This window comes from Nicotiana sylvestris, chromosome 2 (assembly GCF_000393655.2).
Source record: "Nicotiana sylvestris chromosome 2, ASM39365v2, whole genome shotgun sequence".
Classification (NCBI taxonomy): Eukaryota; Viridiplantae; Streptophyta; class Magnoliopsida; order Solanales; family Solanaceae; genus Nicotiana; species Nicotiana sylvestris.
In genome coordinates this window covers 11,395,972-11,467,668 of record NC_091058.1, presented here as the reverse complement: position 1 = coordinate 11,467,668, position 71,697 = coordinate 11,395,972, and the positions used below count along the sequence as shown (strand labels likewise).

Genomic DNA, 71,697 nt, shown 5'->3' with positions numbered 1-71,697 from the left:
TCAGTCAGTGGCCGAGTTCAATTAGTTACGTGAAAATACTAGCTCATTCGATTCATTAGTTATAGCAAACTAATCGACGACATTTATCGAGTCGACTATACTAATTATAACAGGTAATAATCAGTCGCTCATATAAATAATACGTTCAGGGACCTAAAGGGTATCAGACAACTTTTGTTCAATTACTGGGGCCTATATGAATTATTTATGCGACGACTATACTAATCGGACATGCTTTTCACAGAGTGTATTCAGAACACAAACAGAAGACAATCGACCAAATAAAAGGTCTTTACAGAGATGAAAGAAATCCAAAAAATAACAAAATAACAACCAAACACAAAGAGATATGCTGACAACTTATTTAGAAATAAAACAAAAGAAAGGAAAACTTACCAAAATGTTTAAATCAAACAGACCCAAATCTGATTCAACTTCGAATTTTTGAGGCCGAACAAACTTTAATCAGGGTGTTCTCACATGAGAACACCTTGATTAAGGTCTATTAGACCTCAAACCCATGTCCAAACCGGCCGGATTCCCCAGGTGCATGTGTTCTAAAGTCTGGATTTCCAGATCTGATTTTTAGGGAGTTGTGGGTAGATTCGGACCAAACCAAGCTTGGTTTGGTCACGAGGAAGGTCAGGGGAATGTCTGGTATGAAGATGGGGTGGTTTGGCATAGGTCCGGGTTCGACTCAAATCTTCAAACGAAGATTCGAGACGAGGGAAGGTGATTCGAGGCAAGAGGGTAACAGATCCATGTTCAGGAGAGTGAGGGGGTCTTAGGGTGTTCAGGAGGTGGTCACCGGCGTTCGTGCCGCCGGCTTTAATGGCGAGGGAGATGAGGGCGGCTAGGGTTTCTAATGGGAGGTCCGGGTTCGACTTGGGGACGAAGGGGTGGGGTGTTGGTATAGGGGGCGTGGGTATAAGGGAAGGTTTATATATGGTCTATGGGATTGGATCTGAGCCGTTAGATCAGATGATCTCAACGGCTTGGATCTGATGCTGAGAAATGAGACGGGGTCGTTTGGCAGTTAAACGGGGTCGTTTGGTTTAAGTGAGGGGTTGGGTCAGGCTGGTTATTTGGGTCGGGTTTGAACATGGGTCGCTGAAAGAGGTCCTGAACCGTTGGATCGGCTGGGACGGACGGCTCAGATTGATTTGCCTGAAACGACGTCGTTTCAGGAGGTGCCTGGGCAGGCCTGGTCTGGACCGGGTCAGATCGTTGGTTTGGGCTTGTTTTTGTCTTATTTTTTTTTTGGCCCAAATTGATTTCAACTTTCTTTTGTTTTCCAATTTAAAGAAAAATAAAAAATAAAAATAAAAATAACTAATAAAACCAAATGAAATTAAAACAAATAACAATATGGCATTTCAACATAATTATCATACCAAGTAAGTTAAATCACAACCTAAAACGGACGATGCACATATATTTATATTTTTGAATTTTCTTTTAACGCCACATATATTTTTTGTATTTTTGTTTGATAATGACTAGATGCAAAATGGACAGACTCACAAACGACTAACAAAACATGTCACGGAAAGACCGAAAAATTGTACAGCGAAGCCCTTTGCCACTATTTTTATTTTCTTTTGGAGCGATTGTCCGTGAAGCAAAAATCACGTGCTTACACTACGGAGGACTCTTAACTTTGAGGTGAGGGGTTGAGAGATGTTTGTATGCAGCCAATTAGACCCCACTACCCATGATCAGACTCTACCTTTCCACCGGGCTGTCCTAGTTGCTTCCATCATGGCAGGGTACCCCATCAATGTGGGGAATGTAATGTCCCGCATCATCTCTCTTGTGGGTACTGAGACTGACAGGAACTACCCTTTCCCCAACACCCTGACCATGTACTTCAGAGATTTGAAGGTAGAAAAGAGGCGATTTGACATCAAGGCAAAGGCTACAGCCCCATTCTCATGGTATAGTCTAAAGGGACCAGACAACCCCATGGACAAGAGCTACAAAGCACCCCCTTCTGCCCCAACTGGCCAGTCTGAAGAGCCAGTTATGGTAAAGGCCTCCATTGAGCCTACCTCCACCTCTACAAAGATGCCTCCCGGACCCTCCACTTCAGATATTCCTCCAGGCCCTTCCACATTAGCATGCCCAGAGATTCCATCTACTCAGGCCTATCCTATCACTGCCCACCGGCTAAGTTAGACGCTTCAGAGTTTAAATACTAGATGTACACTGCATCATCCAAGTTGTCTACCTTAACCTCCACCATTGCAGCTTAGTCGGCCCCTCAGCCAGCATAGGTCCCACAGTCTATAGAGGATGCCTTGAAGAAGATAATTAAAAACCAGGCGAAGATCCTCAGTACCCAGGCTGATTTGGCAAAGGTAGTGGATTCACACGGCAAAGCTCTAAAGGAGCTTGCCAAGGAGCACAAGAAGTTGCGCAAGACACGGGCTTCCAAGGAGTCCGTGAAAGAGATGAGGGCGGATGTGGATAGACTGAAGGCAGACCGGCTGCCTTTAGACTTATTGTTTGAGGACCCAGCTCCAACAGCAGTACCAGTAGCAAAGCCATAGCAGGAGCAGGAGCAGGAGCAGCGACCTCCGAAGAGGAGGAGGATGATCCTCAGCGCAGATGATGCCATCATCCAGTTGGCAGACCCACCGGAGGCTTCCTCCTCTCAACCACAGGATGTATCTGATCCACATCATGTCCAGATCCAAGCCTAGGTCCCAGCAGCTGAGCAATAGGATACTGGGAACCAGTTTGAGGTTCCCGAGCATACAGAGGACCCAGGGACCACCCTTGATTTGATGCAGATGGACACGGCTTATGGAGTTTTCATATCCTTCTTCTATTTTATTTTTGGTGCTTATTTGATTTAGTTGGCATTGGGGACAATGATAGCTTTTATTTGAGGGGGTGTGCCCTATATCCTTGGATGACTATATATATATATATATATTGATTCAGTTTATGCTTTCTTGATTTTCATTTGGTTTGTATATAATTTTACATTTAGTTACTTTTATCGCACTTTTTATCTTTCATTTGGTCTGTATATAAAGTTACATCATTGTATATATTCATTCCCTGTTGTATATTCAATTTCCCTATTGTATATATTCTTTCTATTTTCACAAAAATTTTCGTTTTTAGCTCTTAATTATATTCGTAGCTTTTTGTTTCGTTTTTGACGCTTTCAATAAGCCTTTGGTTTTCCTAATGCCACGGTTCTTTCCAAAGGTGGAGTATTGTGTGAATCGGGTGGATCTTCCCGATGATGGCGTGACAACCTTCTTAAGGGTTTGAGTCCGTTTTTGTTTTTTGTTTTTGGTAGTTCATAGTTAAAGGTACTTCAAGCAAAGCTTCACTTGAGCCTAGCACATTTGCCTTTGATCCCATGGTCAAAGACAAAATGTTGTGTTTAGGATGGTGAAAGTCGTGACCTTGAGACTTTTGTGTTGACCAACAATCATCAAGTGGTCTTTCGGGACCATTGTGTGCTCAAATCGTGTCTAAGGTTGTTGTGGGCCCCCGACTATATGTCTTTAGCAATCCTTTAGCTCGTGTGGTGAGAAATCGAATTGCGAGTCCAAGTCCCGATCCATTGGTCTAGAACTTGCTCTAAATGTTTGTTGAGGCAAAATCTTAGGTGAAATTTGACTTAAAAAGTGATTATAGGCTCTCCTTGATCCAAATGATAGTTGAACAATTCCATAGCCTACCAATGATATGATCCCTAGTAAACCCTTTTGAGCCTTAAACCTTTTTCTTTAAGAAACCATAATACAAGCCTATACCCGTTCTAAAAGATACCTTCTCTTGGCACCCAATCTTTCTTTGAGCACATGGCAAAAGTATAAGTTTGGGGGGGGAGATGAGGAAGGGAACAAAGTGGTAAAAGGTACAAAAACGAAGAAAAGGAAAGGCAATGAAAAAGAAAAAAAAGAAAAAGACAAAAAGAAAGCCCAATGTGAAAAAGAATAAAAAGGGATTCAAGAAAAGCAAAAGAGAAAAAGGTGTGGAAAGTTGAAAAAGGAGAAACGTTTTGAATTGCATGAGAAAGAGTGATAGTGTGTCTCTCTAACCCCTTAGAAAGAAGTAAGATGACTCTAAGAGTCAAGAGAATTGTGCCAAATGAATCAAACGAAATGCTTAAGGGAAGATGAAACCCACTTAGATCTAAACATGTCCTACCCTGAACCAAAAGCCTTCACAATGACTCCACAAAAGCCCTATATGATCTTGAGTTGAATGAAGCTTGCATTAGTGGATACTTACATGAGAGTCAAGCATATGGTACTTAGAGACTAACTTGTGACCTTTCCTTAAGAGAGATGAGTGAATTCCCATTGACCTTGATTTGTGTGCTAATATTCTAAAAGGTGAGGTTTGCTTAGGGAGAGTTGAGGATATCTGAGTTTGGGTTCCACAATGACCCAAGTAATTGAGAGAGTTCTTTGATGTAATGAGTCAACTCTTGATGTTCTTGTCTCACACTTTATCCATGGTTTATCAAAGGTTAAATGTTGTTAATGATTCATTCGCATTGAGGGCAATTGTTAGTCCCAATTGATGCTTGTTGACGTTACTTTAGGATAGCTGAAAATACTTGGATTTTCCCTTAAGGGGTGAGTCTTATTTTGTTTGCTTGAGGACAAGCAAAAGCTTAAGTTTTGGGGAGTTTATAACTAGGAATTTTGACGTGTTTTATGCTCCTTCCTGCTTACGCATTGATTATAAATTCTTACAAAATAGTCCCAAAAGGCTCATAAGTTGCGCTTGATTGCAGGTTTGATCGACAAAGTGATAAAATATCAAAGATAGGCTCAAAAGGAGTGAAACTTGCTCAAGTACCAAAGACAAGGCAAACTCAGGACAAAAAGGCCTAGTGCGGCCGCACTACACTTTGTGCGGTCCGTACTAGGGGATTCAGAGAGCTGGAAAATCGAGCTTCAAAGCAGTGCGGCCTTATTCAATCTTGTACGGTCTGCACTAAAGGCTCCGCGGCCGCACTACCATTTTGTGTGGTCCGCGGAGGAGAAGATCAGAGAGATGTCCAGTGCCAACTTCAAACCCATGCGGTCCGCGGTCATGTTTGTGCGGACCACGCTAGTTGCCTCTGTGGCCGCGGTCAATTCTGCGTGATCCGTGGAGCCTGAGTTCAGGGAGCCAAGACTTCAAGTCCAAGAGCCTAGTGCGACCACGGTCCATTCTGTGCAGTCCGCACTGACCCCGCAAGGTCATTTTTGTCCAATTTTTCCAGCTTAGTATAAATAGAATCTTTGTCCATTTTTAGGTCATCAGATGTTATCAAAACAAAGTTGCGCTCATGAGAAGCTATTGTGTAGCCATTTTTGGCATCTTAACTTAGATTTAACGATAGATTCTCTGTATTTACATTAGCTTTTAAATTAATATGTCTTGTTCTTCATCTATTTTTCTATTTTCTCCTTCAAACATGAGTAGTTAAACCCATTAGCTAGGGTTGTGGCTCAACCCTAGTGTGGACAATTGATGGGTGTTACCATCTAGGGTTAGATTGACTATATGTGTTTGTTATTTGGGTCAATTTTAAGGTTTAATCTATGAATTGGTGGTTGCAAATACTGGTTTGTGCTAAGTTGACTTGACTCTTCTTGAGAAAGAGAGCCTAAGTCTCCAAAATTGACCCAACAAGGAATTGAGATGAACTCAAGAGAATTGATAGTCCCAATTAAAGGGTTAAACCTCGAGAGAGTAATTACCCAACTTGAACCCTAGTTGCTTGAGCTAATTTGCCTACCCATTTGATATCGAGAGAGTCAATTGGGCAAAATCACTCTCTCTACCGAGAGGTGTGAGAGTGGGTAAAATTGTGCAACAGTTATAGTATATTTCCCCAATAATGTCAATCGAACCTTAGAAACATTTACCCGTCAATTAGCCACCTAGGTGAAAGTCACTACCCTAGTGCCTTTCTTCCCATTAGATACAACACTAGCAATTTTCTCATTAGCATAATTTAGTTCTAATTAGTAGTTGATAATATTAGTTTGTTAAAGAAAAATCAAAAGATGTTTGGAAGTGATATTTAGAACAATTACACGACTCTAGTTTAGATAGATTCTCGACTCCATTCCTAGCTCCCTGTGGAAATCGATCCCGACCCTCATATCGAGTAAAAGCTATTGCGACCCTCTCTTCCTACTTTTTAGTAGTGTGGAGTAGGTTGCGATCATTACACGCCTACAACAAGATGTGAAATGAAAGTGAACTCTGCATTTGTTTTCCCTATCCTTATTAGTAATTGGATTTTGGTTTCTTTATATTCCTCTTGATATTCTGTTGTTATTTGTTACTCCCCACAGCATGTTTCCCCCGCCCAATTTTAATTGCGATTATCTGTTTCTATTTTCGTTGTATATGATTTAACTTCACAGGTTTATTTGGTAGTCTAGTGCTGGCCTCGTCACTACTTCGTCGAGGTTAGGCTGGGTACTTACCAGCACATGGGGTCGGTTGTGCTGATACTACACTCTACACTCTTTTGTGTAGATCCCAGTGCTGTAGACTTTGGACCGTAGTGAGATTGTTGTTTCTTGTTCATCAGGCGACCCGAGGTAGTCCTGTAGGCGTCCGCAGGCCTTGGCGTCACCTCCTATCTTTCCTTTATCCCGTTTCCTCTACTTATTTTAGAAATAATGTATCTTTTATTTCTTTCAAACCTTTATTTGTAGTATTCTTAGATTGTCTGTGAAGCTGTGAGTCCAGCTTTGGGTAGTCTTCTTTAAACAGTTGTATTGGTTATACTCAGTAATTTTATTATTTTTCTTCCAATTGATACAAATTCCGTTGTCTTTAAGTTATTGCTCATAATCTCTTGTAAAGTATTAAAATGGAAAAAAGGTAATTTGTTCAAATAGTCGGCTTGCCTAGCTCACACTAGTAGGCGCCATCACGACTACCGAGGGTGGTAAATCCGGGTCGTGACAAGTTAGTATTAGAGCTTAGGTTACATAGGTCTCACAGTTCATAGACAAGCTAAGTAGAGTCTGAGGGATCGATATGGAGACGTCTATATTTATCCTCTAGAGGCTACAGAGTTAGAAAAAACTTCACATTTATTCCTTTCTGTCGTGTGGTTTGGTTTCTCAATGCTAATTGAATTTCTACTTTATTCTTCCGCAGATGGCGAGAACACGCGCTTCCTCATCCACTAACCAGCAGCCCGATCCCCCAGCAGCAGCTCCAATGAGGGGCAGAAGGTGAGGTCGTACTAGAGACCGAGGTAGGGGCAGAGCTCAACCTAGAGCAGCAGCACCAGCGGCGGAGCCTCAGGTTGACTTTGATGATGAGGTTTCGGCCCCGATAGTTCCGGTGGGCCCAGCTCAGATCCCATAGGGGTTTATTGCTACCCCCGTACTCCAGGATTCTGGTCCATCTAGTAGGCCTTATGGAGAGTGTCACCCGAGTTGGCTTGCTTCCTGTAGCCCAGTCGTCTCTCAGGCTGGAGGAGGAGCTCAGACTCATGCTACTCGCACTCCGGAGTAGGTAGCTCCCCAGTTTCAGACTCCAGCAGCTCAGCCAGTTGGAGCAGTTCAGCTGAGTATGGTAGCTCAGACCGGTGATGGAGCAGCTATGTCTGCCGATGCTTTGTGGAGATTGGACAGGTTCAATACGCTCTTCACTGCTACTTTCACCGGTGCATCTTCTGAGGATACCCAGGATTATCTAGACAGTTGTTATAAGGTTCTCAGGAACATGTGGATAGTGGAGACCAATGAGGTCGATTTTCCTACTTTTCGCTTGTCCGGATCCGCCAAGACTTGATGGAGAGATTATTTCTTGGCTAGACCAGTCAGATCACCAACTTTGACTTGGGAGCAGTTTACTCAACTATTTCTGGAGAAGAAGTTTCTACCCATCACTTAGAAAGAGGCCTATCAGAGGCAGTTTGAGCATCTCCAGCAGGGTTCTATGACTGTTACTCAGTATGAGACCAGATTCATCGACTTGGCTCATCATGCTCTCATCATACTTCCCACCAAGAGAGAGAGAGTGTGAGGAGGTTCATTGAGGTACTTATTCAGCCGACTCGACTTTAGATGGCCAAGGAGACAAGGAGTGAGATTTCTTTCCAGGAGGCGGCTAATGTGGCCAGGAGAGTTAAGATGGTTCTATCGCAGGGAGGTGGTCAGGGGTCTGACAAGAGGCCTCGTCATTCAGGCCGATTCAGTGGTACCTTGTTTGGAGGCAGGGATTTGTATGGTAAAGGTCATCCTCCTAGGTCTTTTCAGTCAGCACTTCAGGTTTCTCACACTGCTTCAGGTGGCCATGGTTCTCATATGTAGTATTCGGATCAGCAGACCTATAGTGCACCACCAGCTCCTATCAGTGCACCGCCGCTTCAGAGTTTCCAGGGTCGTCAACCCCATTAGCCGAGGGCTTGTTTTACTTGTGGCGTCACGAGGCACATTGCTAGATATTGCCCTCGAGCATCGAGCAGCTCTTAGTATCAGGGTTCCCATGCCATGGCTCAGGTACATAGTGTTCCACAGCCTGCCCAGCCAGCTAGAGGTGGGGGTAGAGGTGCTAGAGGTAGAGGTAGAGGTATTAGAGGTGGAGATCAGGCCACTAGAAGTGGAGGCCAGCCAGCGGCAGGCCGTCCCAGAGATGTAGTTAAGGGTAGTGGGGCCGAGCCCCGATGTTATGCTCTTCCAGCATGGCCCTAGGTTAAGGCTTCCGATGTAGTTATCACAGGTACTGTTCTGGTTTGTAGCAGAGATGCTTCAGTTTTATTTGATCTGGGATATACATACTCCTATGTGTCATCTTATTTTACATCGTATTTGGTCATGCCTAGTGATTCTTTGAGTGCTCCTATTTATGTGTCTACACCGGTGGGTGATTCTATTATGGTAGATCGAGTCCATCATTCGTGTGTAGTTGTGATTGGAGATCTTGAGACTCGTGTACATTTGCTTCTTCTAGAGATGGTTGATTTCGATATCATATTGGGGATGGACTGGTTATCACCTTATCACTCTATTTTGGATTATCATGCCAATACCATGACCTTAGCCTTGTTGGGTTTACCTCGTTAAGAGTGGAGAGGGACTCCTGGTCTTTCTACCCGTAGTGTTATCTCATATATGAAGGTTCGGTATATGGCCGAGAAGGGGTGTTTGGCCTATGTTCGTGATTCTAGTGCTAAGGTTCCTTCTATTGATTTTGTTCCCATTGTTCATGAGTTTCCTGAGGTATTCCCTTTCAGACCTGCCGGATATGCCACCCGATAAGGATATTGACTTTTGCATTGATTTATCTCAGGGCACTCAGCCCATTTCTATCCTGCCGTATCGTATGGCCTCGCCTTAGTTGAAAGAGTTGAAGAATCAGTTGCAAGACTTGCTTGAAAAAGGTTTCATTAGACCTAGTGCTTCGTCTTGGGGTGCGTCAGTGTTGTTTGTTAAGAAGAAGGACGGGTCGATGAGAATGTGTATTGATTATCGGCAGTTGAACAAGGTTACAATCAAGATTAAGTATCCATTGCCGAAGATTGATGATTTGTTTGATCAGCTTCAAGGTGACAAGGTATTTTCGAAGATTCACCTGAGATATGGCTACCATCAGTTGAGGATTAGGGCATCCGATGACCCTAAGACAGCGTTCTGCACTCGGTACATGCATTATGAGTCCTTGGTGATGTCATTCGGGTTGACAAATACCCCAGTAGCTTTTATGGATTTGATGAATCAAGTGTTCAGGCCTTACTTGGATTCATTCGTGATAGTCTTCATTGATGATATTTTGATCTACTCCCGCAGCCGGGAAGAGCATAAGCAACATCTTAGAGTGGTTCTTCAGACTTTGAGTGATAGTCCGTTGTATGCCAAGTTTTTGAAGTGCGAGTTCTGGTTGAGTTCAGTTGCATTCCTGGGTCATGTTGTATTAGCAGAGGGTATTCAGGTTGATCCGAAGAAGATTGAGGCTGTCAAGAACTGGCCTAGACCAGCATCAGCTACAGAGATCCAGAGTTTCTTGGGATTGGCAGGCTACTATCATCGGTTTGTGGAGGGGTTTTCATCTATCGCAGCCCCGATGACCAGGTTGACCCAGAAGGGTGCCCAGTTCAGATGGTCAGGTGAGTGTAAGGCGAGCTTTCAAAAGCTCAAGACAGCTCTGACTACGGCACCGGTGTTGGTTTTGCCTACCGGTTCAGGGACTTATACAGTTTATTGTGATGCATCTCATATTGGACTTGGTGCGGTGTTAATGCAGGATAGCAAGGCCATTGCCTATGCTTCGCGGCAGTTGAAAATTCATGAGAAGAACTATCCGATTCATGATTAGGAGTTAGCAGCCATCATTCACTCGTTAAAGATTTGGAGGCATTATCTGTATGGCGTGGCATGTGAGGTGTTCATGGATCACAAGAGTCTGCAGTATTTGTTCAAGCAGAAGGAGATCAATTTGAGGTAGAGAAGGTGGTTGGAGATATTAAATGACTATGATATCACCATCTTATATCATCCAGGAAAGGCCAATGTGGTGGCCGATGCTTTGAGTAGGAAGTCAGCCAGTATGGCAGTCTTGCTTATATTCCAGTCGGTGAGAGACCGCTTGCTTTGAATGTTCAGGCTTTGGACAATTAGTTTGTGAGGTTGGATATTTCTGAGCCCAGCCGTGTGTTAGCTTGCACAATCGCTCCTTCTTCTCTATTGGAGCATATCCGAGATCGCCTGTATGATGATCCTCATTTGTGCGTCCTTAGAGACATGGTGCAACACGGAGGTGCCAAGCAGGTTACCTTAGGAGATGATGGATTTTTGAGATTACAGGGTCGAGTTTGTGTGACTAATGTGGATGGGCTTCGAGAGTTGATTTAGAGGAGGCCCATAGTTCCCGGTACTCTATTCATCCGGGCGCCACGAAGATGTATTAGGATTTGAGGCAACATTATTAGTGGAGAAGAATGAAGAAGGATATCATTGTGTATGTGGCTCGGTGTTTGAACTGTCAACGGGTTAAGTACGAACATTAGAGGCCTAATGGTTTGTTTTAGAGGATTGAACTTCCCGAATAGAAATGGGAGCGGGTCACTATGAACTTCGTTGTTGGACGCCCACAGACTAAGAGGAAGTTCGACGTAGTGTGGGTTATTGTTGATAGGCTGACCAAGTCAGCACATTTCATTCCTGTGGCAGTCTTATTTTTCCGAGAAGTTAGCTGAGATCTATATCCGGGAGATAGTTCGTCTTCATAGTGTGCCCGAGTCTATCATTTCGGATTGAGGTACGCAGTTTACCTCATATTTCTGGAGAGCGGTTCAGCAAGAGTTGGGCACACAGGTTGAGTTGAGCACAACATTTCATCTAGACGAACGGTCAGTCCGAGCGGACTATTTAGATTTTGGAGGATATGCTCCGAGCTTGTGTCATTGACTTTGGAGGCTCGTGGGATCAGTTTTGCCTTTAGCAGAGTCTTCCTACAACAACAACTACCAGTCGAGTATCCAGATGGCTCCTTATAAGGCTTTGTATGGTAGGCAGTGTCGGTCACCGGTTGGATGGTTTGAGCCTGGTAGGCTCGGTTGTTGGGTACAGATCTGGTTCATGATGCCTTGGACAAGGTCAGGATTATTCAGGATAGGCTTCGTACAGTTCAGTCCAGGCAAAAGGGTTATACCGACCATAAGGTTCGTGATTTGGCATTCATGGTCGGTGAGCGGATATTGTTTTGAGTGTCGCCTATGAAGGGCGTGATGAGATTTTGGAAGAAGGGCAAGCTTAGCCCTAGGTTTATTGGCCTGTTTGAGATTCTTGATCGAGTGGGAGAGGTGGCTTACAGACTTGCATTGTCGTTGACCTTATCAGTCGTGCATCCAGTGTTTCATGTGTACATGTTTCAGAAATATCATGGCGATTTATCCCACGTGTTAGATTTCAGCACTATCCAGTTGGACAAGGACTTGTCTTATGAGGAGGAGCCGGTAGCTATTCTAGACAGGCAGGTTCGTCAGTTGAGATCGAAGAGTTTTCCTTCTTTTCATGTTCAGTTGAGAGGTCATCCCGCTGAGGCATTGACCTGGGAAACCGAGCCCGATATACAAAGCCGTTATCTCCATCTTTTCCCCAACTCAGGTACTTCCTTCTTCTGTTCGTTTGACGACGAACAGTTGTTTTAGAGGTAGAGGATGTGATGACCCGGTCATCACTTGTTTTAAAATTAAATTCTGTGTTTCGAGGCCTTAAAAATCTCTTTTCACATCACTTCAAGTTGCGTGCACAGTCCGGCGCGTAGCCGGAAAGCCATTATGTGAAAGTCTGTGAAAAATGATGAATTTTGACTTTAAAATAGATTTAAGTTGACTTCGATCAACATTTTGGGTAAACTGACCTGGACCCATGATTTGTCGGTCCCGGAGGGTCCGAAGAAAAATATGGGACTTGGGCATATGCCCGGAATCGATTCCGAGGTCCCAAGCCCGAGAAATGAATTTTTAAACAAAATTATTTTCTGGAATTATTTATGAGTTTTGGAAATGAAATGTGTGTAAAACTTGATGGTATCAGACCCGTATTTTGTTTCCGGCGCCCGGTACAAGTCTTATATGTGATTAAGATAAGTCTATAAAATTTGGTAAGAAACGGACTTGAAATGACGTGAATCGGATCGTTTTTGAGAAAATTGGAAAATTTGAAGTTCTTAAGAAATTTCATGATTTTGATGCTAAATTCATTGTTATTGATATTTTTTTAGTGATTTGAATGCGCGAGCGAGTATGTATGATGTTCTTAGGTTGGTGTGCATATTTAGTTTGGAGCTCCGAGGGCTCGGATGAGTTTTGGATAGGCCATAGGGTGGATTTTGGACTTGGAAAATTGCAGGTTTTCAACGGGTATGATCAGGTCTGCAGGCTTCGCAAATGCGAGAATTTTCATCGCAAATGCGAACAAAGGCCTGGGCAAGCCTGATCGCAAATGCGACCATTTGGCTCGCAAATGCGAAAGGCCCCAGTCGCAAATGCGACGCTTGCTTCGCAAATGCGAATCCCTCAGAAATAAGGGGTGGTCGCAAATGCGAAGGTCTCAGAATTCTGAAGGGTTCACAATTGCGAACCCTGGTCACAATTGCGACATCAGAGACCTGTAAATTTATAACTTAGACGCATTTCAACCATTTTTCACGCTCTTTCAAAACCAAAACACTCTAGGGCGATTTTTCAAAGGCAATTTCTTCTCCAAATCAATTGTAAGTGATTTCTAACTAGTTTTCTTCAATCTTTAACATCTTTTCACATGATTTCAACTCAAAATCAATAATTTTCATGGGAAAAATTGGGTGTTTTGGGTAGAACCTAGGTTTTTCAAAATTGGGGATTTAGACCTCGATTTGAGGTCCGATTTAAAAATAAATTATGTATTTGGGTTCGTGGGGGAATGGGTCACCGGGTTTTGGTTCGAAGCTCGAGTTTTGACCATGTGGGCCCGAGGGCAATTTTAGAATTTTTGGGTAAAACTTTGGAAAACATATTTTCATGCATTGACATTGATTCATTTAGTGTTTATTGATTAATTAAGTAACTTGTGGCTATATATGAGCGAATTGGTGGTAGAATCGAAAGGTAAAGCGATAGTTGAGGCTTGAATTGTGTTTGTGGCATCGAGGTAAGTGTTTGGTCTAACCTTAGCTTGAGGGATTAGGAGTCGTGTCTTATTTGCTACGTATTAATTGTGGAGTACGACGTATAGACATGGTGACGAGTATCTATACGTCGGTGTCAAGCATGCATGTGAGTCTTGTATTGTAATTGTTATGACTCTGTTGTAGTTTATTGCGCTTCACATGTTATTATCATTATTGTTCCTTTGCCGGGATGTTATTATCATTATTGTTCCCTTGCCGGGATATTGTTGAAATATAATTGTTCCCTTGCAGTGTTTCTTTTGTGATTGTTGTTGATTTGTAAATGGGATTGGGTGGCACGCCGCCACGAAAATATCCGAAATAGGAGCGGGTTGCACGCCTACAATAAGATATATGAAATAAAAGCGGGTTGCACGCCTGCAACGAGATATATGGAATGGGAGTGAGTTGCACGCCTGCAATGAGATATGTTAAATGGGAGCGGGTTGCACGCCTGCAACGAGATACGTGAAATGGGAGCGGGTTGCACGCCTGCAACGAGATATGTGAAATGGGATCGAGTTGCATGCCTACAACGAGATACATGAAATGGGATCGGGGTTGTACGCCTGCAACGAGATGTGAAATGAAAGTGAACTATGCATTTGTTTTCACTATCCTTGTTAGTAATTGGATTTTGGTTTCTTTATATTCCTCTTGATATTCTGTTGTTATCTGTTACTCCCCGCAGCATGTTTCCCCTGCCCAATTTTAATTGTGATTATCTGTTTTATTTCCGATGTATATGATTTAACTGCACAGGTTTATTTGGTAGTCTGGTCCTAGCCTCGTCACTACTTCGCCGAGGTTAGGCTAGGCACTTACAAGCACATGGGGTCGGTTGTGCTGATACTACACTTTACACTCTTTTGTGTAGATCCCAGTGTTGTAGACATCAGACCGCAGTGAGATTGTTGTTCCTTGTTCATCAGGCGACCTGAGGTAGTCCTGCAGGCGTCTGCATGCCTTGGCGTCACCTCCTATCTTTCCTTTATCCTGTTTCCTTTACTTATTAGAAACAGCGTATCTTTTATTTTTTTCACACCTTTATTTGTAGTATTCTTAGACTGTCTGTGAAGCTGTGACTCCAGCTCTGGGTAGTCTTCTTTAAACAGTTGTATTGGTTATACTCAGTAATTTTATTATTTTTCTTCCGCTTGATATAAATTCTGCTGTCTTTAAGTTATTGCTCATAATTTCTTGTAAAGGATTAAAATGGAAAAAGGTAATTTGTTCAAACAGTCGGCTTGCCTAGCTCACACTAGTAGGCGTCATCACGACTCCCGAAGGTAGAAAATCCGAGTCGTGACAAATAAATAACATCATTAAAATTGGATTGGATCACAATTTTAGTTTCAACACTTTAAAGTCAAGTACAAATGTTTTAAGTTTAAATTTATAGTTTTTTCCTTGAACTTAATAGTAGTATAAATAAATATAGATTAAAGATAATACACTTTCATATAATATTTGAACTCCCTTCATATTCAAATAATATATTCTCTTCATCATTTTTTGTTATAATATTTAAAAATTACACTCAACTATTAGAACAAATAATTAAGTATTTTCTCTTCATCAATTTTGTATGTAATAGTTTGAAAATTACACTCAATAATTACAACAAAATATTTAAAATTTAAAAATAAATTTTACATTAGACTAAATTGAAGGATAGCAATTTAAGGTATAATGTGAGATTAATCAATTTCATGTTTGGGAATTTTTCCGATATAAGAAATTGCAAGAATAGTTATACCAAAATATTAATTAGCTACTATTTTTATTCTACATTCATGTGGGGTAATAATTTAGAAATTATCTATCCACATGATAAAACAATTAAATAACCAAAATATCCTTCTCCAAAATACTTTAAAAAACCAAGATTAAAGTTAAAAATAAAATTTTATCCAAGTTTTTTATATGGAAAAATCAAATATATTTTGATATTATACTCTATATATTTTATTTTTAATCCAATGAATCAAATATTTATAAATCAAAAGTATATCTAATAAATTTTTGTTTCTTATTTAATTTAAGTAATTTTTGGATTATAATCCCAGTATAATTTTTTGTGAACTAAAAGACCTTGTAGGGTACATAAATTTATTTTTATAAGAGAGAGGATTGGCACTAAAAATATTTATACAATAGAAAATAATTAATTACTGAGGTAATATTTTAGAAAAAAAATAGCTTGTCAATGTATTAAAAAGACACCCGAAGTTGTCATTTGTTAAAATAAACAATAGGAGAAGACAATATTATGTACTCGAAATAAATTTATTAATGATTTTTCTGTCATTTCAATTTATTTTAACAAATGACAACTTCAGTGTCTTTTAATATATTTATAAGCTATTTTGTTTTGTAAAATATTAACTCAGTATCAATCATTTGTATATTTTATACTATAGTTATCAATTTTTTCTTGAGCTATAAGGACAACCTCTTCATTTTCAAATCTCTAAAGAGAAAAAAGAAAAGATTTAATTTTTAAATAGGTTTTACTTGATAAATCCTTAAAGAATCTTGATAATAATATTTATGCGTTACTTTCTTGTTTTTAAGATTAGGTCACATACATAACTATAAATATCATAAGATATTCCAGCAAAAGTCTTTCGAAATGAGAATAAAATATTTAAGGATTTTTATAGAGAAAGATTTCTTTCTTTATTTGAGTTAGCTAATGATATCAATATTCATCATTTTCAAAAAACATATTTTTTGTTTTATAACTCAATTTTTTTTTTATGGTTTTTAAAAATAATATATTCATTAATACGAGATATCCTAAGACTAGTACTGTAAATATTACTTGAACTTTTTCCAGCAAGTTTTTGAAGAATAGCTATAATTTAGGTAAACAATTTTAGTACATATACAAAAAGTATTTTGGGCTTGACCATTATTACTTATTTAACTTACTTGTTGCTATTAATAATTTAATATTGAAGGATCTTATATAGTACAAATTTATGACTTTATAATTTGACATTTAATTACTTACGTAGGTATAATATCTCGGAAAATGAAGATACTTATAACAAATAACTTTGATAGTTAATTCATATCTAAATGAAATAAATGGCACAAAAGAAGCGCTTTCACGTTAATATATATATATATATATATATATATATATATATATGGGGATCCCCAAATATCTAAATGAATTATTATCCTGTGTGCTTATTCTCCTTTATTAGATAAAAAAACTTTAAAGAATTTAAGTTAATTTCTTTTGATTAAGGATTTAGATTATATATAATGACAATACACATAAAGATTTTTATATTATTCATATAATTTAACATATTATAGCATATTAAAATATTTTATTGGTCAAGCAAGAATACTTAAATGGGAAACCCGTAAGTTTCGTTACCCGATTGAAATACCACTACAAATTTAGGGGCCCTTATGTCATTTTGTCTTTTTTTTTTTTAGGAATTTTTACCTCAAAGGTTAACACCTTATTTATTTTAAATAAATACCATTTAAAAAAATTATATTCTATAGATACCTTTTAAGGTTTATAACAAAATATTTAATTTTGGTTACCTCCTAGCCCTAAGCCACTAAATACGCTAATCAGTTACACTATTTTCTTTCTCTTTCTGCTTTGATACATCCCATTCTCTTTCCCTTCCCATTAAAATTTTCGATCTCCTCCTCCTTCCACCGGATTTGTGCAAAGCCCATCTCCTAGATTATTCAACACAATAACCCAATTTAAAATTTTCAAGAAATTCAAACGTTTAAAGTTTTTTGAGCCATCATCAGGGGTACTTGGCTGCTTTTTCTTCACTATTTGCTTATTCTTGTGTCTGTTTTTGTTGGATTACAGAAAAGTAAACAAAGGGTCTCGTTTGTATCAGCAAACATCCTTGTTTGCTACGTGAATTGGGCTCAATAGATCGTCTGTTCCATATAACAAGATTGAAAAGTTGAATTTTTTGGAAAAGGGAGCAGAAAGTTGTGATTTTTTTTATGGGAATTGGGTTTGGGATGAAAGTTATCCACTGTATAAATCAAAGGATTGTAAGTTCTTGGATGAAGGCTTTCGTTGTTCTGAGAATGGTAGACCTGATAATTTTTATACTAAATGGCATTGGCAACCTAAAGATTGCAAAGACAGCAGTTGCCGACATATAATCCGGTTGGTTTGTTCTTGAACAAATATGATGGATTTTGGGATTGAGCAACTTGATTTTCTGTTAATATAATTCAATGTATTTTCATGTATTTCATTGTATTTATTATCTTTTTTGCATTGTAATTCAATGTGTCTCATTGTATTCTATGTATTTCATTGTATTCACTGTCTCTCTATATGCCATGAATGTATTCATAAGTTTTTTTTTAATTAATATAATTTATGATTTCAGATGTATTATATAATTTCTCTGAAGATTGCTATGTTTTTGGGTATTTTCGGTTGAGAATCTTTTTTATAACTGAAAATACAAAATTTGTGTGTTATAATTGAATTTGTTGAGTTATATTAGGAGTCTATTATGTTAATTGATTCACTTTCTGTTTTAAAAACAATGTAATCCCATATTTCACGCCGTGAATACAATCAAATACAGTCGAATACAATAATTTGTCCAGCTGTAATCCCATATTTCACTCCATGAATACACTCGAATACAACAACTAATTAGCTGGACTTCCTTGATTCACGCCTATTTTTGCTACTGTATTCATAAATACAATAACTTAAATACATCAAATACATCTTATAACCACATAAAATGTATCTATAATCTGTAATATAGCAAATAGTATCTATAGATGACTAATTACTACTAAAAGATAGTGCTTTATGAAAATTTCTCTTTTTTTATTTGGTGATATGCTTATGTAAATAGTTCTTATATACCATTAATACACAAAACTAAATCTCTCAAAATAACCAACTAGCAATGAAAGGTATTTTACCTGTCCATTTAATCTAATTCAAAACAAAAAGATTTTTGTTAACCAACACCTTTTCCATTTTGTTGTATGTCGTCACATAAATTTCATTTGATCATCATAGTGCTAGTAAAGAACACTAATTGATTTCTTTCCATATGCTTAGGTTTTGGAGCCCGAGTTTCTTAATACACGTGCGCACATTGAGGGATAATAGGTACGCGATGAAATGCTTCAAGAGCATGAAAATCAATAGGCACCAGGTGAAATAGTCGAAGTGTATGCAAACTGACTCGAATATCATTATAGCAGAAAAAATTAAAGGTGTAACAGTGCATATAATTAAAGTTAAACGCCTCCTTCGGACAAAATATTAAAAACCGAAGTTCCAAGTTAGTTAAATCGAGATTGTTTGACAAACTTTACATTTCTAAGGCGAATTTAAACTTTGTCTATTGGCTCATGACGCAATAATTCTGGTCTAGCCTAAATCTTGAGATCTCATATTTGAATCATCAAAATGGCATTTGAAAATGATAGAAAAATACAATCTAAAGTGTACTTATCAAATACAAGCTAATAGTAGTTTACGTAACGTAATTAAGAACAAAGTTGATTGTTTATGAAATCCGAATCATCCTAACAAGAAAGAAGATGAATAAATTGTTAGCTGTAGTCACTATTTTACAAAAATAAAAAAATAAAAAAAAATAAAACAATAAGACTACTGTTTTCAAAGTTGGAAAGATTTGCCCCAGTGTTGGTCTCGCGACTTTTCTTCCCCTTTTTCGTCCACAATCAAAGTACCATTTCTTTTTCCAGCAACAATCAAAGTATCTGAATTTTGGTTATCTTGGCTTTATTCAGCTTATCTTCCATCTGTCCTTTTTAACCATTAAAAGCCAACAACTAACGTTTTCCCATAATATTGTAGTACTATTACTCTAGAAGCAATTAATTAGACCAAGATTTGAAATAAATTTTCCAGTCTTTACAATCATCCTAAAGTCTAAGCTCAATTTATTATGAATTTAAGTTAAAATTATTGATTTTTTTTTTAATTTTATTGGTTTTCGCAGATTACTTGCTTTGCTTTATACGCTATTAATTTATATTTATTATAAAAAATTACTCTCTCCGATCCATTTTAATTAATTTTTTTATTGTTTTCACACATACAGTCAAACCTCTCTATAACAACATCGTTTGTTCCGATTTTTTTTGGATATTATAGCGAAGTGCTGATATAGAGAACATATATTATAACATAACATAAAAATTGGTTTCAGAAAAGCTTGACTTTTACAGTGAAGTGTTGTTATATAAGGATGTTGTTATAGAGAGGTCTGACTGTATTAAGAAAATCACATTTTAGCATTAATTAATAATAAAATTAACCATATTAACCTTAATTTGTTAAATAAAATATAATAAATACTCTAGGCTCTTTACTCCAAAGGCAACTTAAAAATTAATCCTTTCTTGATATTTGAAAAAATCAAATATTGTAAACCATAGAAAAATGATAAAAAAATTAAAGTTAAAATAGACCGGAGGGAGTACTTGTTATTGACTCTTAGGTAAGTTATACTCATTATAAGAGTATTATTGTATTAGTACTCTCTAGTTCCGTTTTATTATATACTTTGATTAGTTAAAGAAATTGAAATCTTTCTACATCAGAAAACATTTTTAAATTATTTTTTTTTAACATTCTTATTTTTCTAATATTATTACTCGGAAACTGTAAAATACAGTTTTACAAGCAAGGACCAATGTCAGGTAACTTCTTCCCCATTATATTCCAGGAAGACTCAAGGTCAAAGCAGAACAGCACTGGGCCACTGGCCAAATCCATACAAAGAAAAAAGAAAAAAGAAAGTTATTACTCCAATAAGAAGTAGCGACATGTTGCACACATACTTTTGGAAAGTCGGTTCTCTGCACAAATTTTCAGCTTCATTTCTCCGAGAAAAACACTATTGAATTTTCATTCTCTGTCCGATCATTGCCACTGTGCTAAAAAGGGTCAGTCTCTTATTATCTCTTCTTTGTTTTGAGTTCCCCTCTCTGCTCATAAGCTATATGCTCATAACTGTGTATGTGTGGATCTTGTTTTGCTGATTTCATATTCAAGATTTGAGCTTTGTGCATTTTCAGCTTCATCTGGTTCTTGCATTTCTCCATTGTATTTGCTGATTTTTAAAAGCCCCACTTTAATTTATACCTAATATTTGCTACTTTTTGTTTTCTTATAGCCCGCCGCCCCGCCCCACTTTTTTTATTTTCTACATCCTTTTGTTTTTGTCTTTCACTTTTTCCCCTCAAAAAGAATTTGGGTTAACTCTAAAGTAACTGATCTTTGCAGGTAATATTCTCTTCGATATCTTTCTTGGTGAAGTTCTTTGTTGATATCTTTGATTTCCCCAATTGAATTTGTAAAGAGGTAGAAGTTTTTAAGTTGCAATTTTTACCTGTTTGGGATTAGCCTTGAGCTAGTTTGATTGGTTCTTGGATATATGGGAGACTGTGAAACTCTAGTCCCCTTAATGGAAGAGGAAGAAAACCTAATAGCTGCTGCTCAGAACATTGTAAAAGCGTTAGGGTCAAATCGGACTTTAACCGATGATGCTAGAAAAATTCTGGCTGATTTAGGCACCCAATTGTCTTCCATAACTAGAGTGAGTGAAACCCAAGATGAGGATTCTGGTGATCAAACTGAGGAGCAGTTTATTGAGTTGGAGGAGCAGCTTAACTTAGTTCAGACTAAGGTCATGAATTGGGAGGTGGGTCAGTCAATGATTTGGGATTGTGGCCAAGAAGAAGCATATGAGTATTTGAGGTATGTAGATCAAGCTCGAAAATTGATCGAGAGATTGGAGGGTTTGAATGTGGATAAAGGTAGTAGAGAAGACGAGCTTTTGCGCAAGGCTCATGATCTTCTTCAAACAGCAATGAATCGGCTTGAGGAGGAGTTTACTCATTTGCTTGTTCAGAACAGGCAGCCTTTTGAGCCTGAGCATATGTCTTTTCGTTCAAGCGAGGATGATACATTAGATGATGGCTCTATTGTGTCTTTTGGGGATGACTCGGTTGAGGATGTGGTTCAAAGAGATAGCATGAGTAGGAGCTTTGAGGAGTACATCATCGAACTCGTGCATCCGGATGTTATTCCTGACTTAAGATGCATTGCCAATTTGATGTTCGATTCAAATTATGGCCGGGAGTGTTCTCAGGCATTTATCAATGTCCGAAAAGATGCCTTGGACGATTGCCTCTTCATCCTTGAAGTTGAGAAGTTGAGCATCGAGGATGTATTGAAGATGGAATGGAACTCGTTGAACTCCAAAATCAGGAGGTGGATACGGGCTATGAAGATATTCGTGCGCATTTATCTTGCCAGTGAAAAGTGGATAAGTGATCAGATTTTTAGCGAGCTGGAAGGAGTTAGTTCAGTTTGCTTTGCTGAGGCCTCGAAAGCTTCAATCGTACAGCTTCTGAACTTTGGTGAAGCCATAGCTATTGGCCCTCATCAACCGGAGAAGTTGATTCGGATTCTTGACATGTATGAGCTGCTCGCAGATCTTATCCCAGATATTGACGCTATGTACTCTGATGAGGCGGGGTTATGTGTTAGAACAGAATGCCAGGACATCCTTAGAAGTTTGGGCGATTGCGCAAAGGCAACCTTTCTGGAATTTGAAAATGCTGTTGCTTCCAGCATATCGGCCAACCCTTTCCCGGGTGGTGGAATACACCATCTAACGAGGTACGTTATGAACTACATGAAAACTCTTATCGATTATAGCAAAACGCTTGATGAGCTTCTGAAGGGATACGAGAAGGAAGATTCAGCGGCCATTTTACCACACATGACACCCGATAGAGAAGAAGATAACACGGACAGACGCTGTAATATATCTCCACTGGCTCAACATTTTCGATCCTTCACTTCAATTTTGGAATGCAACCTTGAGGATAAGTCCAAGTTATACAAGGATGACTCACTAGGTCACCTTTTCTTAATGAACAATATTCATTACATGGCTGAAAAGGTGAAGAATTCTAATCTAAGAACAATACTTGGCGATGATTGGATTCGCAAACATAATTGGAAATTCCAACACCATGCAATGAGCTACGAGAGAGCTACATGGAGCTCTATACTCTCTTTACTCAGAGATGAAGGGCTACAGAATCCAGGCTCAAATTCTATCTCGAGAACTCTTCTCAAGGAGAGACTACTCAGCTTTTATCTCGCATTTGAGGATGTTTACAAGAGCCAGACAGGATGGTCGATCCCAGATAGTCAACTTCGTGAAGATCTTCGAATATCAACATCACTCAAGGTTATTCAGGCATACAGGACATTTGTTGGAAGACACACAAACCATATAAGTGATAAACACATAAAGTATACTGCGGACGATTTGGAGAACTTCCTTTTGGATCTTTTTGAGGGATCTCCAAGATCGTTGCATGGTTCCCACAGGAAGTGAGCTCAATCCTTATACCTGTTATACCTTTAGATATATCTATTTTGGGTACCTAATGTATTCATTTGGTGTCATGTGCAAAAGGGTCAGTGACATGTACTTTTGAAATGCATCTATTAGGAGTATGAGTATTTGTTTGTTGTTTGTTGTTTGTTGCTTGCTATTACAGTTCCCGGCTTAACGACATTGTCACCGTCAAAACCGGCTTGTTTAAGGTTGTCAAAAAGGAGAAAGGCAGTAGCTATTTGTTAGCTCTAGTTGGTTCCTGGAAAAGTTGCTTGTGATTGGAGATTTGATATGTTGAATCTTGATTAGCATACAACATTCTTTTTAACAAATGGAACCACCTTGTTCACAGATATTATGTTTGATAGAGACCATGTCTCTGTTTGTCCATTAGCTATTGTTTCATGGCCCTGTAAACTTAATTAGAGTTAGCAAACCTTTCGTAATTCAGTAACATATTGCATTCAATGCCTCGTGTTTTCTGGATTGAAGTCCCCCCGTGTGCTTGACGGCTACACCATACATCCAAGTGTGATATATGGGATTGTTGTCATAATTCATCAAAGCTTACCCATATTAAATGTTATTTTCAAATTTCCGTCTAGTAAATTAGTCTAGGCGGAACAATTTGAAGTTTTGAACCATCAAATGTTCTCGCTGTATTAGGGCTGTTTAAGACCGAACCGTAACCGTTAATCGAATCGAATCGATAGCTTATTGACTTATTTGTATCGGGTTATCGGGGTAATAGTTGGTGAACGAATTAAGATTTTATAATTAACGGCTTAACGGTTTGAGGGTGTATTACTCAATTTTCTTATTGGATAACCGTAAATCCATTAAAAAAATTTATATTTACACTTTCACCCCTATGTGTATAAAGTACTATTGAAACCCTAACTACTTTTTGCCACATGACACTTGTCTGACATCCTTTAGCTTTGGTTGATGCTTCGGACTGATGAATTGATGATCTTGGACACTAGCTGCATGGGGTTAACACATGTAAAGGACCAATTAAGAGAAATCTAATCACCAAACCAAGTAGTTGAAACAAGAACAATGGAGTCGCTAAAAGAGGAGGTCGTCATATGGAGTCCTACAATGGAAAGGTATAAAAGCCACTGAACTATGCAGTTTTGATTGATGAGGCCAATCCATCATCACATGTCAAATTATACCCACACTAACATATACATATCTTTATTTATGCCCATTAACTATATGCAGATCTACCTCCTCTGGAGATTTCAAAAGGATTTATATATAAAAAAAACCACCTAGACGTACATGCTTGATTGTATATAAGTTTCAAATCAGTTTGACCGGTTTTTAGTCTTTTCTTTTTTGGACATGAAACATTTAGCTTTGCAGCCAAAAGAAATACTTACAATAAGTGCATTAGTGTAGTACAAACTACAAAGTGTTAACAGATTCTATCATGTAACAACAAATGTTAACAAGCCTCATAAACTAAAGTGCAGTACATACTAACAAGGGAGTCGAGTCACTTTATCAGGTTTGACCATTTAGTGTTTACAAGACTAGGATTATTCAAAAAAATTCTATTCGGTCTAGCCAATAAATTGTCGGATAATCGTTAATCCAATACAAATCTGCTAGTTGTCTTATTGAATGGTTAGTGAATTACTAATTTATAATCCGACATCTGATAAGCCGAACCGTTAAACGTAATTATCTTCCCGATCCGCCCGATAAGCACCCCTACATTGTACCATAATATAGTGCAGATCAATTTTTTATATTATTCATTAAACAAAATATCAAGATTCAAGAAATGATTTTAACTGAACTAAATTGCCATTAGAATAAGATAACACATAATTTAGATTATAAAGCATCGAGGTAACAAATAGAATATATAATATTAAAAGATTATTACGGGGGGGAGGGGCGGGGGGGGGGGGGAATCGTGAATATCAAACGTAAAATAAATATTATAAAATGGGAGGGGGGAATGATTTTCACGGTTTCACCTGTCCTTCAGGGTCCAGCCTTCCATCACTATCAGATTTGACAAATATTATCTCCAAATAAAATACCCAAAAATGATTTGTAAAATTATTTTTATCTAATCACCTACACCAAATGACCAAAACGAGCCTATTACTATACTAACCCAGTCAATACAACTAATGGTGTATGACTATTAACTAGGGTGCATAAAATATCTTTTCAGGTTAAACAATTGCCCTAAAAAAATCCTTTTTTTTAGCCTTTTGGCTAAAATGAAAATATAAAAAAGAAACAGAAAAATGTTCCATAAAAAAGAAAAACCATGAACCCAAGTTCCGTTGACCACCGCCATACTATCATTCTATTTCATCGAACGGCCAAGAATGAGCAAGTTGTAATCGAAGGCCCAGATATTTTTGGGCTATTTATTGAACTTTAGCCTTCTTCTTCTTCTAAAACCCTTCTGTGGGGATAGCGAACGAAGAAGTGTGCTTCTGTGAATCATTCCAGCAAGGGTAAGTTTTTTCTGCTTCCTTTAATTCATATTATAGTACTCGTTAGCTTGGTCTTTAACGAATTAATTGTTCAAATTTTAAGAATTTCTATCTGTTTCTTTTGTTGTACTGCTTCTTTAGCTTTTATAAGATTAGGGTTTTTACCATTTTTGATATGTGTTGCGTGATCACGATTGCTATAACAAATTCGTGGTGTTTTTTGGATGTTTTGTATTCTTTATTTTATGCCCGCATATCGTATGACGAATATCGAGCATAGATGTAAATGAGCTCAGAACAGTATCTTTTTTGACTTTTCATTGAGAGGAAAAAGGATCTTTTTAAATATGGGTCGGTAATGTTTATTTTTAGATTGGATTTGTGATGCTGACTCTATACTGTTTTGTTTTTACTAGGTTTAAAGATGGCTTTTTTCAATAGAGTTGGGAGTATTCTTAAACAGAGTGTAAGCAAACACTCAAACTTGGAACTCTCTGCCTCAAATGCGTCGCTTTTCCAGGCAATAAGAAGCATGTCTTCGTCTAAGCTTTTTGTTGGGGGTGAGAGGATCTTGTCTCTGTGTATGGATTTGCTATGATTTTTCAACTTCTTTTGGTTACTCTATAACGGCTTATTGTCCCCTGCAGGTCTCTCATATGGCACTGATGAGAGCTCTCTGAAGGAGGCATTTTCCCAATACGGTGATGTGATCGAAGGTACTAGGGTTATTATTCCGCATAGGTAGATTTAAATTTTAGCAATGCACTATATTTAAAAAATGAGGAATCACTGTATAGTTGCAGCATTAGCTAATACCAAAAGATCATAAGAAATAGAATAATGCTGCCGTGATCGCCAACAGAAATGAGCTAGCGCTCACAGAAGATCACATTTGTGAAGGCATAGTGAATATGCGGAATACACAATTCTCCTTCATTGTTTTGAAATTAGTTATGAAGTTGGAGTTCAGTTTTTTTATTGATGAAACAAGAAGTGTTTGGTCTGAATTGGACATGTTTCTTTATCAATTTAGTTCTTGGTGAAACTATCAACTCGATGGTGAAATGACCCATGTGACAGATTCGTGTATGCTGCATCTCTGAAATTTTTTCCTGAAGCTGGCTTCTTTTGCTGCGTGTTGTTTAGTTGAACTTTGAAATAAACTATTTCCTCTTCCTTTGCAGCTAGAGTTATTATGGATCGTGATACTGGGAGGTCCAGAGGTTTTGGTTTTATCAGTTTTCCATCAAGTGAAGAAGCAGCAAGTGCATTGCAGGCCATGGATGGCCAGGTATGATGTTACCTAAGTTGCTCCGACACGGCAGTTTAGGTGCCGCACCCGTGTCGACACGACACTAGTATGGGGGTGGGTATGGGATCCGTACCGGATCTGGTCAAACAATTTTGGATACTTTGACCACGACAGATGGAAAAGTTCGAGACGAAATATAATATGATTCCCGAAATCAGAACCAAAACTAGGTAAATTTGAAGAAATAGCATATCATATTTAGGAAATCAATTCTTTACTTATCTACAACTTGAGAATAAAAAAGAAATTCACACTTTACAAGCTATATGTAAGTATTCCACAAAATTTCTCATAATTTAGAGATATTTTTATGTTTTTATTTTTTTTTTGAATTATTTTAAGCTGGATCCCCGCACATGTATTAGTACTAGGATCCGTATCCCCGAATCTTAGAATTTACATCTCGAAAGACCGACCTCTAGATCCACACCCGTGTCTGACACCCACACCCGTGTCCGAGCAACTTAGGATGTTACTTCTAGTTGGAAAATTATGCTTGTGAACACAAATTACATAGGTTTTAATCAATATCCAAAAACTAAAGAACTTGAATAGACCAAAATATGGATTTCATAGGAAAGGGACACTTTTTACTTGTAATACATAGTTCAGAGGACAATATTTCACTCAGAACTTTAATTACCAAATTCCTTCGTGACAACACTTTGTACCTTAACGCCTTTCATCTTGTTTATTCGATTCATGGGGTAATTCTCATAATCAATTTTACATAGTAAGGTTATTTGTAGAGAGAGAGAGAGAGTCCTCTAGCAAATCGTACCGCTTGTATTTTGACTCGCTTCAATATACTTACAACTTACCTTTTGCCCCTCTCCCAACTTACCTTTTGCCCCTCTCCCCCGGACCACCTGCCAATTCCATCTTGTGTTGGCCAATAACCATGATATCGCCTGCAATTAATGTTATCACCGGTCAATTTTGTTATTTTTTTAATGGTGCCAAGGTAATTTATGCTGCGTAAACTTTTCCAGGATCTTCATGGAAGACGGATAAGGGTGAATTATGCAACAGAAAAGCGTCGTGCTGGATTTGGAGGTGGCTACGGTGGAGGTGGTGGTGGCTTTAACTACGGTGGTGAAGGTGGAAATTTTGCAGGTGGCGGAGGTTATGCAGCCAGCAATTATGGAGGCGGAGGAGGTGGCTATGGTAACAGTAGTGGCTTTAACTACGTTGGGGAAGGTGGAAATTCTGCAGGTGCTGGAGGTTACCCAACCAACAATTATGGTGGTGGATTTTCTGGTGGTAACACTTCTGCTGGTGGATACGGTAGCTATGGAGGTGGCAGTAACTATGGAAATGACAACAGTTCCCCTGCTGAGGGAGGCGTGGGGTATGGCAGTGCTAACTATGGAAACACTCCGAACAGCAATTATTCCGGTCCAGGCAATAGCTTTTCAGGTGGTTATGACGGTGGAAACAATGGAAATGGCTTTGGTGAGAGCCCCGGAGCATCATTTAATGGAGGTCAAGAACAGGTCAGTGTAGATCAAGGGACTCAATCTATAAATGAAGATATTGGACAGGAGACATCAGAAGGAAATTACAGGGATGATGATGATGAGCCAAAGGATTTCGCCAACACCAGGGGTTGAAAAAAATGCTTGGCTTCTACTGCGTTTCAGGGACTTGTTTCAAGAGAATGTCTAGGACATATATTTTGAGTCATGCGTGAATAAAATGTCATCCATTTCTAACAGGGTTCATGTGTTGATTACACTTGTCTAGTTTTATGAATTTATAGGCTTAAATGTTTCTTCTCTTCACCTTTCTTATTTCGTCAATGGCTTTGGTGGGGGTTTGGCAGACTTGATATTTTCCGCTCCGTATTTAATAATAAGGGCAATAGCAATATTTGTATGAAGGGCAAGCAAGTGAGAAATCGTCTTTTGAACTGTTATTATTTTATTTAACGTTATCCTATTGGTTGTACTAATTCATTTCTAGGGATGTTGGTAATACAATTGTAAAAAAGTGCCAAAAATTACTTATCATTTTCAGAAGAACATGGTATTTCATTAGTTCAGCAGAGGAAACCAACCAGCCAATTCCAAAACTTCGTTCAGACATGCATTTCAGTCTTTTATCGCCACCAGAGATTCAGAAGTTATGGAGTTTTTGCAGTATCTTTTAAACATCACAAAATGGTTTTGGAGCTGCTACTACATCTGACCTGCCTAGGGCGGGTACTGGGTCCTTAAGGGTTAAGGGTACGAGGAGGGTAAGGGTAACACTGTTTGGATCATTGTTCCCCATCGTTTTATAATGTATCGTATTGTATTGTACTGTACTGTATTGTATCGTTTTGATGGATACAACGTTTGGATAGACTGTATCGTTTGCTGTTGTTAAATAATATCTTTATTGTTTGGCTTGACTGTACTGTACTGTACTGTACTGCTAAGTTTACTAAAATACCCTCAATTATTTTATTAAAGGTTGGAAAGAGGTATAACACTTGAAACTAATGGTAGGGTCGAAGCATCTATATCTATGATTATTTTTTGCTATTTACATGTTAAATGACATGTACTTGTCAAAATATGTAGTACTAAATGCTATTCTTTGAAAAATGATATATCGGATCTAATACGGACACAAGTAGAAGATAACTAAACAACCACAATATAGAGAAAACACATGAAGTGGAATGATATTGTTCCATATCTCAAATAATTCCAAACTTAAAGTGCATAATATAATAAAAATTTCTAGCAACATGACATATAAAATTCATATCGATCTAGTCAAAGTCTATAAAATCCTCAATAGCTAAAGCACAAAAAATATTTAGTCTAACTCAATTGCCAGGTGACGACATCAAGGTTAGTAAAAGAAATTTGCGGTCTTCCAATGGACACCCAATCAGTGTGCGGCACAAGTCTGCATGTCTGCAAAGAAATATATAAGCTTTCATGTGCATACTAGGCTCTAAATCCAACCCTTATACCATTTGCCATATCTCACTCTCAGGAATAGGTGGCATAGTTGAAAGCCGATTAATTGCATTAGCCAAATTATTCATCCCACCTCTCAACATATCAGTCATGCCTTCAAAATGATCATGTTTAGATTTTTTATTCCTGCTAGAAGTCGGTACCTCTGAATATGCATTAGATTTACGTGCTTCCTGAGTTGATTGATATTGCTCATGTTGTCCATGTTCCTCGATATTTTCCAAAGAGGCAGCATTCATGGAAATTAGTTCATCTACCTCATCAATAGTCAATGGACTATCACGTGATTTTCTCAAATTATTACAAGCACCCCTTTTTACCATATCTGCTCCAGTCTCAGCTTGCTTTCCAGTAGCTCTATCCCTTCCATATAGCTCAATTAGCTTATCATAATTTCTAATCGGCTTGTTTCTCCATTCAGCAGCTTCAGGCTTAGCCTGCACACAAAAAAAGTACAATATAATAATGTAAAAAATGAGACTGGATACCTAACAAGGATTTTTCCATAACTATTTAGAACAGTCTCATTCTTGTACATTTTAAACAGAGCAAGCACATCTTCTCGACTAGTAGTTGAGCATGAACACAATGCATTTATCCTCTATATCTTGATAAAACAGTTAAGCTGACCATATATTATCTTTTTGAGGATATATCCATCTTTTCTATTAGCAACTTATAAAATGATATGAGAGTATCCCTACCTCCCACGCACCACCCCAAAATAAACATGTTTTATTGCATAAACATAGATCAGAATCCAGTTTGTTAATGATAATACAAGAACTGAAGTTATCATCGTGGATTATGCGAAAGAACAAAACTGCTAAAAATTAATGTACCTGTATCAATTGATCCCATACTTCAGATTCAGCATTCCACATATTTGTGTTGGAATCCCATGCAAACCCGCTCATCCCATTTTGAAAGGTGTCATAACACTTGCTAAATTTTGTTTTAATATTTCTCATTCGGTTGTGAACTCTCTCCTTCTTAAAAACTTTATCTGGAAATTTTGATTGCATCTCTTTCACTATATTATCAATCGCGTGTGGAGTAAAAGTTCCACCAACCATGTTTCCAAGTGTGTGCTCATGATAGAATGCATCAATTAAGGCATCATCCATAACATTTGACCAAATACAAGCAGTGTTATCTGAAAGATTTGTGTCGCTTGAGGATGCCTTTGACTTTTTCGGCATATTGATAACTACATAATTAAGAGATATTCATAAGACTTAATGAAAAATTAAGCAGACATAAAATAAAATAAATGCCCAAATGAAATAAAATAAATGCATAGTACATAATACATTTTATTTAAACAATAGCCAAAATTAATTTCAAACAACATCAAATAAATAAACACGAAAAAATTTGTTGACTTTTTTTCTCCTAGAAGATTAAACTTGATAATTAGCCCACATGTCAGCTGCTATGCCATCTCTAATCAACTCCCCCTTTCTAAACTCCTCACTACTTTCCCTAGGATTTGGTGGTTCTTCATGCATATCATTATCATTCATAAGCTCCGCATCAACTTGTGCAAGTAACTCATCATTTGGATCTGCACCTCTTAAGTAGTTGTGCAAAATACAACATGAAAAAATAATAAGCTTTTGAGTTTCAACACCATATGACGGTTCAGTTGAACTAGAAATTATAGGAAATCTCTTTTTAAGAACTCCAAAAGCTCGTTCAATAGCATTACGCAAAGATGCGTGTCGCAGATTAAATAATTCACGAGGATTTCTTGAATACTCTTTCAAGTGATATCGCTCCCCACGATGAGGCGTAATAAGTCCACTTCTCAACATCAATCCAGCATCAACAAGGTAGTATTTTCCTAAAGATAAAAAGTAAAAGCTTTAATTATTTATTCATCACATCTAACTTTCCCTATATAAATATATAAAATATTTACCTTCTGGAAGTTTTAGCGGATCTTGTCTATTTAACGCTTCTTTCATGATTCTTGAATCAGATGCCGTCCCTTCCCAACCAGCTAACACATATGTGAATTTTAAATCAAATGTGCATGCAGCCAATACATTTTGTGTTGGATAATCTTTTCTTCCACGGTATCTAGGTGCTTCACGTTGTGAAACTTTAACACGTATATGTGTTCCATCAATTGCACCAATACAATTCTAACATTATTATAATAAATTATATGCAATCAACCTTGAATTTAGCTAAAAGTTCAATAAAATTATATTTGTGTTCACCTTAAAATATGGGTAGAATCTTGGGCTGCTGGCAATTTCAGAAGGAACTTGAGAGCCATCAGGTTGTTTAATAAATTTTTCATATAACCCCAAGATCGCTCGTAGGACAATATGAAAATGACGACTAACCGACTCCCTAGATCGTCGAAAGATAAAAGCTAACTCGCGATTTGTCGTATTATGCGCTAACAGGTAAAGTGTTTTTGCAACTTGCTCTTCAACTGTAGCTTGAAGTGTTGGTCTAAGATCACCCTCTCTAACTAACATCTCACATAAATCGGTAAAAGCTAAAGGGGTCATTCTAATAATATTACGACAAAGTTCAGTTGAGAATAAATGACTCAATAATTCATGTCTAACTTGTTCACTTTCCAGTCGTATATCATGTGTGATCGTACGTCGGTCATTTTCAATTTCACGTACATAAGTCCAAAACCAAATAGCTACTAAGCAAGCAGCATATGTAGTTAAAGAGCTCACTTGGTCCAATATTTATCTATTATTTTGATTATTCCGATCAGCCATCTATAATAAAATTAAGTGAGATACATTAACCAATATCATAGATGAACTAACCAGAAAAAATACTGAAAAGATTCAACAAAGTGACAGCAGTAATACAAAATAATTGACAGAAAAAACAAGCAGACAAATACACCCCATTAGCAATCTGAAGTAGTTCAACATAAAACGATATGAAAGTGATGTAAATTATACAAATACATAATGATATGAAAGTGATAACAAGCAGACAAATACATAAAGTAGTTCAATGTAAGGAAAGTGACGTAATAAGAGTAATGATGCAACAGAAATAATACTATAATTCATAGCCGTCGATATTTATATTTCATATGTTTACAAAAGTGAATTGACTACAACGACTCCACTCAAGGAAAATAGATGAAAGAGAGGATACCGTCGTTGGAAAGAGACCTAACCTGTAAAAAGTTGGTTGGAAACTGGAAAGAGACGATACCGTCTGTTAACTTGCACGGCAGAAATAAGATGAGACAAAGTACTTATTATGGTGAATATAGTATAAATAATAGGGTAAAGGGTAAAGGGTAAAATTGAAATATAGAATAATAAGTGTGGGCATAATTGGAAAGGAATATACGAAACAATCCCACCACACGGATTTGGTTGTTTCATAAAATGAGGGTTTTCATTGTTTCGGAACAATGGATTAAACAATACGATACAATCAGTTTTATATAAACAATCAAAACAAACATTGTATGTGAGGTAACAATACAATACAATACAACCGGAAACAACCATCGAAACACAGTGTAAGCTAAGGGTTCCTTAAGGGTAATTTTCTTAAGTTATTGAAAAAAATTTAATACTTTTATTTCAATACTTATAAAAATAAAAGTGTATATTTTTTTACAATTTACAGAATTTTCAATAATTTCTATTGGTTCTTCACTTGAAATTGATAGCACTTGTTCTTCTGCGTCCTCGTTGTCTCGGTAGATAGTATTTTACTATAGGCATCGTTGTCTTCTTGAATTATTTTTGGGAGACCAAAGTTTCTTCTCTTCAATTATTTCAGCAAGTCTTCATCGCAAATATTATTTCTAACAGTTCTTCTAGGAAAACCTGGAAAAGCACGATTATACTTCTCTTGTATGTAACTCCTAACCGGATTGATTAGGATTTGTTTCAAAACAACGATCTCCCCCTCCCTTGCATTACCCTTAGTAGATCTATTACACACCTTTTTACTAGTTTAAGAGCCATTTTTAATAATAGATAATTAAAATTACAACAAATAGCAACATAAGTATAACAAGAATAAATGCGGAAATTAATATGAGTTGGAATGAATATACCAAACACCGACGTAAACGCCAACGTTAATTGCAATTAGAAATTGAGAGAGCTATGAGAGTTTTTGAATGAAAATTGAAAGAATAAATTGGGGTATTTATAGTTTTAAAATAAGGACAAAGTATATTTGAACAAACTTAGGAGTTAAAAACATAAATTAGGGGGTAGGGGGATGTTGGGGGATTAGGGAGGCAAAAATAGCTGTTTTTGGCCGTTGGCTACTGGTACAAAAACGACCAGATTTTAAATTAGAAGAAAAAGTTTGGGTACCGTTCCGGTACTGGTACGGTACCTTTAAGGGGTTGTTTGGTTTGAATACGGGTTATGCTGGAATTAGTTATCCTGGTATTTTTTTCTATTCACTGTTTGGTATGTTGTATTAAAAATAACATTTGCATAATTTATAAGAAGAAGGTATAAGTGTCCCGCGCATTAATTACCCCCACCTCCTATAAGGTATAAGTTATCGTCAGAGGCGGATGTAGTGTACTACCTACGGGTTCAATTGAACCCATAACTTTCGACGCGAAGTAAAAATTTGTATGTAAAAATTCATTAAAATTGCAAAAATAGTAGATATGAACCTATAACTTTAAAAATATAATGGATTCAATGTTAAAAACCTTAAAATTGAATCCATAGGATTTAAATCCTGGATCCACCTCTGGTTATCGTGGTACTAATTTTAATCCCAGGATAACTTATACCTGATTTGCTTACCAAACAAATTATTAAGATGGTATTAAATCTTTATACCAGCACTATATCTACTTATAGCTCATACCAAAGGACCCCTAAGGGTACTTACGGTACCGGTACTAAGGGTACTATTTCGGGTATCCTGCCTTTACCCATACCCTTCACCAAAATCTCTCACCCCTGTGGCCCTACCCTTCAACTGGAGCAATACGATCCGGTACGATTACTGATATTGCCCTACCCTTGGACAGCCCTAGACCTGCCTTTGAACTACCTGCCAATTTCTTCATCATAGTAGTCTGTGAAAATCACTAAGTTTAATATATTGAATACAGATTAAAACAAGAAGCTGGAATGGCTCAGTTGGTTAGAGCGTGTGGCTGTTAACCACAAGGTCGGAGGTTCAAGCCCTCCTTCTAGCGTTTTTATTTATTTTGAAACTATTCATATTTTTTTTTGAAAAACAAGATGGAAATATGTTATTTCAGTCCACAACGAACACCTTTTCAAATTGCTAGTCCTCTCTTTCCACTCAAGCACCCACATGTTTGGACTTGGAAACTTTTCCTCAAATCAACCAATTCTTTCCCAAGTCGAGGGTCTATTGGAAACAACTTCTCTATCTTCACAAGGTAAGGGTAAGGTTTGTACACACTATTCCCCCCAGACCCCACGGTGTAGAATAATACTGGGTATGTTGTTGTTATTGTTGTTGCCTTAATCTAACATTTACAAATTTTTTCTTTCCTATTCTATAATATGGTCAGTGTAGTTTAAGAAACTCACAACTCAAGTAGTGAAATATACTGTATTTGTCAATGAATTCTTTTATTTATGTATATGTCATTTGAAAATTAATAAAAATAGATTACATTATCAAATTTTCTGCACTTAGAAATTCATTGTTTATTTTATCACATTAGTACAGTACTACTCTATCTCTCTCTATATTATTTTAAATATGATAATGAAAGTAAATAGTTCAGAAATTAGAGGAAAAGAGCGAAGGAGAAAGGGGTATTTACACAAATAGCCGGTCAAATTTACTATTTCTTTTCTCTATCCTGTATACATAAATTATACACATTATATATAAATTATACATATATAATATATTCTTTCCTATTTTTATTTTAAGCAATTGTATGACTGACTATCTCACAAGTTACACCAACACAGTACATGAAGCCCAAACCAAATAAGAGGCCCAACCCTTTTATCGAAGATTCAAAAATAGATGAACAAGACTTCAAAATTTCCGTTAAACCCTAGCTCGACCCGCCAACTTCCCCAATCAACCTGTTAAACCCTAGCATCCTCAACCTTTCTCCGATTAACTCTGACGAATTAATGGCGGGAATGGATATTGACGGGGACGTTGAAGAGGCAGCGAGGCGGGTACAGGTCCGGTTCGTCACGAAGTTGAAGCCTCCATTTAAAGCCCCAACTACTTCCATTGCTATTCCCTCCAATCTCACCCGTTTCGGCCTCTCTTCCATTGTAAACAACCTCCTTAAAGCTGGTAACAACTTCTAATTATTCTTCCCAGTATTAATTTTCTAAAATTTATAGCTTTTCCCAACTAGTTTAGGACTGAGGCATAGTTGATTGATTGTTGGTCGTGTTATGTAGTTTGAATTAGTATGGTTCATTTTTTGTTGTTGTAGATAAATAAATTATAATTACAGAGGATATGGTAGCTGTGGGTAAAGATGGTTCACCATTACACTTGTAAATATTCTAAACAATGCATTTTAATTGTTAATTTGGCTTATGATTGGTTTATCTTCAGTTGCTTAAGCTACGAGCTTGTAAATTGCTTTAAATGGGTATTTGTTAACCTACATTGACATGTTGAATAAGTTATTGCTTGTGTTCGAGAGCATTGTTGTTATGGGTTAGTGGTGCCATAATTCAGCTACTTTATCCTTAGATATGGCTCGATTAATATGTTTTTGTAGGTAATTATTTGTTTATGTTCTAACTAAATTTGGTATTAGAGATAAAAGAGTAATGGCTTAATATTTAATTAAATAGAGGGCCTGATCTTATGTATACTGGACAAGCACTGTATTATCTGCTCGCTGGGCCTACAATCCATGTTCTTACTATTATGCTTACCTGATTGTCATTTGATTATTCTCAGGGAAAGATGAATGGAATACTGAGCCTTTTGATTTTCTCATTGATGGAGAACTGGTCCGCATGTCACTTGAAGAGTTTCTCCTTGCCAAGGGCATTTCAGCTGTAAGTTTTTTTTCTTGAAATGACTTCTTGACTGCTAGAGTGATCGCAGTTCCAGTAGTACTGTTTTGTCTCTTCAGACCAACTTAAAAATCAAAAGATAAAACTGGTTAATCTTGCTTCCAAAGAAAATATTGAATGACCTCTATACATTCATGTAAACATTTTGAAACACCATAACAGAAGTGTGTTTTTGTTGCTCCATTAATGTGCATTCTGTTTAATGTATGTTTCTTCAATTTGTCTCAGCATAATGACTGATGATAATTAGATCCTCTAGAAAAGGATGAATAGCCAGTCATAAAATTGATAAACGTGGGCAAGCTTGAGCTGAACTTGTACCAATAGTTGGATTAGCTCAGTGTACCCTATTACTTGGGACTATTTCTAATTCCACAAAGCATTTACTGGCTGCTGCTTGTGGGATTGTTATTTTTCTTTATTTCTGAGTGTTATTCTCTTTATGTTTGCAATTGTATCTCTTATTGGAGTCTCAAAGTTGTAGAAAAAGTAAAACATATACTGTCTCCTCTTATGTGCTTTTGCTCCTACTCAACTCCAAAGTATTAATAGTTCTGTTTCAAAATTGTATACATTGTAGTGTAATGTGAACATTTTCTTCACGGAAATGCTAAAGATTGCAAAAGGGTATACATACCTGAAGGTTCTAGAAGTATCTACTCTATAATTCAAGTTCCTTCCCAGTTGTTTCTCTTATGCTCTCTTTCACTAGCCGGTAGTGGCCTATTTCACTAACAAGCCATTGAGATTTTTGACAAAACTTTTTACATATATACGTTTATTCGGCGGTTCTTATACTCCTCCTTTTATGTGTAACTGTTCTCTATATCTTTTACAGGAGAAAATATTAGAGATTGAGTACATTAAAGCTGTGGCTCCAAGAAAACAAGAAGAGCCATCTTTGCATGACGACTGGGTCAGTGCAGTTGATGGTTCTAATTCTAAGTAAGCATGAGTGTGAAATTTGTTTTTCTAGAATCTTTGGTGTGTTCTTGTAGTTTTCACCAACTTGTATATATTTCATTTGTTTAATATTTTTGAGATTTGGTGGGAGTTTCTTCTAAAGGAACTTGTTTACTGAATGAGAATATTGGTTTTGTCCCCCCCCCAAAAAAAATGAAAAAACAAAAATAGTGAGTCTGCATAATAAAGATAAATGGAATGATTCAACATCTCTGGCTATTGGATCTGTGTGGTTATACTTCAGGTCTCTTTTGCATTCACTTCACTCCATTGATATCTCTTACACACTAGATTTCTGAGGAAATGTTTCCTTATTACATTTTGCTGCTTTTGTTCAAGTGTTTTGTAGCTAAATTTCATTCTCCATGTGCTTCATTGTCCTAAAATATTTGATGGTTACCATTAATTCTCTAACAATGGTCTTCTTCCCATAGCCTTAACTGACAAGATGTGCATATATGTGATCTGACAGGTTTATTTTGACTGGATGCTATGATGGTTGTGGAAGGTAATCTGCTGATTTTATATTCTTTGCTAATTGTATTTTTGGTTCAAAAATCGGCTTGGTTTGTTTTATGTTGTTGTGTCAACCTAACATTTGATAGTGTTAATCAGAATATGGAAGGCTGCTGGATCTTGTACACATCAATTGGAGGGCCATACTGGTGCAATTACTTCTGTTTGTGTTGTCAAACCAAGAGGTATCAGTGGGAGATAGTTTCTCCTCAGTTGTTCGTTTTCAAGCATTATGCTCTATTCTCTGCTGCCATTATCATTTATCTGGGATACCATGCTCCTCACACCCACATCACCTGCGTTTGATATTCCTTTTTTCGTTAATATTTCTTGTTGATATCCCTTCTATTAAGTTGCTTTGCAATGCTGAAACACGCTGGCTACCTAAAAAGTTTACCAGCATGACAATCAGTATTGAAATATAGTTTAAATTGCTCCTGCATATCTACTTTTCTGTGCTTCATTGCTTTCCCCTGTTCTATCTATGTTTATTTTATTTTGTACCATTTATTTTCTTTAGTGGCTCCAAGTGGTGTTGATCAAATAGTAGCCACGGCCTCCAAGGATAGGACACTGCGGCTCTGGAAGGTAACATGGTCTGTTTGCACTACTGATAACTCACTGCTAATTTGTGATCTTCCATTAATTAGTATTTGTTTGGCTTAAAAGTTTGATGCAGATGAGTCTTCGGATCAGCTAAAGAGGATTAGATCCTTTAAGATTTTACATGGACATAATGCTTCTGTCCAAAGTGTTGCAGCAAACCCCGCTGGAGATATGGTCGTGCATCTCTTCACTTAATTGTTCATTTGAAGCTTTTTATAACTACGAAATTAGTTCTAAGAACTTTACCAACTCCCCAGCATTTATTGTGTTGACAGGTGTGTTCAGGGTCCTGGGATTGCCAAATAGCTTTGTGGCAAGCAAGTGGCTCAGATACAGGTGATGTAGTTTCAGTCAAGAAAAGGAAAAAGGATGCCAAAGAGGAAGATACTCAAGTAGAAGTATGACTACATTTCTTCTAACTGTCTAGGTTAAAGACTGAAAAATACAAATATTTCATGCAGCGTAGTGATTAAAATCCATGACCTGTTTAATAAGGATAATGTGTCTGTTCTACCTTATCCACATAGAAAAGGATGATGTGTCTGTTCTCAAAGTCATTGAAAGAGGAGGAAAAATAGTTTACGGCAGCAGTTACTATTTTGGTTTTGAAAAATAGTTCCAGTGCAAGGCATTCACGACTACACGTAACTAACAATGTACTTTTACTTTTTGGCAAAACCTCTTCTTCGCTGAACCCTACCCCTTCTCCATCCTACCTGTTATATGTTGGTATATGCCACACCTATCCATTGCCTCACCCATCTTCCTGCAGTGCCTCCAACTTTGTGTTGCTATTTGTTCTTCTTCCTTCCCCCCACCTATTGTCCTCCCTTGTTCCTTATTTACCACCTCTGTCGCTATTTTATTCTTCTTCTCTAAGTTGTTCCAGCAACAATTTTGTGCCAGTCAAATGTGTCTCTGGCTTTCTATGTTACATCTCATTGACAACTGATAATTATTAGCGAAATCTTTTGTCCTTTTTGTGGAAGATAAAAAGCTTCTGATTTCCTCAGAAGACAATGTTTATCAATGCAAATGAAGGGACCAAAATAATGTTGAAATGTATTTCTGAAATATGTTAGTCTTTGGCTACCAGGAGAGGTGTTTGATCTTTGTTCTTTGTCTCTTCTTTTTCTATTGTTTTCTCTTTAATTTTTATAATGTTAATGTTTGTTATCTTAATCTTGTACTCAAGAAATCTATCACGTCTTATGCTCACAGGAGGAGGCTAAATCCACACTTGTAGGACATACACAATGTGTGTCTTCCGTGGTGTGGCCACAAGATGAAACAATGTATTCAGCATCATGGGATCACTCTATAAGAAGATGGGATGTTGAGATGGGCAAGGATTCACTGAACATGGTGACATACCGTCTCTTTACTTCTTTTCTTCCAGTCACATCTCTACTGTCCTATGCATGTAGGCTTGTTTTACGAAAATTACATACAGTGGGGGCGAAATAAATTTCCGACTTGCAAAATATGAATATATGAAAATTTTGGGGAAGTTGAGGCACTTAAATATGCTATTATTCGTGATATTACTTCGACTTCCTGTCAGAGATAACATTTCTCTTCAGCAGTCAACAATCATATTTTAAAAATTAAACTATCTTGAAGTTCCAACCAAGAGGTTGTGAGTTCGAGTCTCCCCAAGAGCAAGGTGGAAAGTTCTTGGAGGGAAGGATGCCGGGGGTCTATTTGGAAACAGCCTCTCTACCCTAGGGTAGGGATAAGGTCTGCGTACACACTACCCTCCCCAGATCCCACTAAGTGGGACTATACTGGGTTGTTGTTGTTGTTGTTGTAAACTATCTTGAAGAAAAAGATACCGTCTCATCATGATTAGTTGCTGGTTTCTGAATTTTTAATGCCAAGATGTATAGTATCTTTTTTTAGTCTATTGGGTTGGGAGCTGGAAACTTTATTTTCCTAAAAGTAATGGATAATGACCATCTTTCTCTTCAACAGTATTGCGACAAAGTCATTAATTGCCTTGATGTTGGAGGTGAAGGTTCTGCCCTCATTGCTGCCGGTGGTTCTGACCCCATTCTTAGGATATGGGATCCTCGCAAACCAGGTTTCTTTCTTCTGTCCAACTTACAGAAGCACTTTTAAACACCCTGAACTTTACCTCTCTGTCTCTCTGTGCTTAAATATCTTTTCTTTGTGTTTATAGTTCCAAGTAATTGAGGACCTTACAGCATACATTGATATATGAAGAAGTACTTTCATCTTTTACTTAACAGGTACTTCGGCTCCTGTTTATCAGTTCTCATCACACAGTTCTTGGATATCTGCCTGCAAGTGGCATGAAAAGTCATGGTTTCACTTGGTTTCTGCATCTTATGATGGGAAAGTAATGTTATGGGACTTGAGAACTGCGGTTAGTACTACACTTTTAACATCCCTATATTGACTAGTATGGCTTTTTATAAACACTAATATTTCCATTCCTGAGTCAAAAAATTTGTATTGCAGTGGCCCCTTGCTGTCATTGATACTCACAATGACAAGGTATTAAATTTTGCCTTCTAAGAGCTGGTTTAAGAGTATTTGTTGTATCACATTAGTATTTCCTAACATTACTCTGTCAATACAGGTATTGTGTGCGGATTGGTGGAAAGGTGAAAGTGTAGTCAGTGGTGGGGCTGACTCGAAGCTTTGCATCTCTTCTGATGTTTGTGTGCTGTGATGTAGAGGTAAACTACTATATTTTTGGAGTAGAGATTTGGAAACTAATTGTCGTTCATCACTTAGCCCGGTGGAGTAGAACATAGGTTATTATAAAAAGGCTTAGAACCCATGATACAGTTGAGTTTTCTGTATTGGAGTTCTGATAGGACAAGGTAACACGTCTGCTGCGGCTGAGGTTTGATGTGTTTTATTGACTAACCTATTTGAAACGATGGTAGTAGTGACAGTAGTTCACTTGCTAGAAGCTGTATTATTGAACGTGTGAACAGGAATTTGCTAAATATATGATTAGAACTTTTGTTCTGTCAGGACAGATCTCCCCTGTTGCTGAGGTGATTGTGCTCCAAAAGATTGATGCAGTTTTGCTGATGGAATCAGCTGGGTCAGGCTGAAGTGATGATTTACTTCAGAAACAATTTTGTTATGCTAACTGGAAATGGTTTGTATTATATACACCTATTGAGGTGGTGCGATTTGATCAATTGAAGTTGTATCCTCGGATGTACCTTTGCAGCTTCTGCATTTTATTATTTATTCTCTTTCATTTCCCCCATAATTTTTACTTTGTGCCTATTGAACTTGCTATAGGTTTTGAATAATATATCTCAGAGCATTTTCGAGGTATCTGATAGGGTCGCCAAGAATCCATACTATTTTATCTGGCTGTGACCATGATTTATCGCCTCAAGATCTGCGAAGTAAATTTCGCTTTGCTTTTGCCTTTGATAGAGTCCTGTAATATGAGAAATGGCCAAGTTTAACAAACCCCTACCCAAAAAAGAGAAAAAAAGCAATTTTATTTCTTAATATAAGGTTCGTTTGTTTAACCTATTGAAAGTATAAGTGCTGTGCTTGAAATTTTCACAACCGCCCTAGTACATTTCCAACTAGACACTGATTGTGACTAGGAGTGTTCATAAAAATCCGAAAAATCGAACCAAATCGATCATAAAAACTGATACTTTTTAGATTTGGTTTGGTTTTGGTTTGAATTTTAAAAATCGATCAAATTTGATTTGATTTTAATCAAAATATAACCGAAAAAAATCGAACCAAACCGGCTATAAAAGTAACTATTTAAATTTAGGATTAGTTACCTCCTATAGCAAAGGTTGATACCTTATTTATTTTAAATAAATACTCTTTTAAAAAAATATATTCTATAGCATCCTTTTGATTTTTTGTAGCCAAATATCTATTTATGGTCACCTCCTACCCTTGAGCCATAAAATAAGCTTTGTATTATTTTTCTCTATCATATCCCCTCAAATTTCTCCTATCCCCGACCCCATATCTATTCTCTCTCTCTCTCTATACTTCCCGATGTCTTCTCCTCCGCTGATCCATCTATTAGGCGTGGTGATGATGGCCCGAACGAGAGTCTAGAATAATTCCTGCACTAACCAACTTCTGGATCTTGTTCATCAGAAGGGGGTTCTTCATATGTTCCTATGCAGCTTTGGGGTTCTCCTGGAAGTCAACTAATACCTGCTTGAGAACATGACATTCAGATCACAATATCGAGGCGTGCTTCAATAATACTACCAATAATATATTATACCAAACTTTACCTGTCTCCAGTATACACAGGGCAGCAAATTTCGATGATTTTAATATTTAATATTTTGAGTTTCTCTCTAATCGTCGGCAACCGGGGCAAAGGTGACGACGTGCGTTGTCGCTGCTTCAACGAGACGACATTAGGGTTGTTCTTGAACAAAGACGATGGAGCTGGGGGCTGAGCAACTTGAATATTCTGTTAATATATTTCAATGTCTCTTGCTGTATTTCATTGTATTCATTGCCTTTTTTCCCATTGTATTTCAATGTATCTCGCTGTATTCAATGTATTTCATTGTATTCATTATCTTTTTTTTTTTTCAATATATCCCGCTGTATTCTATGTATTTCATTGTATTCACTGTCTCGCTATATTCCATGAATGTATTCATATATTTTTTTAATTAATATAATTTATGTATTGATAAATGATGAAAATTGTATTTTTTTTATGTATATTTGCATATTAGTTCTTGTATGAGTTGCGGAAGATTACATAGTTTTTGAAGTGAAATATACTCATTATGTGTTTCTTATGTGTAGGAACGAGTATGGATGATAAATGATTAAAAGATAACAATTCGACACAAAAAGAAGAAATTAAAGGAGTGAGAGCTCGTCTATTCTCATGCGTGGCACGAAGTCGGATGCAAAAAAGGAGAAAAGTTAAGGCACAAAATAGCGAAGCGAAGCAAAGGCACGGAGCACTTCGCGAAATGGAAGAAATTCAAAAGCTGGATCCGCGTCAAAATCCGCTTCTAGACGCGAAGGCAGACGCGGATTCCAGCTTCTCCCATCCGAAGTTGGATTGAAAAATTTTGCCTCTCATTAACCCTAAGTGATATAACTACATCTTAAAACACAAAATTGAGAGGAGGAGACACTACTTTAGGGTTAAAGAACACCCTTGGAGGCAAGAACACGCTAGGAGTAAGGAGGAAGATTCAATTACGAGTTTTCCCCCTTCTTCTTCCTATTTTTATTGTTGGTTATGAATTGGAGTATTGTGTTTTCACATACTTTTATGAATAACTAATTTATTATCTAGAGTTTTGATGGAACTTCTGGAGGATGAATTCTTGTTATGTTTTAATATAATTTAACCTTTGGATTTATCTACTTGTTCCAACTACGTGCTTATTTCAGTTGGTTGAATGACCATCGATTGACTGTGCCTATTTAGTATGTGTTGCTTGAAAAAGAATATATATTTAGGTGGTTATTGAACAACGTCACTCCTAAAATATATGAGAGATCAATACGGCAGGTTTAAAAGTGGGACTAGAGATAACGGGGCTTTGACGTGGTTATAGTGAGCGGTTAGATAAAGCCAACTAGCGTAGTTCGAGAGAATATGTCTAGTAAATTGTTGTAGTTGCTCGAGAGAGAATTACAACATCTAAAGTGCTCACGATCAGTAGAGAATACATAGGCAAAAATGTAGGGAACATAGCGGGAAGGATATCGAAAATTGGGGAAATCATAACTCTAGGCCTCCTTAATTTAGTCTCCAACCCTTTGTCTCGTTAGTTGATAATTTTACCGCTTTCTAGTATTTGCTAGTTAATTAGTTAGAAATATAAATCTCAATCTTTATAATTTAGAGAATTATTCAAACTTATCTTCTTAGTGATATTAAATAGCTATGCCTTAGTTCTCTGTGAGATTCGACTCCGGACTTTTAGACCAGATTATATTTGCAATGACTACTTATCCTTTTTAGGACTAGAGTTGGGCGTGATCATGTATTCAGATGTATTATATAATTTCTCTGAAGATTGCTATGTTTTTGGAGTGTTTTTCGGTTGAAAATCTTTTTTATAAATGGAAATACAAAATTTATGTATTATAATTGAGTTTGTTGAGTTATATTAGGAGTGTATTATGTTAATTTATTCACTTTCCATTTAAAAACAGTGTAATCCCATGTTTCATGTCCTGAATACAGTCGAATACAATAATTTGTCCAGCTGTAATCCCATGTTTCATGCCATGAATACAGTCGAATACAAAAATCTGTCTAGCTGTAATCCCCTGTTTCACGCCTAGAAATGCTAATGTATTCATGAATACAGTAGCTTAAATACATCGAATACACTCTAGAAAATCTGATAACATAGTTATAGGAAGTAATATAGTAAATGGTAGCTACAACTAGCTAATAACCACTAAAACATAGTGGTTTCTGAAAGTCTCTCTTAAATTTTATATATATATATATATATATAATGTTTCTAAAATTTTATGGTACATATTAGTCATTTATATATTTAGCCTAGTTCTTTGCTATTATAATAATCTAATTCTTTGCCTTTACATTCTAGTTTGATTGATAATTTTCTTTTGCTAAGTACAAGGATTTATTTTATGTTAAAAATAATCAATTTTTAATAAGTACTTAAATTATTCATCACTATTTGATTCAATTATCGTCAATATATCTTGGTAAATGATAGATTTCTCAATGAACAATTGATTTGATAGTGTTACGTAGAAAATGTAGTCGCCGAAATATGCATTTGGTAGCGTATGACTCATATTTAAGAAAAAACGATACATAACCAAAAAAACCGGAAAACCGACAAAAACCGAATCGATAAAAAACCGACTTAATTAGTTTGGTTTGGTTCCAATATTTGGAAAACCAACTTACTTGGTTTGGTTACACCCTTAATTGTGACCATATCCAATTTTTTATTGCTTGTATGTCGCATCCTGGAGCCTATACATACAGGACATGTTTGTGTGGGAAAGTCTTTTAAAATTTATTCCTGGAAAACACATGGTTCTCGATTTTCTCAGATGAGGATAGGATTGGTTATAATATAGTCTGATTATTCAGATGAGAACTTTCAGGGTTTCTTTGATTACATGGAACAGTCAAGTAGTAGGGATGAATGATAGTGTATATTACCTTTCAGTAGGCAACTTGTCAGTTGTCACGTACAAAAATCAGCAAGATCCAAAATTGGAGATGCGGGGGATCAAACCCCGTGCCTCTCGCATGCAAAGCGAGCGCTCTACCATTTGAGCTACATCCCCTTTGACATATAGCTCAAGTTATTATTTTAATCAAACTCAAAAGCTACATAAAACAAAGTAAAGTTTATTTTAGTAGTCCATCTATAATGGCAAGATGGTTTTTATTCCTTTGATATCCCAAACTACCATACATATCTTTTGAAATTTGATAATCAATTCCGTATTAGTGTATACTTAGATGAACTTTACGTCATTAGTGTTTCAAATTTAATCCTACAAAAGGATAATCTGACTAGGTCCAACGTTTGTTTAAAGATTCTATTTTTGGTATGCTACCTTTTGGTATCTATCAAATTGGACAGAGCGACTAATGCAACAAAATTTATTAAGACAGTAGAAACTGAACTTTTAGTTAGTGCCCGATTACACCAACGAGACGTACCCCAACCTGCAAGTTGCAACGCATAACAACAGGATACGAGGATGTGTTTGGTACAATGTAAGTCATTTTTCAATAAAACATAACAACAATATATCCAGTATTATTCCACATCGTAGGGTCTGAGAAAATAAATGTCCGTTGCTGTGGATCAAACCCGAGTCACCAGGGTCACAAGAAGGAATACTCACCAATAAGATGTTTTATAAAAAAATTGTTTCTTGTATTTGACCACATATCAAAAGGAGAAACTCATTTATTGGCGGACAACATATCAACATGGCAAAGTCGCTTATGAACGGAAGTCATTTTTTATACAAATATCTTAACTTTTAATTTCATATGACTCGTTCCAACCAATCATAAAAGAATACTTGCGGTGAAAAATAACTTAGATAATAGTCGTATCGAACACGCTCTAAGTGATTACATAATTAAAAAGAAAACACTATAATAGCAAGTCCAAGTTATTACATAAGAAGAAAATAGTCGTATCGAACACGCTCTAAGTGATTACATAATTAAGAAGAAAACAATATAATAGCAAGTCCAAGTGATTACATAAGAAGAAAACAATAGCAAGTAACAAAGTAATCGATGAAATTGAAGTTGCTCAGCTTAGTCGATGCAAACATTTATTCTAAGCACAAACAAGGGCGGGCAATCTGATTACGCCAATTGACATTTAGGGAAAGAAACATCAGGAGATAAAACAAAAACCTAATATTTTATAAACCAAGAGTTTAGGTAATTAAGTAATTTACCAAGTAATATACAAGAGGTAAACGTTAATATTTCTTAGGAAATACTGAAAGGACAATCTTTAACTTAATTGTTACCAACTATATCCTTGATACTAAAAAGATTCAATTTATATACATCGATAGCGTAAAGATTTGTATATTATCAATGTTTTTAACCTGTTGTACTAGGTAATTTTCTTTAATTATTTTTAGGTTACTAAACCCAATTTTTATTGGAGAACTATGCGTAGTTGTTAAGTGACCTGATACCGTTATTTTTTTTTTTTTTACAAAAACTATTGCATATTAGGGTATGTAGAGAAGTTAAACTCTATTAAAAAACCTACTTCCTGAACCTGAGCTCCATTATATACAGTGGCATAACCAGGAATTCCGTCAAGAGTACTCAAACTTTGAATAAGTCTATAATTCTTTTTGTCGATGAATGATGTCCCAAAATTTTTAAATCAAACTATGCAATATTTAGCTAAACAATAAAATATTTTTAATAGAACTATAATTTTATAAATCGAAATTAAAATAACAGAAAGACAACATTCGAAAATTTACTAATAAAAGCAAGCTTAAAACAAGAGAAAAAAGAGAGTCGAGAGGATTTGTACTCTATATAGAACTTTTATTTAAGAATTTTTTGTAGAGCTTGACTTCCAAATTATAAGATTTATCTAAGAAATAATTTTTAGTTAAAATATTACATTTAAGATTAGTTATTTATTTACAAATTTTAAGTATTAAGCATTGTTTTATTAGGAAAATTTTTAGATCGAAAAAGAATTAGATAGACCGCACATGGTGGTCTCCATTTAGTTTTGGCAAATAAAATTAATAGAACTTTGAATATGTGAACAACACATCACTTTGAACATCCTGAACTGCCTCACTTGAATGTGTTAATTAAAGATGTTCAAAATATAATATATAACCATATAAAATAGTAATATATAACTTATTGTATATGCAGTATAATTTTTTGGCGAAGGGCGTGCGCTTAACCACCTTTGGAATTGGGTGGCTACGCCACTATAAAAACCCCTTACAAGCTAATTATATTAATCACTAGCAAGAAAAGAGCAAAGAAAGAAAAAATGGTCCCTATTCCACATATTGTGGCTATACCTTATCCAGCACAAGGCCATGTTCTTCCTTTAATGGAACTTTCATTATGGTTAGTCAAAGAGGGTTGCAAAATCACCTTTGTTAACTCTGAATTTAATCACAAAAGAGTCATTAAGGCATTATCAGAGAACGACGACGTTCAGAAGAAGATAAGCTTAGTTTCAATTCCAGATGGATTAGGACCTGAGGAAGATAGAACAGACCTCAAAAAGTTGACAGAAGCAATAGCTGAAGTGATGCCTGGGAAACTTGAGGAAGTTATAAATATGATTAATGAGTGTGATGAAAATGGAGTTTCATGTGTTATAGTTGATGAGAATATGGGATGGGCATTGGGAGTAGCAGAAAAGTTAAACATTAGAAGAGTTGCATTTTGGCCAGCAGCTGCAGCTATGCTAGCTTCGTTATTTAGTGTCTCTAAACTCATTGATGATGGAATCATAGATAGCGATGGTGAGCTCTTCTTTACTTGGTCGAATTTGCTCATATAACTGGACCTTTAATTAATTACGTAGAAACTAAAAGATTTCCAGCCTCAGCGGGTAACCTGCTATATATTGTTCTATCTATTGAATAAGCATGTCTATGTGGGAGTTTCCTAAGGAACAACCTTTCGCGCTAGGTGCTCACCTTTTTTATCTGGCGAGCAAGGCTTTGGGGTAGGAGATCAGTGGGATTCTTGCTAAAGTATGATGAGATCTTTCTATAAGCAAAAACCTCGCTTATTCAAAGGGCCTATTTAGAACCCATATTTTCGCTTAAAATAAGTAATCAAGAGTTGGTAGGAGATCAGTGGGATGATGATAATAATATTAATCAAGTACATTTATATGAAGACTCACTTATATGATGGGTGGTCTCTTTAATAGGGCTTGGGTAATTGTGTGAGCGGAGTTGAGCTAGACTCAAAGTCCATTCCCTTAACATTAGTATCAGGGCAAGACTCCAGTATGGGGAGGGGAGGGGGGGGGGAGGGGAGGTGTGTGAAGAGCCCTACATTCCCAATGTTAGCACGCTAGATTATGGAGTTTAGTTAGGCCCAAAATTCATTTCCTTGATAGTTTAAATAAATTTGTAAATTCGGAAACAGCTTGCTTCACTCGGCGTGATTTAAGATTTTGAATGGCTGGTTAATTAGATGTGGACACATGGTCTGATACTTACACACTTTTAGTCGACCTATAATTTATTACCCCCTCCATTCAATTTAGATGAGGTAGCTTGACCCGCACGAAGTTTAAGAGAAAAGAGGGAGACTTTTGAAATTTGCGGTCATAAAAGCTTAAGGGCAGGGCGAAGCTATGTTGGGTTAAGAGTGGTCAATTTGTCGACAAATTATATTGTGTATATATGTAAAATATATAGGTTTTAGAGGTATGTAACATATATTGAACACCCTTTGTTAGAATTTTTTTCTTTTCTTTAAAGTTTGAACAACAACAACAACAACAACAACAACAACGACCCAATAAAATCCCATAAAATGGAGTCTGGGGAGTATAGTGTGTACGCAGACCTTACCCCTACCCCGATAGGGCAGAGAGACTGTTTTCGATAGACCCTCAGCTCAGGAAGACGAAAGTAAAACAAGAAGAGACAATTCATTAGTAACATCAGCAAAAACCATAGAAATAGTAATAGAAGCATAAAAATCATAAAGTCGATGACATGCAATAACAATACCCAGTATTAAGGCCTAGAGCTATGATAAACAGAAAGGATAGTGTGAACTCAACATTAACCCCTAACCATCTAAGATCAACCCTATCAGACCCGCCACACCCCCGATATGAAGTAGAAAAAGCTCGACTACCCCCTAGCCTACAACCTTAATGCTTGATCTTCAGACATTCCTATCAAGGGTTATGTCCTCGGAAATCTGCAGTCGTGCCATGTCCTGCCTGATCACCTCACCTCAATACTTTTTAGGTCGTCATCTACCTCTTCTCGTACCCACCAAAGACAACTGCTCACACCTCTTTACCGGAGCATTAAAGCTTCTCCCCCGCTCATGCCCGAACCATCTGAGTCTCGCTTCCCGCATCTTGTCATCCACATGGGCCACACCCACCTTCTCCCGAATATCCTTATTCCTAATATTATCCGTCCTAGTGTGCCCGCACATCCACCTCAACATCCTCATCTCTGCTACCTTCATCTTTTGGATATGAGAGTTCTTGACCGGCCAACACTCTGCTTTATACAACATGGTCGGTCTAACCACAACTCTATAAAACTTACATTTGAGTATCAGTGTCACTTTTTTGTTACACAGACTCCAGATGCTAGCCTCCATTTCATCCAGCCTGCCCCTTTACGGTAAGTGACGTCCTCGTCTATCTCTCCATCCCCCTGAATAACCGACCCAAGGTACTTAAACTACCTATCTTAGGGATGACCTGTGATCCAAGCCTCACATCCATGCCTACTTCCCTTGACTCAGCGCTGAACTGACACTCCAGGTACTCTGTCTTAGTCCTGATCAACTTGAAACCCTTAGATTCGAGGGCCTGCCTCCAACCTCTCGTTAACACCGTCTCGCATCTCATCAATTAGGACTATATCATCAGCGAATAACATACACCATGACGCATCCCCTTGAATATGGCTTGTCAATGCATCCATCACCAATGCAAATAAGAACGGGCTAAGCGCAGAACCTTGGTGTAATCCCATAACAACCGGGAAATGCTCTGAATAGCCTCCCACAGTCCTAACCTTAGTCTTAGCTCCATCATACATGTCCTTGATCGTTCTGATGTAAGCTACCGGCACACCCTTTGCCTCAAGACATCTCCAAAGCACCTCCCTAGGGACTTTGTCAAGTTTGAACACCCTTGGAAAAATTTCTGGCTTCGCCATTGCTTAAGGGGAAAAAGTTTTGTGGGGTCATGACATTTGTGTCGTTATAAAAACTTCTCATTAAGGGTAAAATGGTTAATATGAAAAGTTTAAAGTTGAATTATTTCCAACTATAAAAATGTGTCATTCTTTTTAGAACGGACTAATAAAGAAAGTGTATCATCTAAATTGAAATGGAGGGAGTACCTCGTGCTTACTTATATATTAACAGACTCTTGTAGAGTAATTGTGTGATTATCCCATCTAAATGTTCCAACGGATAGAAAAAGCATACTTTAATTACTACTTATTATAATTATGTCTTTAACATAGTATAATATTGTATGATCTTTTTAGCTTTCTAACAAAATCTGCTTTAATTTCCAGGAGCTATCTTGAAGAAACAGGGGATTAAGCTATCACCAAACATGCCAATCATGAACCCATCAGATTTCGCGTGGGCTTGTTTCCCTGATCCAACCATGAGGAAAATGGTAATCGAGCTCGTAAAAGACAACAATGAAAGAGTAAAATCAGCAGATTGGATAATCTGTAACTCAGCAAAGGAACTTGAGCCTGGAGCTTTTGCCATGTTCCCTCAAGTATCACCAATAGGACCACTTTTGGCAAGCAATCGACTCGGATTTTCAGCTGGCCATTTCTGGCCCGAAGACTCGAGCTGCCTAAAATGGCTCGATCAGCAACCAAATAACTCTGTTATTTACGTTGCATTTGGTAGCTTCACAATCTTGGATTCAGCTCAGTTCCAGGAGCTGGCACTAGGGTTAGAGTTGTCAAAACGACGATTCTTGTGGGTGGTTCGAGAAAATCTACTGACTGACGAGGCTGCTGATAATGCTTACCCTAAAGGGTTCAAGGACAGAATAGGCAATAGAGGCCATATAGTAAAATGGGCACCTCAACAAGAAGTGTTAGCTCATCCTTCTATTGCTTGTTTTTTAAGTCATTGTGGTTGGAATTCGACTGTTGAGAGTGTAAGCAATGGAGTCCCTTTCTTGTGCTGGCCTTATTTTGCTGACCAGTTGTTTAACCAGAGTTACATTTGTGATGTTTGGAAAGTAGGATTGGGGTTTAAGAAAAATGAGTTTGGAATTATTGGAAAAGAAGAAATCAAGAATAAGATGGATCAGTTATTTGGTGATGAGGTATTTAAAGAAAGGGCTTTAGATCTTCGAGCAAAGGTTAAGTCTAGTGTCAAAGGAGGAGGAAGTTCTGACAAGATGTTTGGTAAATTTATTGACTGGATCAAGACAGGTTAATGAGCCTGCAATCAAAATCCATGTTCAATTTAACTTCACAACATGGTAGAATGAGCTTAAGAAAAGGACCTTAACTATTATAAATACAATATTCTAAACCCCTACTCTACGTGAAATTTCAAGCTTTTTTTTTTATTCCAATCAAATCTCTGCATTGGTGTCTCCTCCCCGGGTACCACGTTGGCTTTCTTGTAATCATAGTTCTCAGTTAATACAAGCAAGCTTTCATTCAATTCTCTTTTCTGTTCTCTCGTTGCAAATTGTGATATTGATATTGGCTTTCCCGCACCTCACTGATAGTCTAGTCTAGTGTGCGGAGGGTGCTTTTGGTTGGCGGAAAGTAATCACACAGAAGTTGGTTGCTTTGCCTTACGGCGCTCTTCCAAGAAATCTCAGGAAGGCACCACGTAACAGTTGGTATTGGTCCAATCATTGTTCCCATGAAAAAAATTTCATTTCTGTCATATGTCTGTTCTGTTTTGGCTTCAAGAGGTCCAATTACCACGTTACTTTTAATTTCCTTTTCCTCATTGTTTTTGAGAGAAAATGTCCAGTTTGTGATAATATAAATCCCACGCGAAAAAAAGGGTGTGAAAGAATTTGAGCATTCAATGCAAAATCTTAAGGAAATGGTTGCTGTAGTCCATAAAAAACCATTCGCAATCGATGAAGTAACATTTTTCTAACAAAAGGACTTAACATTTTTTTTTTCTAATCTTCTGAAAACTGAAAAACCTACAAGTAATAACGTAGATTAACGAGCTACTTCGAATATATTCTCCTCTTATACTGCAAAAGAAGGCATAATTAAAAAAAAAAAGCTCTTGAGTGATCAGTGTTTACCGACAAAAATGATTTGATTTGATTCATCAGTGTTACGTGCTTTATAGACAAGCGAATTGATTTGATCCAAAAATAATAAAGAGATAAGGTTATATTGAAATTGAGATTTAATTGATTGAAATTGAAGAAAATAACAAGCCTGGCTCCGAACTCAGTCTTTCCGAAAGTGCAAATAGAGATAAAGTAATGGTGAAGCTATTAAATTGAAATCTAAATAGTGAAGTATGAGAGCCAAACAGTATACTCTTGCGTACAAAGTGTTTCCTATCCCTACAATGGTTGTTAACCCTCTTTTTATAGTTCTACCTAGGGAAATAAGATTCTAGGATCAAGTTCCTCTTTAAATGATAATATAAGGACCATTGACGAGTGTGTAACGACAGGCCTTGAATGCCAATATTCTTTGTAACGGCTGCTCATTTAGCGCCAGCAAATATTTTCTCATTGAATGTTGTTCGATGGCAACTCTTTGACTTTCTACCGCTGACTACGTTCCCTTCGGAATTCATTCGGCACCGGTCATACACCACATTCGGTACTGCTTGTTTCTCAACTTGTCTTTTATCTATCTTCGGTTCCATATATTATGTTACCATTCGACCATCCGTCACAATAACCAATTTTACCCCATACAATCAGGATATTCAAATTGAACTGTCAAGAGAGAAGAAGAGAAAAATGAGAAAACATAAAACGTGCAATCATTTACACCAAAGCCCAGTGAGTACAAACGATAGACCAGCCAAATGCCAGATTTGAATGTTTAGCTGGAAATGAGCAAATTCTGATAGTTGTGGTTAGGGGTGTTCAAACGAACCAAAAAACCGCACTAATTACACTGTTGAGTGTTCGCCGGGGGGCAGAATTGGCTGCCCGGTTGGGTGTTCGCCAGGGGGCGAAGCCGCACTTAAGTTAGGTTGGTCAATTGACCACCCTTTGTCGGAAAATAACACTCCGTAAATAAGTAAAATATTCAGTTTTAGAGGTACATGACATATATTAAACACCCTTTATTAGGTTTTTTTTTTTGCTTATTTCAAGTTTGAAGACCCTTGAGCACTGGTTAATTCGGTATGGGCGGAGAGAACATCAAAGGTTAATTCACCTTAGATTACTCACCCGAACAATCACTAACTACAATGAATAATTATTTTCATAACAAATCGTCTAATTAAAGCCTAACCCCTAAAATTCCCTTTTTGAGGTGATAGTATTGCAATTTATCAAACAAACTTTCGTTTCTCAAGAAAGAACTTGGTTCCTTTGTCCAAGAAGAAAAAAGAACATACAAAAACAGCAGGTCCAATTATGTGCAGTCTGTTATTGCTATTGCTCTTCCATAACTACCCTATTCCTGAGGAAGCCCATTACGTACAATACACATAAAAGCAGGCCCATTACGTACAATACACATAAAAGCAGGTGCGGAGGAAGGGTGTTATCTATAGGTTCGGACGAAACTAATAAATTTTTGCTTAGACATTATATTTATACTAGAAAATCTATTAAATATGTATAAGTACTTAATTGCGAACAGAGTAACTAACGAGCTATGAATTCGGTTGAAAATTTAGAACTGCCAAAAAGTAAAAGAAGACAATGGCCTGGTGCAGTGGCAGAGCCACATTCAACCAAGGGGTGTCGACACCCCTTTACCTGAAAATTACACTGTATTACTAGATAAATATATATTTACTATGCATTGACTCTCCTTAACTTTTCGATATATTGGTTTTTTATATTTTGATACCCCTCGGTGAAAACACTAGCTCCGCCACTGGCGTGGTGCCAAGGATTTCTTTTACCAAGTTATACCTTTTTCTTTTTGCAGAAACACTACTATCTGCAGCTTCTTTTAAATAAATAAAAAAGACCCACGGAAGGAAAAATCTAATCTCGCTAAGTATAAATGTTGACCGTCTCACTCTATTCATTATAGATAAACATCTTTTACTTAATTCTAGCATAGAAATATGCATGCAAGTCAAACGGAGAAGAAATAAAAATTACTTTCGAAATCAGGCAATGGTAGTGGCATACGCAGAAATTCATTTCCATTTGATGTACCCCATCAAAAAATTATTAATACTACTATTATTTTGAGAAAGACAATGGTTGGAATTTGTCTGTTACTAGGAGTTTCTAGCTTCCCTTTTTCTTGATAGTTCTAAGACGATAGAAAGGAAAGGAAATACCAAGCTTCCTCTCCTTTTTTTCATTTTTGTTTTTTCTCCAAAATTTGGAGGCATTCTGATATCTGCACATGTTCCTTAAAGCGTTACTATTACTACAGCTTGTATTAGTTGTTAGGGGTGTTCGTCGGTACGGTAGGGTTAACTGTTTGTTTTTTTTCCAACTATCTCACTTTATTCATTATAGATAAACATCTTTTACTTAATTCTAGTAAGAAAATATGCATGCAAGTCAAACGGTGACTGTATCATTACAAACTAACATTACTTTATCAGGTAATTTGTAGTGGCATATGCAGAGATTCATTTTCATTTGATGTAAGCTACAGTATCATCGAAAAACTATACTTTATATGCAGATAAAATGTTAAATTTTAGAGGTAAATAACATACCCTGAATACTCTTTGTCGAAGATTTTTTTTTAAAAATAAAGTTTGATCACCATTACGACGAACCCTATCACAAAATTATTAATATTACTATTAGTTTGAGAAAGACAATGGTTGGAATTTGTCTGTTGCTAGGAGTTTCTAGCTTCCCTTTTTCTTGATAGTTCTAAGACGATAAAAAGGAAAGGAAATACCAAGCTTCCTCTCCTTTTTTTCATTTTTGTTTTTTCTCCAAAATTTGGAGGCATTCTGATATATGCACATGTTCCTTAAAGCGTTACTATTACTACTGCTTGTACTAGTTGTCACTGCTGTCCATAACATAGCATGTGAGGCCATAACATGAAGAGCAGTGCTGTCTATTTCACTGAGATATCATGTGAAAACACTCAGAAATCTCCCCCCCCCCCCCCCCTAAAAAAACCAAATCACCTAAAAGATAGCTACAAAAATAAGTGAATATATATACAAAGCTAAGCTCCCACTATGCGCGAGGTCCAGGAAAGGGTCGGACCACATATCAAAAGAAAAAACTCACTTATGGGCGTACGATATATCGACAGGGCAAAGTCACTTATGAGCGGAAGTCATTTTATACGGATATCTTAACTTTTAATTTCATATGACTCGTTCCAACCAAGCATAGAAGAATACTTGCGGTGAAAAATAACTTAGACAGTAGTCGTACCGAACACGCTTTAAGTGATTACATAATTAAGAAGAAAACAATATAATAGCAAGTCCAAGTGATTACATAAGAAGAAAACAATAGCAAGTAACAAAGTAATCGATGAAATTAAAGTTGCTCAGCTTAGTCGATGCAAACATTTATTTTTAAGCACAAACAAGGGAGGGCATTCTGACTACGTCAATTGACAGTTAGGGAAAGAAACATCAGGAGATAAAACAACAACCTAATATTTTATAAACCAAGAGTTTAGGTAATTTACCAAGTAATATACAAGAGGTAAAAGTTAATATTTCTTAGAAAATACTTCTTTAACTTAATTGTTTCAAACTATAAATCCTTGATACTAAAAGGATTCAATTTACATGCATTGATAGTGTTTTTTATATTACTAGTATATATGAACGTGCGTTGCACATTAATAATGACACGTAATGGTTTAAACATTTAAATCGTCTAAAGCCGAAAAATATTAGCATAATACGTGAATTCAAAATGAAAGGACATCATTAGAACTTACATAATACGCGCATATGCCACATAAACAACATGTTTTTACTTGACACACTTAGTAGCCTATTTGAAGTGTCTAAATAATAAAGGGGTTAGTTAAGGTGTTTGTTTGATCGTTGGGGACAACTTAAAAGGGCCGTTTATGTATTTCACCCTTTATTTATTATAATTGCAAAATATAAACATACCTAAAATTATTTTCACACAAATTTAAAAGGATATTCTTTAGTTTCAGAAGATGAAAGTTGAATTCAGGGATAAAAATATACTTAGAAGTACATTGACCAGTATCATAATTTTTCCATGTATGATGTTATAGTCAAAACGTCTTTATACCATCTATGTGCTATTACATAAGTTATTCGGCGGATCTAAGTTTTTCAGTAGTATGACAAACATATTTTTTTTAAAAAAATTAATATATATGCAATGGAAAATCAATTTTAACTTAGTATATTATATATATGGTGACACTAACATACGTAAGAATTAATAAACTTTACAACAAACCTGTGTGGTATACACTACAACATTATGCATCTACAACTACGAATTCTTAGCAACAAATATAAAATCTGTGGCTATTACATAATAATAGCCATAAAAATTAGAGTTCCGTGGCTATTCACAAATAAATTTTTAGCTATAAAAATTAAATTGGCAAAGCTAATACCTCATTTTTGCTATAGTTAATTTATATTGTGGCAATAACTGCCTAAATAGCTACAAATTTATTGCTACTCTAAAATTTTGTAGCTAATTATTAGTTTTTGCCACGTGTTTGAACTATTGTAGCAATAATAACCTTTTAGCCATGACAAATTATGTCAAATAAAATATTGAACATCTTTGCTTCAAGTTATAAAAGCATGGCAATAGTAGGGTCAATAGCTACGATGGAATATCATGGCAAAATAATATAGCCACGAATTTATATAGCTACAATGAGTATTGTAGCTAATTTTAATTTTTTGCCTGCATTTGATATCATTGTAACTATTGTAATATTCTAGCCACAATATATTTATTTGCACATAATTTTATTATTTATAGCTAAAAGAATAGTCTTCCTTCAATTTTTAAAACTCCTAGCAATTGTTGGGACATAATAGCTACATTTATTTGTCATAGTAGCTACATGTATTAAAGATTCGTGTTGAACCCGTGATGTGCTAAAACTATATACAATATGGAATCTACATGGTCCAAAGATGCTGAAAACAATTCATACATAATTACAAAGGTGGCTTACTGTGGGAGTAAACAATGCCACCATTGAAGAATTAACATCAACATATATAGTTGTTCATGCGTGCTATACATATTTTAATCTTAAACTAGTAATCTTCATCAGCAAGACTCAAAGTATACTAGCGATTATGAGTAGCAAACTACAATGTATTGTTTTGGGTCATCACTTGTTTTAAAATAAAATTCTGTATTTCGAGGCCTTAAAAACCTCTTTTAGCATCATCTCGATTTGCGTGCGCAGTCCGGGCGCGTAGCCGGAAAGCCTATATGTGAAAATCTGTGAAAAATAATAAATTTTGACTATAAAATGAGTTAATTTGACTTCGGTTAATATTTTGGGTAAACGGACTCGGAGCCGTAATTTGACAGTCCCAGAGAGTCCGTAGGAAAACATGGGACTTGGGCGTATGCCCGAAATCGAATTCCGAGGTCCCAAGCCCGAGAAATGAATTTTTAAAGAAAATTATTTTTTTAAATTGTTTAAAGGATGTGGAAATAAATTTTGATTAGAACATGTTGGTATCGGACCTGTAATTTAGTTTCGGCGCCCGGTACAGGTCTTATATGTGATTTAAGATAATTCTGTGAAGTTTGGTAAGAAACGAAATCCGTTTGACGTGATTCAGACCTTAAATGCAAGATTTGATGTTTTAAGAAATTTGAAATGATTCATTGATTTTGTGGTTTAATTCTATGTTAATGATGTTATTTTGGCGATTTGATCGCCCGAATAAGTTCATATGGTGTTATTGAGTTAGTACGTATGTTTGATGTGGAACCCCGAGGGCTCGGGTGAGTTTCGAGTGTGTTTCGGAAGGTTTTTGGAACTCAAAAAGTTGCAGGTTTTTGCTATTCAGTGCCCAGGGATTTTTCACTTCGCGTTCGCGTGGGCACACTCGCGAACGCGTAAGGCAAATCTCCCAGGTGCCAAATTTCTTCTTCGCGAACGCGAGGCTTTGGTGGGATATCCTTCGCGAACGCGACCCAACACCCGCGAACGCGATGGCTTATGAGCCTGGGTAGGGGAGGGATATTAAACCTACGCGAACGCAATGACCTGGACACGAACGCGAAGGCTCGAGGAGTTACTTCTCCGCGAACGCGAGCCCATTATCGCGAACGCGAAGGTCTGTCAGGCCTGACTCATCGCGAACGCGTTACAACTATCGCGAACGTGAAGACCAATTTCGCCCAGTTATTTTAAGTTTCAAAAACAGAATACATTACGGGAATTCCACCATTTTTCATAAACTTCATCTTCTCCACACCTCTTGGGCGATTTTTAAAGAAGAACTTCACCATAGCTTCATAGGTATGTAATCCTAAGCTCGTTTTCTTCCATTTTTATCAACACCCACAAGATTTCTAGGCCTAAAACATGAGACTAAGGGTAGAAAATTAGGGATTTGGGTAGAGTTAGGGCTTTTTGATTATTTGTGAATTTGACCTCGTTTTGGGGTCGGATTTCAAAATAATTTATATATTCGGGCTCATGGGTGAATGGGTGATCGGGTTTTGGTCCGAACCTTGTATTTTGTGTAACGACCCGACCGATCGTTTTGAGCTTTGGCCCGTTCTTCAGCGGTTTGAGGCCATGAACAGCTTCACTTCAGGTATTATGACTTGTACGCATCGTCGGAATTGAACTTCGGGAAGTTCGGAGTTGAGTTGGAAAGAAAATTCTCATTTCAGAAGCTTTAAATTGAAAGAATTAGCTAAGATCGGATTTTTGAGTAAACGATCTCGGAATCGGGATTCGAAGGTTCCAGCAGGTTCGTATAATGATTTCGGACTTGGGCGTATGTCCGGATCGGGTTTGGATAAACCGGGAGCGTTTTGGTGCCTATTGTGGAAGTTAGCATTTTGGAAGAAATTTCATAAGTTTGGGTTGAAGTGCATTTCAGTGTTATCGATGTCCAGTTGGGACTCTGAGTCTGGGAGTAGCCTCGTATGGTGATTCTGGAGTTGGGAGCGCGATCGAAAGTGAATTCGGAGGTTCGTAGGTCATTTTGAAGTCATTTGGCTAAAGATTAGAAATTTGAAGGTTTTTGAGAAGTTTGATCGGAAGTGGACTTTTTGATATCGGGGTCGAAATTCTATTCCGAAAGTTGGAGTATGCCCGTAATGTCAAATATGACTGTGTGCAAAATTTGAGGAATATCGGACGTGATTTGATTGGTTAAAACGTCGAAAATAGAAGTTTGAAATTCTAAAGTTCATAAAGCTTGGATTGGAGGTCGATTCATGATTTTAGCATTGTTTGATATGATTTGAGGCCTCGAGCAAGTCCGTAATATATTTTGGGACTCATTGGTATGATTGGTTGGGATCCTGAGGACCTTGGGTGGATTCCGGGTGGTTAACGAATCGAAAATGGAATTTTTGGAAGGCTGAAGTTGCTGGTTGCTAGTATAACCGCACCTGCGAGAATTGGCCGTAGGTGCGGAGCCACATATGTGGTTTGGACCAAAAGTGAAGGGGACCGCAGATGTGGTTGAGCAGCCGCATAAGAGGAAAAACATCTACGGTGGAGGGGACGCAGAAACGGAAATACGGGGGGGGGGGCATGGGAAGGACCGCATATGTGGTAGTGGGGCCGCACCTGCGGAACCGCAGGAGCGGTCGAGAGACCGCAGGTGCGAAAAGTGCTGAGGCAGTGGGTGTTTTAAAAATCAGGATTTGGCCATTTCCTCTCATTTTTCACTTGGTGTGAACGATTTTGGGGAGCTTCAAGTGGGGTTTTTCATCACCAACGACAAGGTAAGTTAACCCTACCTATCTTGAGTTCAATACATTGATTATGTGCGGATTTAAGCATGAAAATTTGTAGAAACTTGGGGTTTGAGAGAAAACCTAGAAAATTCGTATTCTTGGAGTTTGACCACGATTTTGGATATGAAATTGAGAGTAAATTGTATATTTGTGTTCGTGAGGTTATGGGTAAAGTTTGTCTTCGAAGAATTTAGGAATCCAGGCACGTGGGCCCGAGGGCAATTTTATCAACTTTTCGATCGGGGTTAGGAATCGTTATAAATTGGATTAATATGGGTAGTTTATCAAATATTAATAGATTTGTATAATCATTGGTTAGTTTTGGAGCATTTAGCATCGATTCGAGTCTTCGGAAGGGCGCGGAATGCCGACTATGGATCTTCGGAGCGAGGTGAGTCTCCTTTCTAACTTCATGAGGGGTAAATTGTCCCCATAAGTGAACTAATCAATTATGTGCTCCTATTTGTGGGGGCTACGTACGCACGAGGTGACGAGAGTCCGTGTGTAGCTACTAATATGTGTAAGTCCGGGTAGTCTAGGACCCAAAAGCATGCTATACTTGGAATATCTATAATCTTATTGACAGTTGAATTGCTTAAAACCTATCGAATTGGTAAATGAATTTCTAAAAGGATTAAACTTCATGTTCATTAAAGAGAATTTTTCCTCTTTCTTGAGTAACTGTTTTCCTGATAAAAATGTGAACTTAATGTGGAAATATGTGTATTTATGAGTACCTGAGTCGCACGTATGATTCGTGAGAAGGGTAACTCTATTATTATGTATGGTCGCGTCGCATATATGATTCGCGAGCGAGGATCGTGTCGCATGTACGATCTGCGAGCGGGGTAAATAGATGCATCTATGGTTCGAGCCATTCAACCCTCGACAATGCATATTTTATTATTGTTGGTCCGCACCGTTCGACCCTCGGTATTTGCTTGCATATGTTAATTGCTGCAAACTGTTGGTGATTTTTAGCCATTTACCGGCCTGGATTTAATACTTGCCTACTAAGAAAGATGACGAAGATTTAAGGTTTGTATTTTATGGAAGAACTTGCCCTCTCTACTGCTATATGCTATTTGGTAGTAATATTTATCCTTAGCATTTCACATGAAATTTTTAATTGACCTTTAGCAAGTGTCTAATTCGACCCCTCGTCACTACCTCTCTGAGGTTAGGCGGGATACTCATTGGGTACACGTTGTTTTCATACTCATACTATACTTCTGTGCATTTTTGTTGCACATGCACATGCATCTCTAGTGGCCTAGTGAGCGTAGCAGCATGGTTGATACAGAGACTTAGGTGAGCTGCATTTCACGAGACAACCCGTAGCCAACAAGTCTCTTTCAGATTACTGTATTTATTTCCTGCCCAATATTGTATTCCGGACGGCTGTTGTATTATATTATTTCTTAGAAATTGCTCGTGCACTTGTGACACCAGATTCTGGGATGTCTATGGGATTATTTAATATTTTAAGATTGTTAACGATATCATTATCTATTCAGTGAAAGTAATTAATTATTGTTTAAATAGTTATTCGGTGTTGGCTTGCCTGATAGCGATGTCTGGTGCCATCACGACCCTTAGTGTATTTTGGGTCGTGACATTTTGGCCAAGCGGGCTCGGGGTCAATTTTTGACCTCTTGAGAAGAATGATTAGAAAGCTATAATTAAGCATTGGAATTGGATTGTTTAGCATTTATTGATGTTATTAAGTCGATTATGTCTAGATACAATTGATTTGGAGCTGAATTCGAAAGGAAAGGCAGTGTTTGAGGCTTGAGTTGGCCGTGGAAATTCGAGGTAAATGTTTGGTCTAACCTTAGCTTGAGGGATTAGGATTTGTGTCTTATTTGCTATTTGTTTCTTGTTGAGTACGACATATAGGCATGGTGACGAGTATTTATACGTTGGTGTCGAGCATGACCGTGAGTCTTATATTGTGATTTTCATGACTTTGTTGTATTATTCATGCCTTGGTGAGGATTTATATTTGTTGTGTAAAGTTGTGGAAAGAATTGTGACCTATGAACATTGAGGAGCGTTGGCTCCGGTTGTATAACGACTTGTGAAAGTATAAGTGATAATTGGACTTCTAGAGCATTGGCTCAAGTTGTGAAGTGAATTGTGAAGTAAAAGTGAGAAAGAGAAGAGATCATTATGTTGCCCCCTTGTCGGGCTATTGTTGAGTTGTGGGTCCCTTACATTGTGTTCTTAATTGATGTTACAGATGCTTAGGTTAATGACTCTTTGTGTTGGGTAAGGATTATGGTCATTCTCGGGGAACAAGTTTGGTTATAGCTGATGTAGTTAGATGTTGGAGCAAGTTTGGTTATAGCTGAGGTAGTTAGATGTTGGAACAAGTTTGGTTATAGCTGAGATAGTTAGATATTGGAACAAGTTTGGTTATAGCTGGGGTAGTTAGATGTTGGAACAAGATTGGTTATAGTTGAGGTAGTTAGATGTTGGAACAATATTGGTTATAACTGAGGTAGTTAGATGTTGGAACAAGTTTGGTTATAGCTGAGGTAGTTAGATGTTGTAACAAGTTTGGTTATAGATGTTTCACCTTTGCCGGGACGTAATTGCTTATGCTGTCGAATCCCTTGCCGGGATAGTGTAGACCTTATTGATCCCTTGTCGGAACTCTTGTTATGATTGTTGTTAATATCATATGTGAATCGGGTTGTACGTCGCAACAATATCATATGTGGATCGGTTTGCACGCCGCAATAATATCATATGTGGATCAGGTTGCACGCCGCAACAATATCATATGTGGATCGGGTTGCACGCCGCAACAATATCATATGTGGATCGGGTTTCACGCCGCAACAATATCTTATGTGGATTGGGTTGCACGCTGCAACAGTGTTGTTATATATTGGGATCGGGTTGTGCGCCGCAACAATTATTCATACAAGTGTGTTTATTTTGGATATTAGTTTCTTCTGTTTGCTGTGAATTCTAAGTTACCCTTAGATTGTTACTTTGGATTTACTATTAATACAGGTATACCCCCGCAACATGTTTTCCCCTCCCATCTTTACTTGCTTATTCCTGCTTTACTTTCCGTTGTATATTATATAACTGCACAGGTTTATTTAGTAGTCTGGTCCTAGCCTCGTCACTACTTCGCCGAGGTTAGGCTAGGAACTTACCAGCACATGGGGTCGGTTGTGTTGATACTACACTCTGCACTCTTTTGTGCAGACCCCAACATTGTAGACTTCGGACCATAGTGAGATTGTTGACTCTTGTTCATCAGGCGACCCGAGGTAGCCCTGCAGGCGTCCGTAGGCCTTGGCGTCTCCTTTCTCTTTACTTTCCCATTTCTTACATGTATTTCCAGAGACAGTGTTGTATTAAATTCTTTCAGACCTTTACCTATAGTATTCTTAGACCGTCTGTGAAACTGTGACACCAGTTCTGGGTAGCCGAGACTCAAATAGTTGTAATAGATATTCATGTTCAGATGGCCTATTGTTCTCTTCCACTTATGTAAAATTCCGTTGTTTAAATGTTATTTCTTCGTAATTGTTAAAGAGAATAAAATTGGTAAAAAAAGGCAGATGGTTCAATAATTGGCTTTCCTAGCTCCCATTAGTAGGCGCCATCACGACTCCCGAGGGTGGAAAATCCGGGTCGTGACATGTATTGAATATGGCTCATTTCATATATTTCAGATTTATCTTTTTGAATATTTAACCTCCTATAGACTTTATTCTTGAGTCCCAGCTTGGTTAATATCTTTTCACTCGTGTGATTTATATTTTTTTGCTTTTGCTTGATTTCTTTTACGTTGTTGTAGTATAGTTGATGAATCTTTACTCTAGCCATCTTTTATTTTTTTACTTCATCACCCTTTAAACAGTAAAAATGTCTAGAGAATTTTGTTAAGTCCTATAAAAAGAACATATGTTATTGCATTCTACTTCTACTGGTGAATTAAACATGATATTTAAAAAATATCGAGAATTAACCGAACCGTATCGATACCGAAGAGAAAATACCATGATTGGGACGATTTCGAAAAGTCTAATTTTTGTTTTATATAATAAAATAACCAAAAATTTAGTTTGGTACAAATTTTATAAAATAACCGGCCGAACCGAACCATTGACACCCCTAGTATCTAATAATTTAAAATAGTTAATATAGAAGTGTGTATGTATTGTAGTTTATATCAAATACATAATATCTTTAAATATTGTTCAATTGTTAATAAGTTATCTATATCTATACTATATTAAAAATACGAAGACCCTTAATGATGTTGGGCATATTTCTATATGTTTTGATGTTATTTTTCCCATGTTTTAACCGCTTTTTATTGCTATATAGTGTTGAAAATGCTCAACATGGTTTAATTAGTGGTTTTATAACTAATGGAGTTGTGTGTGATGATTTAAGGTGTGTGGAGTACAAAAATATGAAGAAAAGATGTTCCAACTAGAGGAAAAGAGGTTGGATGTGTCGCATCCAACCTTGAAAAAAAAGATTTTTGGTGCACCCCTTAGCAGTGAAGTCAGCCCATAGCATCCACCTTAGCATTACCTGGGCAAAGTTGAGATGGAGGAACAAAGGGTGGATGCGAAGCATCCACCTTAGCATGCGAAGCTGAGAATCGGAGGACGAGGTGGATGCGAAGCATCCACCCCAGCATCAATCCCGAAGCAGATTCGGACTAGAATAAGGAGAACTTTGGCCCACAATTTTTATACGCAATACATAAGCCAAAAACACCTTTTTGGTCAGATAACAAATCAGGAAGAGGAGAAAAAGGGCAGATCTAATTTTAGAGAGAAGAAGAAGAGGATATTCATCTTCAAGTATCAATAATCAAGAGGAACAAAGAGCAAGGATTAAAAGAGTTTTTCTAAACTTTCTTCTAGTATCTATTTATTTTATGTTTAAGACTTATATTGTTGATGTTTATATGATTATGAGTAGCTAAAAACTCAAATATTCTGGGGTATGGGTGTTAGATGATTATGTTGTTTGAAGCTTAGATTGATGATCTTGAAATTATCGTTAAGGGTTATTTATTTGATTATGCTGTTAATTATTTTATTGCGTAGCTAACAGTGAAATACTATTTACGAATCTTGAGTTAAACTTGAAAAAGGAAATTCTTGATTACATATAGAATCAAATAGAGCAAGATCTGGATCCTGGGCATTGGGTGAAAGATTCACGATTAAGATAGAACTATACTTAATTGCCTTGTTTGGTTGAAAAATAGGATTTGTAAATGCATTTGAGTTAATATTAATACCATAGAAATATAGGTATTAACTTAACTTGAATAGGCGCATAAGAAATCGACAGATTCTTATGGGTATTATTAACCCTATAATCAATAACCCAGATAATTCAATAAATCATTTTAAGCTAAAAACGTAGCATGATCTCTAGCAAGCCCATAACCCCGGGATATCTCTTTTATTAATTGTTAAAAGAAAAATTTATAAGTGGCGTAGTAACTTTGCGTTGTATTATTGTTTGTCTACTAGTTAAATTGTAAATTGGTTATTTATGTATTTTGTGATGAATTAGCTTGAATCGATAATTGTTTGAGTTTGCATGAGTCGTTAAGTTAATCACAAGTCCTCGTGGGAAAGGATACTCTACTTATTACTATATTACTTGAAGATCGCGTACACTTGCGTGAGTGTTTTGGTCGCAACAAGTTTTTGGCACCGTTGCCGGGGACTTGGAAATTAGATACTTGACTAAGTTAAGCTTTTATCAGCTATTGGTTTAAGTATTAATTTTCAGTTCACTTTGTTTGTGTCACGCAAGCTCTTCTCTTGAATGCGGAGGAGTAGAAGCACAAGCAATCTCTTCCCTCTTGATCCTGAAATTGAAAGAACACTTCATAGAGCGAGGAAGGAGTTGGAAGCTAGATACAAAACAGAAAGAGAGTTGGACATTTTAGTTCAACCACAACCAATAGTGATGGCAGGTAATGGAGGGCGTCTAGTGATAGAAGCTGCAAGGCCAAATCTTGCTAATATGACCCAGGCTATTGTCAAGCCTGATATTACTGGTCACTTTGAGCTTAAACAGTACATGGTACAACTGATTCAGTCCATTGGGCAATATGTAGGCCTATCTCATGAAGACCCGTGGAGGCACATTCAGAATTTTTTGGAAATCACAGATACTTACAACTATCCAAATGTTTCCAAGGACTATGTCAGGCTAACCTTGTTTCCTTTTTCATTGTTGGGGGAAGCTAAAGAATGGTTGCAGAAGGAGCCTGCTAATTCAATCCATACTTGGGATGATTTAGCAAAGAAATTCTTAATCAAGTTTTTCCCCACTAAAAAGACAAAGTCTTTGCGGAGCCAGATTCTTGGGTTTCAACAACGGGATGGTGAGACTCTTCACCAAGCTTGGGAAAGATACAAGAAACTACTCCGAGACTGTCCACATCATTGCCAAACTGATGAGGTATTGGGCCATACTTTTGTTGATGGATTAGATGAGACTTCAAAGATGAATCTTGATTCAACTTGTGGAGGTAGTTGCATGGCGAGACCATATAGTGAAATACAACTTCTGCTAAACAACTTCACTGCTAATAGTCATAATTGGCAAGGTGAAGGAGAACCAAGGAGAGCAATAAAATAGAAAGCAACAGCGGTACTTGAACTGGATGATTTTTCAGCCATGAGAGCAGATATAGCAAAATTGGCAAATCAAATGAATAGAATGACAATGAACCAGACACAACAAATGCAACATGTTCAACAAATGTCGATTTGTTGTGAAATGTGTGGGGACAATCACACAAGTGACATGTGCCCAACAATCCTGAATCTATTTATTATGTGGGACAATAAAGCAGAGGTCCGATGAACCAACATGCAAAATATGGGAACACTTACAATGCAAATTGGAGAAATCATCCTAATTTCTCTTGGGGTGGAAATCAATCAAATCAGAATCAATATAGAACCCAAGGAAATTTTAATCAACCTCAAAGGACACCACAGCAGGTAGAAGAAAGTACAAATGATTTGTTGAAGAAATTGTTGCATGACAATCAACAACTCAGAACTAATTTCAGAAATTTTGAAAGGCAAATAGGACAGCTAGCTACAAATAAAAACACTAGACCTGCAGGTGCTCTACCAAGTGATACAGAAAAAGATCCGCAAGTTAGTGCAATTACACTTAGAACCGGAAGGGAATTAGAAGAAGTTCCAAAGAAGAGAAAAGACAAACCTATACCTGAGGGTGAATTGACTCCCAAATAAACACAGGAAGCAAAGAAAGATGATACAGTTTCAGCACCTGTGAATGTTCCAAGGCCACAACCACCTTTTCCACAAAGATTGCAGAAAAAGAATGATGATCGCATGTTCAACAAATTTCTCTCTATGTTGAGTCAGATTCAATTGAATATTCCGTTGGTAGATGCGATTCGTGATATTCCAAAGTATGCCAAGTACATAAAAGATATTGTGGCTAACAAGAGGAGATTAACTGAATTTGAAACAGTTGCACTTACTGAGGAGTGCACTTCAAGGGTCCAAAATAAGCTTCCTCAAAAGCTTAAGGATCCTGGCAGTTTTACTATCCCTGTGAGAAGAGGCAATGTTGATGTAGGCCATGCACTTTGTGATTTGGGAGCAAGCGTAAATTTGATGCCATTGTCCTTGTACAAAAAATTGGGTTTGGGAGCTCCAAAACCCACCAATGTGATGTTGCAACTAGCAGACAGGTCCATAGCTTACCCAGAAGGGGTGATTGAAGATGTGCTGCTGAAAATTGGGAAATTCATTTTCCCGACTGATTTCATTATCTTAGATTTTGAAGAAGATGAAAAAGTTCCTATTATATTGGGAAGACCTCTCTTGGCTACAGGTGATGCTATAATTAAAGTAAGAGAGGGAAAAATGATCATGAGAGTTGACAACGAGGAAGCTGTTTTTAATGTATACAAAGCAATTCAACTTCCTCGCCATTATGAAGAATTGTCTATGATATCTGTCATGGAGATGGATGAGCAACTTATTGCCCCAAGTGTATATTTGAAGGATTCTTTAGAGCAAGCAATTGTGTTGTTCGAGAGTTTGGAGCTCAATGATGAGGTTGAAGAGATGAAGCATATTTTGAATGCATCATGTGAATATATGAAAGGTTTACATCCCTTTGAGCCTTTGAACAGGCCAAATGGTCCTCCTCCGAAGCCATCAATTGAAGAAGCTCCAAAATTGGAACTAAAGCCTTTACCTTCTCACCTTCATTATGCTTATTTGGATAGTTCTGATACGTTACCTGTTATTATTCTTCTGACTTGTCTGAATTGCAGGAGGAAAAATTGCTGAGAGTACTACGCGAGCATAAAAGAGCAATTAGGTGGACAATGTCTGACATAAGAGGTATTAGTCCAGCTTTTTGCATTCATAAAATTCTCATGGAGGAAGGACACAAGCCGAGCTTAGAACAACAATGCCGCCTAAATCCCAACATGAAAGAGGTGGTAAGAAAAGAAGTGATTAAATGGCTTGATGCAGGTATTGTATTTTCAATCTCTGATAGCAAATGGGTAAGTCCAGTCCAATGTGCTCCAAAGAAAGGAGGAATGACCCTAGTGACAAATGAAAACAATGATCTGATTCCCATTCGAACTGTTACTGGGTGGAGGATTTGCATAGATTATAGAAAATTGAATAATGCCATCCGAAAAGACCATTTTCCTCTCCCCTTTATTGACCAAATGCTTGATAGATTAGCTGGGCAAGAATACTACTATTTTTTGGATGGTTACTCGGGATATAATCAGATTGTTATAGCCCTAGAAGATCAAGAAAAGACCACATTTACATGTCCCTATGGGACATATGCATTTAAAATAATGCCATTTGGTCTTTGCAATGCACCTGCGACTTTTCAAAGGTGTCTGATGTCTATCTTTACTGATATGGTTGAAAGATTTGTGGAAGTATTTATGGATGATTTTTCTGTATTTGGATGTTCTTTTGATGAATGTTTAATGAATCTTGACAAGATACTTGCTAGGTGCGAAGAAACAAATTTGGTACTAAATTGGAAAAAATGTCATTTCATGGTAAGAGAAGGCATAGTCCTAGGGCATAAAGTGTCCAAGAATGGATTGCAGGTGGATACAACAAAGGTGGAAGCAATTGAAAAATTACCTCCACCGACATCAGTTAGAGGCATTCGCAGTTTCTTGGGCCATGTAGGTTTTTATCGTCGTTTCATTAAAGATTTTTCAAAAATTTCATCTCCTTTGTGCAGGCTTCTTGATAAAGATACATCCTTCAAGTTTGATGATGCTTGTCTGAAAGCATTTGATGAGCTGAAAAGAAGATTAGTTACTGCACCAATTATCATTGCTCCAGATTGGAAACTTCCATTTGAGTTGATGTGTGAGGTTCTACATGTGGGACGAGCCTTTTCTATACAAGCAATGCGGCAGATCAATTGGTAAGAAGGTGTGTCCCTGAGGAGGAGATGAATGCAATATTGCATGACTGTCATTCTTCTCTGTATGGAGGTCATCATAGTGGAGATAGAACTGCATAAAAGGTTTTGCAATCAGGTGGTTACTGGCCAAAATTGTTTAAAGATGCACATGATTTTGTTAAAAATTGTGACAGGTGTCAAAGAACAGGTACACTCACGAAGAGGAGCGAAATGTCTTTGCAAAATATTTTGTCAGTAGAGCTCTTTGATGTCTGGGGAATTGATTTCATGGGACCATTTCCATATTCTAATGGTCATAGATACATTTTGGTTGCAGTCGATTATGTGTCTAAGTGGGTGAAGGCCATTGCTCTTCCTACTAATGATGCAAAGGTATGGTAAGCTTTGTAAAGAAGCACATTTTCACACGCTTTGGAACTCCAAGGGTGTTGATAAGTGATGGAGGAACACACTTTTGCAACAAATTGTTGAAAAATGTTCTAGCAAAATATGGGGTAAGACACCAGGTTGCTACTGCATACCACCCTCAAACGAGTGGTCAAGTTGAAGTGTCAAACAGGGAGGTAAAACAGATTTTGGAGAAAACAGTGAGTGCAAATAGGAAAGATTGGTCCGGTAAGTTAGAAGATGCATTGTGGGCTTACCGAACTGCATACAAGACTCTAATAGGTACTTCTCCGTACATGTTAGTTTATGGAAAGGCATGTCATTTGCTCGTTGAGCTAGAACACAAAGCTTATTGGGAAATCAAAAAGCTAAATATGGATATGGACTTAGCCGGTGAAAAAAGACTGCTACAACTCAATAAACTTGATGAGTTTCGGTTGCATGCTTATGAAAATGCCAAGTTATATAAAGAAAAGACCAAGAGATGGCATGATAAGCACATCCAACATTGTGAGTTTGTGCCGAGTCAAGAAATTATTTTGTT

At 37.2% G+C, this 71,697-nt stretch overlaps 5 protein-coding genes and 2 non-coding genes across 8 annotated transcripts; 5 read left to right on the top strand and 2 right to left on the bottom strand.

The window, feature by feature from the left end:
- The first annotated feature begins 20,504 nt into the window (after window positions 1-20,504).
- LOC104235233 (exocyst complex component EXO70E2-like) lies at window positions 20,505-23,437 on the top strand. Its single transcript, XM_009788954.2, has 2 exons — window positions 20,505-20,610; window positions 20,951-23,437. Exon 2 carries the CDS (start codon window positions 21,102-21,104, stop codon window positions 23,079-23,081), a length of 1,980 nt encoding a protein of 659 aa, XP_009787256.1. The 5' UTR covers window positions 20,505-20,610; window positions 20,951-21,101; the 3' UTR covers window positions 23,082-23,437.
- A 2,020-nt stretch (window positions 23,438-25,457) lies between these two features.
- LOC104235232 (glycine-rich RNA-binding protein 3, mitochondrial-like) lies at window positions 25,458-28,821 on the top strand. Its single transcript, XM_009788953.2, has 5 exons — window positions 25,458-25,576; window positions 25,972-26,115; window positions 26,203-26,271; window positions 26,740-26,846; window positions 27,860-28,821. The coding sequence occupies exons 2-5, from the start codon at window positions 25,980-25,982 to the stop codon at window positions 28,478-28,480; spliced, it is 933 nt and encodes a 310-aa protein (XP_009787255.1). The 5' UTR covers window positions 25,458-25,576; window positions 25,972-25,979; the 3' UTR covers window positions 28,481-28,821.
- Window positions 28,822-31,245: 2,424 nt separating this feature from the next.
- Window positions 31,246-32,370, bottom strand: LOC138882388 (protein ALP1-like). The gene is made up of 3 exons (XM_070163138.1): window positions 32,200-32,370; window positions 31,767-31,992; window positions 31,246-31,688 (listed from the first exon to the last, which is right to left on the bottom strand). Exons 1-3 carry the CDS (start codon window positions 32,368-32,370, stop codon window positions 31,246-31,248), a joined length of 840 nt encoding a protein of 279 aa, XP_070019239.1.
- A 2,586-nt stretch (window positions 32,371-34,956) lies between these two features.
- TRNAN-GUU (transfer RNA asparagine (anticodon GUU)) lies at window positions 34,957-35,030 on the top strand. The gene has a single exon. It is a non-coding gene; the product is annotated as a tRNA-Asn (tRNA).
- Window positions 35,031-35,856: 826 nt separating this feature from the next.
- Window positions 35,857-42,214, top strand: LOC104237785 (ribosome biogenesis protein WDR12 homolog). 2 transcript variants are annotated; one of them, XM_070167700.1, is made up of 14 exons: window positions 35,857-36,130; window positions 36,755-36,855; window positions 37,712-37,818; window positions 38,309-38,344; window positions 38,452-38,537; window positions 38,873-38,940; window positions 39,022-39,132; window positions 39,234-39,356; window positions 40,180-40,323; window positions 40,933-41,041; window positions 41,211-41,347; window positions 41,443-41,478; window positions 41,564-41,663; window positions 41,973-42,214. In XM_070167700.1, the coding sequence occupies exons 1-13, from the start codon at window positions 35,959-35,961 to the stop codon at window positions 41,654-41,656; spliced, it is 1,323 nt and encodes a 440-aa protein (XP_070023801.1). In that variant the 5' UTR covers window positions 35,857-35,958; the 3' UTR covers window positions 41,657-41,663; window positions 41,973-42,214. The 2 variants fall into 2 exon arrangements, with proteins under 2 accessions (XP_070023801.1, XP_009790312.1); XM_009792010.2 differs by having other exon boundaries at window positions 41,968-42,176.
- A 3,973-nt stretch (window positions 42,215-46,187) lies between these two features.
- TRNAA-UGC (transfer RNA alanine (anticodon UGC)) lies at window positions 46,188-46,260 on the bottom strand. Its single transcript has one exon. It is a non-coding gene; the product is annotated as a tRNA-Ala (tRNA).
- Window positions 46,261-48,472: 2,212 nt separating this feature from the next.
- Window positions 48,473-52,873, top strand: LOC104237794 (UDP-glycosyltransferase 83A1-like). Its single transcript, XM_070167699.1, has 2 exons — window positions 48,473-48,972; window positions 51,748-52,873. Exons 1-2 carry the CDS (start codon window positions 48,489-48,491, stop codon window positions 52,638-52,640), a joined length of 1,377 nt encoding a protein of 458 aa, XP_070023800.1. The 5' UTR covers window positions 48,473-48,488; the 3' UTR covers window positions 52,641-52,873.
- Window positions 52,874-71,697: the final 18,824 nt, after the last annotated feature.

Coding starts and splice junctions, on each gene's coding strand:
- LOC104235233 (XM_009788954.2), top strand. CDS start 21,102: ATGGGAGACTGTGAAACTCTAGTCCCCTTAATGGAAGAGGAAGAAAAC.
- LOC104235232 (XM_009788953.2), top strand. CDS start 25,980: ATGGCTTTTTTCAATAGAGTTGGGAGTATTCTTAAACAGAGTGTAAGC. Junction 26,116..26,202: donor GTCTAAGCTTTTTGTTGGGG/GTGAGAGGATCT, acceptor TGTCCCCTGCAG/GTCTCTCATATGGCACTGAT. Junction 26,847..27,859: donor TGCAGGCCATGGATGGCCAG/GTATGATGTTAC, acceptor AAACTTTTCCAG/GATCTTCATGGAAGACGGAT.
- LOC138882388 (XM_070163138.1), bottom strand. CDS start 32,370: ATGACCCCTTTAGCTTTTACCGATTTATGTGAGATGTTAGTTAGAGAG. Junction 31,993..32,199: donor TTCGACGATCTAGGGAGTCG/GTTAGTCGTCAT, acceptor TAATAATGTTAG/AATTGTATTGGTGCAATTGA. Junction 31,689..31,766: donor TCCGCTAAAACTTCCAGAAG/GTAAATATTTTA, acceptor TTTTATCTTTAG/GAAAATACTACCTTGTTGAT.
- LOC104237785 (XM_070167700.1), top strand. CDS start 35,959: ATGGCGGGAATGGATATTGACGGGGACGTTGAAGAGGCAGCGAGGCGG. Junction 36,131..36,754: donor AAACAACCTCCTTAAAGCTG/GTAACAACTTCT, acceptor GATTATTCTCAG/GGAAAGATGAATGGAATACT. Junction 36,856..37,711: donor TTGCCAAGGGCATTTCAGCT/GTAAGTTTTTTT, acceptor TATCTTTTACAG/GAGAAAATATTAGAGATTGA.
- LOC104237794 (XM_070167699.1), top strand. CDS start 48,489: ATGGTCCCTATTCCACATATTGTGGCTATACCTTATCCAGCACAAGGC. Junction 48,973..51,747: donor TGGAATCATAGATAGCGATG/GTGAGCTCTTCT, acceptor TTTAATTTCCAG/GAGCTATCTTGAAGAAACAG.